Source organism: Zingiber officinale, chromosome 8B, assembly GCF_018446385.1.
Source record: "Zingiber officinale cultivar Zhangliang chromosome 8B, Zo_v1.1, whole genome shotgun sequence".
Taxonomy (NCBI): Eukaryota; Viridiplantae; Streptophyta; class Magnoliopsida; order Zingiberales; family Zingiberaceae; genus Zingiber; species Zingiber officinale.
The window spans coordinates 44,915,555-44,987,643 of NC_056001.1; the positions used below are offsets into that span (position 1 = coordinate 44,915,555).

Below are 72,089 nucleotides of genomic sequence, written 5' to 3' on the forward strand. Positions count from 1 at the left end.
CGCTCTGATCGAGATAAGGGCCGCCAAGCTCGTGGAGCAAAAACAGAAAGCCACAGCCGAGCGGCAACATCGGCTCGGTGGTCGAGCGGAGCGCCACCGACCACCGTTGCATTTCATCGAGCCTGTTCCACACCCCTGAAGTCGTACCAGCTCACAGAGATAGGGATCTTCTTCGGATGAAATGCCTAGACGAGATGACAGAAAGGGGAAAGCCCCCCGAGCGGATCACATGGCTATTCTACGAGACCCCCTGCCCAAGCATTACGTGCCTCCGACGATCGGCGAGTATAATGGGACAACCGACCCAGATGATCATTTGGGTAAGTTTGACAACACGACAACCCTACATCAATACACAGATGGGGTGAAGTGTCGGGTTTTCCTCACCACCCTCTCCGGGTCGGCTCAACGGTGGTTTCGGAGACTGCCGGACGGATCCATCAAGAGCTTCAAGGATTTCCGAACGGCCTTCCTCCACCATTTTGCGAGCAGCCGACGCTACCAGAAAATGAGCGTGAGCCTGTTCACCATCAAGCAAGAAGCCCGTGAATCGCTTCGAGGTTACATCCTGCGGTTCAACCAAGTGGCGATGGACATTCCAACGGCCACCTCGGAAACTATGATGAATGCCTTCACACAAGGCCTGGTGGATGGAGATTTCTTCCGATCGCTCATCCGAAAGCCGCCCCGGGATTATGATCACATGCTACACCGGGCTAACGAGTACAAGCGGCCAGGAAAAAAGAAACTCCAGCCGAGCGGCCCCCTCCGTCCGAGCGGAAACAACATGCCGCTCACCAGCCGCCCAAAGGACAGAGGGCCGAAGCAATCCGAGCCCCCCATGTCCGATCCCACGTGCAAGAGGTAGCTGCCGCTCGGCCAACGCCAAAGAAGAAATGGACCCCGATGTTCTGCTCCTTCCACCGGACGGATACGCACAATACAAGGGATTGTCGAAGTTTTCCCTTCGTGGCTCATCCCGTGCCCCGGAATGCCGGACGACGGTCTCCCTCAGTCGACAGGCGGTAGAGAACTCATGACGCCGAACGGACACGAACCGATAGGCCACAGCAACAGGCTCCCGATCGGCATCGTTCTCCAAGGCAGGAGAATCGCCGAGCGTCCAGAGAACGGTCCCGACCGTCCGCTCGGGAAGAGGAAAATAGAAGCAATACTTCCCGAGGCGAGATCAACGTTATTGCTGGCGGGCCAACCGGAGGAGACTCCAATCGAGCTAGAAAGGCAAGCGTCTGGCAGCTCCAAATTCATGCGGTCGGCTGCAGCCAAGAGCGGGCAAACGGACCGGAAATCAGTTTCGGGCCAGGGGACTTGGAAGGAGTTGAAGTACCCCACGACGATGCTCTGCTCATCAAAGCAGTAATGGCCAATTACACTATTCACCACGTATTTGTTGACACAGGGAGCTCAGTCAACATCTTATTCAAGAAGGCGTTCGATCAGCTGCAAATTGATCGAGCCGAGCTGTTACCCATGACAACTCCGCTCTACGGGTTTACGGGTAACGAAGTTCAGCCGGTCGGACAGATCCGGCTGGCTACCTCGTTGGGAGAAGAGCCGCTCAAGAGGACAAGGACAACAAACTTTGTGGTGGTCGACTCTCCCTCGTCCTACAACGTCATTTTGGGACGACCGGCGCTCAGCGAATTCCGAGCGGTCGTCTCAACCTTCCATCAGAAGATCAAGTTCCCCGTGGAGGACAAAGTGGGAGAAGTACGGGGAGATCAGCTAGCAGCTCGGCGATGCTACATCGAGATGGTCCGAGCAGAAGCCAATTCCGCTCGGAAGACGCCCCGAATCGAGGTAAACGCCATCACTGAGAAGCCACCTTCTTTAATTTATGAAGAAAAAGAGGAGGTACAGATTCACCCAACCCGATCGGAGGCCACGACTTTTATTGCGTCCGATCTGGAGGAGAAGCAGAAAGAGGAGCTGATCCAATGCCTCCGAAGAAATCATGATGTCTTCGTCTGGTCGACACATGAGCTGCCCGAAATTTCGCCGAGCATAGCGCAGCACGAGTTACATGTCCGACCGGACGCCCGGCCGGTAAAGCAGAGAAAAAGAGATTTCAGCGCCGAGCAGAATGCCAATATACGCGAGGAGCAGTTCCTGAGCTGGCTGGCGAACGTAGTATTAGTCTCCAAGCCGGGCAACAAATGGAGAGTATGCATAGATTTCAGGGATCTCAACAAAGCTTGCCCGAAAGACTTTTATCCCCTGCCCCGGATAGATCAGCTGGTGGACTCTACGGCCGGCTGCGAATTAATATGTATGCTTGACGCTTACCAAGGCTATCATCAAGTGCCGCTCGCCCGTGAAGATCAAGAAAAAGTCAGCTTTGTGACGGCCGACGGCACCTATTGCTATAAGGTGATGCCGTTCGGATTGAAAAATGCGGGAGCCACTTATCAGCGCTTAATGAATAAAGTGTTCAGAGAGCAGATCGGGCGGAATCTAGAGGTATATGTGGACGACATTCTCATCAAATCCGTCCGAGCGGTCGATCTCCTGGAGGACATGGAGGAGACTTTCCGAACACTGAGGAGGTATGGCGTCAAACTAAATCCCCAGAAGTGTCTGTTCGGAGCGAAAGGAGGACGTTTCTTGGGTTACATCGTGACCGAGCGGGGTATTGAAGCAAATCCCAGCAAGGTGAAAGCTCTGCAAGACATGCCGCCACTGAGAAGCACGAGGGAAGTGCAACGTTTGACCGGTCGGATAACGGCTCTCTCCAGGTTCATCTCCAAAACTGCCGACCGGAGCCTCCCTTTCTTCAAAATATTGCGCAAGGCCACTAAGTTTCACTGGGATGAAGAATACGATCGGGCGTTCGAAGACTTGAAGGCCTATCTGAACTCTCTCCCAGTATTAGCCAAGCCGACTGCTAGTGAGCCACTTTATATGTACTTATCTTCAACCGAGCATGCAATCGGCTCGGCTTTAGTGAGGACGAGCGGAGAAGAGCCCGTGTATTTCCTTAGTCATATTTTAAAAGATGTTGAATCTCGCTACACTGGGCTCGAGAAGCTGGCTTTTGCTCTGATCCTCGCCGCTCGGCGCCTCCGTCCATACTTCCTGGCGCATACTATCATCGTCAAGACCAATAGCCCGCTCGGACGTGTGTTATTGAATCCAGAAGCATCCGGGCGGCTCATCAAATGGACGACGGAGTTAAGTGAATTTGACATCCAATCCAGCCCCGCTCGGCGATCAAAGCGCAATCCCTAGCCGATTTTGTGACTGAGGTGCAAAGGACGGAGCCGGAAGCTATGTGGAGAATATATGTGGATGGGTCGTCCACTCGGCTCGGAAGCGGGATTGGAATATTGTTGATCTCCCCTCAAGAAGAAAAGATGCACTTATCCGTCCGGCTGGATTATAAGGCTACCAACAATGAAGCAGAGTATGAAGCCCTCATAGCTGGCTTGCAGGCTGCCCGGCATGTGGGAGCCGGTCGGGTAACGCTCCACTCGGATTCGCAGTTGGCCGCTCAGCAGCTCTCAGGTACCTTCGAAATCAATAGCGCTCGGCTCAAGCTCTACGCTGAAGCCTTCGAGAAGATGAAAATCGATTTTAGAGAAGTTATTGTCTAGAAGATACCCAGAGCAGAAAATCAAGCAACTGATGAGTTAGCCAAACTCGCGAGCTCAATAACGTCGGTCGCCATTCAGCAGCCAATTGAAAAAGTACTGTTGGTAGTGCACGTCGACCGGATAGAAGGCCTCACATTTCCAAGCGACTAGCGGACGCCCATCATAGAGTTCCTCCGCTCGGGCGCCACACCATCCAATGAGTATGAAGCCCAGCTGCTAAGGAGGAGAGCCAGTCGGTTCACACTCATCGGCGATCAGCTTTATAAAAAGGCTTTCTCACGCCCGTTGTTGAAATGCGTGAGCTCGGAGGACTCGGCTTACATCCTCCAAGAAGTACATCAAGGATCATGCGGAGGACATCCGGGCGGACGAGCACTAGCTAAGAAGATCCTGCTAGCTGGATACTTTTGGCCGACTTTACAAGCAGATGCCGCTCGGACAGTGTCGACGTGCCTTTCATGCCAAAAATACCATAACTTCAACCACCGATCGGCAGAAGAAATGAAGGCATCAACAGTTTCATGTCCGTTCGATCAATGGGGAATGGATATTGTTGGTCCATTCCCGATGGCGACCGGGCAGCGGAAATTTTTGCTAGTGGCGGTTGATTATTTCTCCAAGTGGGTGGAGGCCGAGCCGCTAACCAAGATCATCGAACAGATGGTCAAAAGATTTATCTGGCAACACATCATCTGTCGGTTCGGCATCCCTCGCCGATTGGTCTCAGACAATGGGCGACAATTCACAGGGAAGATACTAGAGGATTGGTGCAAAAGCTACGGCATCGAGCAACACTTCACGTCCGTGGCTTATCCCCAAAGCAACGGTCAAGCCGAAATTCTTCGTATTTTGCGCGCTCGGCTCGACCATTTGGGAGGAAGTTGGCCAGATGAAGTGCCGGGCATCTTATGGGCCATCCGAACAGCTCCAAAGGAAGGGACGGGCGTCACGCCTTTCCACTTGGTGTATGGCGGCGAAGCGGTCATTCCTGTTGAAGTCGGAGTCGAATCCGCTAGGATCCAAAGCTATGATGAGGGCAACGCCGAGCGGAGGAACACAGAGCTGGATCTGGTCGAAGAGGAAAGAGCCAAGGCATCCGTCCGGCTGATGGTGTACCGGTAACGGATGAAGCAAAATTACAATCGCCGCGTAATCCCCAGATCATTTCAGGTCGGCGATCTTGTCTGGAAGAAAGTCAAGCCGATCGGCGACGTCGGCAAATTGGAGGCACCATGGGTGGGCCCCTTCAAGGTTATTGAAAAGCTCCGCTCAGGCACATATTATTTGGAGGATGAAGCCGGACAGCAGCTGGATCGACCGTGGAGTGCAAATCATCTCCAGCCTTATCGAGCTGGATGAAAGGTGCACGAATGTAATTCATTTTTGTGTATATGCTAGTCTCCTATGTCCTTGTAATGCAGGAAGCAAAAAGATGAAAACGCATTGAGCATTATCCGCCGAACGGCCTACTGCGTGAAGACCCCATGCCGTTCGGCCGAGGCGTACAAATATACGAGCCAAACGCTCGATGACGTAGACCCCGCGCCGTTCGGCAGTGCGAATTGTATCCGAGCCAAAGGCTTAATATTGAAGGCCCCGGACCGTTCGGCCGGAGGTATATTAAACGAGCTGCACGCTCGATAACAAGGACCCCTCGCCCCTCGGCAGGGCGTATATAATCAGTTAAAAGTTAGCCGTGAAGACCGTCGAGCTCCGACGTTAAATATCGAGAGACGAGCCGGCGTCTATAAACGTCCGAGCGGAAGACCGTCGAGCTCCGACGTTAAATATCGAGAGACGAGCCTGCGTCTATAAACGTCCGAGCGGAAGACCGTCGAGCTCCGACGTTAAATATGTCGAGCTCCGACGTTAAATATCGAGAGACGAGCCGGCGTCTATAAACATCCGAGCGGAAGACCGTCGAGCTCCGACGTTAAATATCGAGAGACGAGCCGGCGTCTATAAACATCCGAGCGGAAGACCGTCGAGCTCCGACGTTAAATATCGAGACGAGCGGCGTCTATAAACATCCGAGGGGAAGACCGTCGAGCTCCGACGTTAAATATCGAGAGACGAGCCGGCGTCTATAAACATCCGAGCGGAAGACCGTCGAGCTCCGACGTTAAATATCGAGAGATGAGCCGGCGTCTATAAACGTCCGAGCGGAAGACCGTCGAGCTCCGACGTTAAATATCGAGAGACGAGACGGCGTCTATAAGCATCCGAGCGGAAGACCGTCGAGCTCCGACGTTAAATATCGAGATACGAGCCGGCGTCTATAAACATCCGATCGGAAGACCGTCGAGCTCCGACGTTAAATATCGAGAGACGAGCCGGCGTCTATAAGCGTCCGAGCGGCTCGCATGGCAAGAATCTAGCGCAAACCCCTTTGAGGTAAGGCGTAAAGCTAGAGATGGTTAATTAGAATTAAAAATGTGAGCAAGTGAACGAATGACGTTCGCGCGCCGAGCGGCTACCTAGTTGCATGGCGAAAGATGTTATTGAAGGCAAACGGCTTGAGTCCACGTTATAGCGTAAAGCCGAGCGGAGGAGTTATAAAGAACACTTAAAATGTGACGAAAGAAAAATTTCTGGTCAAAACAGAAGTTGGAGGAGCAGAAAAGATTATCTATTATGCACTGGGTGAACCAAAAAAGTTACTACAAAAATAAGTTGGGCCGAACGGCTGGAATACAAAAAAGTTCATAAAAAGAAAAAAACGCTTATCATGCGTCAAAGTCAAAAAGAGTGTCTGGGATGGTGCCCATCACGGTCGCGAGGTCCTCGGGGGGGATGGCCAGCTCGGCGGGCAGGTGGCCCTTGGTCTTCAGGTAATCTACCGCCGCCTTGATCGCTTCTTCGAAAGTGAGGGATATCTTGTCAGTAAACTTCTCTCCGAAATCTTCCGAGCGGAGATACGCCTTCCTCACTTCGTCCGAACGGGCCGACTCCCCCTCTTGATATTCTTTGAGCGCAGCATGGGCAGCGTCGCTGACAGCTTGGAGATCTTTCAACTCTCCATCAAACCTTTGGAGATCGGCCGAGCGGCTCTCCTTCTCGGTGGCCAGCAGAGCATCCAGATCCTTAATGCGTTGCTCCAGCCCTCTGATCTCCACCTTCATCTGGTCCATGTCATCGATGGCCTGTTGCTTCCGAGTGGTCGCCGTCTTGATCTCCTTATCTCGTTGTTTGACCATCGTTTCAAGCCGAACGACCTTGCTCGCCAGATCGGAAGCCCGTTTCCGTTCGGCATCCAGTAGTTTTTTGGCCTTCTCTAGAGCGGCCGTCGACTGCCCGGTGCCCCCCGCAGCTTTTTGTTTTTTCAACTCGTCCTCCAGTTCGGCCAATCGATCGCTAATGGCGATCTGCTCCACCCAGTTCTGCTAGCAAATGTGAACAGGTTAAAAGCATAATTCAAATACGCAAACAAAGAAAAAGAGCATACCCCAGTGGCCTGTTGTAGGTTGCTGTCGCCGAGCTGCCCGGGAGTCATCTTGGCTATTCGACGTCGAGCGTCCACCCAAGCTTGGGCAAGAGGGCCCGTCAAGGTGATCTGCTGCTCAGGGACCATTGGCCGATCAGCAGCAGCCATGTACGCCTCCGAAGGAAGGCGCAGAACGGTTTTAATTAAATTCTGGCCGCTCGGCTCACTCTAAGAAGCGTCGGCCTTACCGGACGGCCCGCCGGTGGACGAGGAGGGAAGCTCGCCCAAACGCCTGATACGGCGCAGAGTCCTGGAAGGGCTGGACGGCGGCGCCTCAAAGCTGGCCCTCGGAGAGTCATGTGGGGTCGGTGTACTCCCTAAGGAAACCGTCCCGGACAGCACCGGAGCATCCGCGCCCCGCTCGGGCTGTGGCTCATCAGGTGGAGTTGAGGTAGAGGCGGATTCCGGTCGTCGCCGCTTCCGTGTAAGTAGCGGAGCATCATCGGCCGAACGACCCTCTACCTCGGCTTGAGCCGAGGGTTCTATGTCGCCCACGGCCTCGTCGTGAGAAGCAGGGGCGTCTAAGGCTTCGGGGACAGTTGGAGTCCCCTCACCTTCTTCGCCGGCCGGATCCGCTGGAGCAAGGCCCCGCTCGGCGACCTCCTTGTTCTTCACCGCCTCAATCTGAGCGGCTTTCAGCTTGAGCTTTTCGGTTGCCTTGGCACGCCACATGACTTCAGCTGCAGAAGCAAAAAATAAATCAGTTAGAACAAAACAAATGGGAAGATAAGGGAACTTACTCATGCTGTAGGGCAGATCGGCCGGGGTAGAGGACAAGCCGAATATGTACATTACTCCCGGGAGAATTAGTTTGTCGATGTGATATCGTTGGCCGACCAGCCGTTCGGCTGCATGAAGGTAGGCCGCGTCGCCTCTAAATTTGCCGAGCTCCGGTGGCGCCGGCATCGCCGTCTGCCACTTGGTACGAAAAGTTGGCCGCTCGGGAAAACGTATATAGAAAAAATGCTCCTTCCAGTGTTTGTTGGAGCTCGGCATGTTATCGAAGAGGACGAAACCTATCCTAGACTGGAAAATAAAGGTGCCCCACTCAGCTTGCTTGGGATAAAAAAAGTAATGGAAAATCTTAGGGTCGAGGGGGATGCCGTTCAGTTTAAAGAGAACTATCACCCCGCTCAGCAGCCTAATGGAGTTGGGAACTATCTGGCCGAGCGGGATGCGGAAGTAATTGTAGACTTGCAAGATGAACTTGTGGGGTGGGAAGCGTAGCCCGGCCAAAAATTGGTCTCGGAAAAAAAGAACTGTGTCGAGCGGCGATTCATGAGGCCGATCGGTCTGTGTGGCTAATACTAGTTGGTGGTCGGAAGGAAGGTCGTAAGTCCGAGCGAGACGCAATGCGTCTTCCTCATCAAAACGGCTCTCCATGGTCGTATACCATAGACCCGGAGCGCCGCCGGTCGACTGCGAGGTACTAGTCATGGTCGAAAGACAAGAATGCGGGACCAAAAGGGAAGGTTCAAGCGAGGAATGGAAGAAAACCGACTTAAGGAAACGATTAACAGAAGGAAGAAAGCGTTGGGAGCGAGAAAGAGGGTCTTACAAGCAAAGGAGATGATCGACGGGGGCCTGGGGGTTGCCGGAGAGTTGGGGGGCAAGATCGCCGGAGAAGAAAACGAGCAGAGGGGTGTCGGAGGAGGATGAAGTAACAAGGCGGCGGAAACGAAGTCGGGGGCTTTATAACGCCGCCCGGGAGCAACCTCCGCCGTCCGATCCAGGTCGCCGATATCGAGGGTGTCATCTAGCCGTCCATTTCAAACGGCGGCTGTCCCATCGGAAGTGACGCCACCGCCATACGCTGACAAACGCATGATCGCCAAGTGTCAGCAGGATACTGGCCGCATTTAATGAGCTCCCCTTACCGTGCGCAGAGCACGTGATGGGTAGCATGGGAGAGCATCGGACATGAATTCCAAGAGAACACAAAGGCACGGACAAGATATCACCGAACGGAGGAGTATCCCTATGTCTGACCGAGCGGCCTGATGCAGTGATCATCGCTTGGTCAGATCGGCAGTCCAGTCAGTCGGACTTCGCCTCTTTCGACTAGACTTGAGGGGAAGGCAAGTGATCCGGTGGTAAGAGCCCGGGACCTCCTAACGAGGGGTCAGCACCACGTGAGGTCAAAGGGCCAAGTGGTCCGCCGGAGAAGGGTGAGCCGACCGGACTTGGAAGAAAAGGATAAGACCGATCGGCCGACCAATGGACATTCGGTAGTAAAAGGCGCCCTGACCGGGTCGGGGCTCCGACGCTCTGTCGAAACAGTAGTTAAAAGCCGAGCGGAAGAACCAGGAGAAAATGACACTGCTAACAGTCCCCACATAGCGCCTACTGGAAATTTCCCCAGTGCATCAATGTCAACGGCAGGCCGGACGCGAGGTGAGTGCCGTCCGGCCGGACGCGAGGTGAATGTCGTCCGGCCAGCGCGTAAAAGGAGGAGGGGCCGGCCGGACGGACTCCCTGTCCAACCGGTCGGACGCCCTGGATTATGAGCAGTAAAGAAGGGGGAACATCTTCTGATAGCCGTCAAGTCGTATGGCTAGGCCATACTCCTAGTCTGACAACGGGGTGTCCTGTTGTCCCATCTAAGGCGCGATGGGACTGTTGCAGTATGGCGTCAGGTAAACTTTCTGACAGGTGCATACCGAGGTATGGGCTGCGGACACGTATACGCCTCGGTGGACGTGCATTGGTTCTTTCACCGCTCTATATAAAGAGCCTCTTATTTCGCCGGAGGTACGCATTCCAGGAGCTTCGAAGTCACTTTTTCCACTTGCTTACCTGACTTGAGCGTCGGAGGGTCGCCGCCGGGAACCCCTTCCCGGCCCGACTTCTGTGCAGGATCGCCGGAGGTTCGTGCGACCAGACGGAGGCCCACGCCATCGACTAGGAGCGCGCCACGTGCCCAGCGTCCTTTGGTTCAGCGATTCGGACAGGATCAAATAGTTTTAAACTATCTACGATAACGGTGAAAAACCGTTGTCTTTTTTAGAAAAAAAATATAAAAAATTAATACACAATTTTTCAATATTATAAATCATTCAAAATACTAAATTTCAAAATAAAATTTAATATACAATTTTCTAACATTCAAAAATAATATTTATAACATTCTGAAGAAATTTCATAAGCAACCAACAAAATTTCATAAGTAACCAACAAAATGATAACACTATTAAAACAAAGGTAGAACAATATAACACAAGATTTTCTACTTAGATGTCGGTGAAGAGGAGGGATTGCAGCTCCTAGTGCTCCTTAATTTGTTAAAGTCTCTTCATTTTTTTAGCTTGTCGGCATTCTACCCAATACTCTTGAGGACACCTAAAAAGAGCAGAATGAAATTATACAATCATGTGCATAAGAACTATGTAATTCTAAGTGGTGGATCATGTATGTCACAAGTTCGCCACTAATTTTTTTGACCATTATGCACAGATTGTAGACAAGCATGAAAATAAGCAGAACCATAAATATAAGCGAATAAAGGATACCTTTCAATCTTCGAAATCTTCTTTTCTGGTTGGCCCGTCTCCTTTTCCTCTCTTCTTTTGTTAACTCTGCCTCTTCTTTGATGTTTCCTTTTCCATGAAAAATCTCCTCAGGGGCAAGCATAGTCGCATCTAAGACGGCCAATGGAGCAACCTGCAAAACCATTGTATTTCAGTGACTCGAAACTGTTTTTACCATAAACTAAAAGACAACTCCAAAAGATATTTTTACCTCTTCTATTGCTAGAGCAGGTACATTGACTTGTATAGACATATCCTCAATAACCTACATCATAACTTATGGTCAATCAAGAAATAAATACTAAAAGAATTAAACACTTGATAAGCTTTATTGCTAACCGGCTTTGTAAACGAAAGTCCAAGAATAAAAGGTTGTAAAGATAATTACTTAACACTTCTGTTAGATAAAAAAATAGAAATTAATTCCATAAGTTTGCCTAAACATAATGCTAGAGCACCGAGAAATGCACTTCCTAAATGTTGTTAAATTGTAAAATGAGTGATTTTAGCAAATAAACCTACTCCTGACAAACTATATATATTTTCACACATTTTCAGTAAAAATCTTACAACTAGCACATTTAATTGCTCTGCTTGCACTATTGTACAGTCACAAAGAATATTCTTCATCAGGCTGAAATCTAACTTTAGAATATCTTAATCATTTTAGTAAGGACTGAAGAGTGAAGAGCATTAGTTGATCATTAGTTGTTTTTGTTGTGTCCAAAAATAATTGGACCAATCACACTGCAAAAATTGTTGTAGAATTTAATATTCATTGGCGTGCTTGGCCATTCAAGGACTTTAATGTTCCATGTTCATACAATAAAAACTTCTGGCATGATGAAATCAAATGTAAAGCAACAGTATCTTTATGCCCTTCACAAGCCTAAAGCAACAAACAAGCAAACATATCATCCTTTGGCGCATACTCCATCTTACATTTTATAAGTATAAAGTTGGCAAATTAAGATATGACATACAACGATTGTACACACCAGAAGCTCTACTGATCTGACTAATCATGTCCACTTTATCAGCATCTCTACATGGTGATGCATTTAATTAAATTCCAGATTCACCCTAGTTCAGTAAATATTCTGAAACTTCCTACGTCCACATTATAAATTTTTCTTTCAACATTATAAGAACACTTTATAAATCTGACAACAGATACTTGGAGTAACTTGCACCAAAATACCACTGATTTTGATCAACAAGAATTCTGACAATAGCAGAAGCTTCAACAAATAAATGTTTATATGAGTTAGAAAATACTAGCGCCCTGCTGGATAAAAGTTTCAACAAGTAAAAGGGACATGGAAACACTAGATAGTGGATGCTATTATAAACACAATGTTCCAGATTGGGCCAAGATTATAATGAGTAACAACTCCCTGTCCTACGTCTCTTCCAATCCACAAATGAATTTAGAAAATAACAACTCAACATGAGAAATCCTTTGCAATTTCCAAAAAAAATCAATTGTCAAGAAACATCACTGCATAAGAGAAGAAACTTACCCAGGTTTAGAGTCGGTTTAGAAACAGCATTGCATCAAGTTTAAATACATTAGATATGACCATATCAGCTTCTTCAAGTTGATGAAGTCAAAGTTACGCTTCACATTTTGAAGCCATTACCTGCAATTGTGGGCATTATAAGAATACATTATTGTATTCTCTTATAATAACATTAACATGACATCCAAACTAATGAGATTAAGTGCTAGTATGAGTTTACAAATGATGAAGCATTTGCTCCTTCAGTGAAGGCAGCATCACTCTCCTTAAGGTCACTCTTCCAATCTACAACCTTTCGGGCTTCTGCACACATGTCCAAATGTCTTTCCATTGCTTGAAGCTCCCTAAATTCAACGGAATGTAAACTTAACCTAACAAGAGATGTTTCCTAGCATTCTCAACTTAACCTAACCTATTGACCAAAATAAACAGGTTTTTAGAAGAATGTATATTTCAGTATAAGATTTACTCATCAACATCATTTATCACAATGAGTCAAAAGAAAGAATAATGAAATTTAAAAGCTAAAACAAACTAAGCACAAAAAACAACAATTTCTTTTTCTTCTCAAGTTCTTGAGTTCATATAACATGATAAAAAACTTCACGTGTTATTATTTATTTCTCATCACAATATTTGTTGCAGTGTGGTCTACTAATCATAGTAAACAAAACAGACACTTGATTGTATGTCTAGAATTCAATTAATCATAAGTGCATCCGGAGCAACATTAATATATGGTAATAACAATGTTATTTTTTTTCTTTTCGGCAACACAAGGATATATTTTAATTACTGCAATTAATGGCACTCCAAGGCTATCTACCAATATTGTGAGTTAAAACAGACGAATGTAAGACAAATATATGGGTAGTAATTTGTTTAAAGTTGTTCAATCCTTGACAATTCTACAAAAAGATCTCTTTTATAATTTAGAATTGTGATCAAGCAAAATGACTATAGTAAGGACAAGGGATTGATGTTGCAACTTTGAATAACAAATATAAACAATGCAAAAATCATAAGACAACTCTACCATAAAAAAAAGATGCAACCTTATCAATCAGAATAGAATTTGATAAAATTGAGATAGTTCTTCAATTATACCTATTAATTATGTAATAGAAGTATTCATAAATAAATTACATGTCATAATTAATAACAGCAGTGGGTGACTAGCTCCAAGGAAATGAATCATATGCAATTAAGCAATATCAATATCTCAGCATAACACTAGAACCAGTAGCAATCAATTTGCAAACTTGAATTAGAAAGAATGGAACATTTTTAAAGTGTTATAACCTTATAAGCAACGATGCCAACCTTTGGTGTGCACGCCTGAAAGCAGGATCCAAAACCAATGCCTCTTGACACTCCTTTATATAAAATTGAATTGGTAGTTTAATATGGGAGATGTGCTTATTGGTGGTAAATCTACTAGTATTGCATGCAGACTGATTTATTTCATTCTCATTCTTCCATTCATGTCTTCTATAGCACAATTTAATTACTCAAACATTTATAAAGCCAAGGAGATAGATAAAACAAAACAAAATTGAGCATCATACCTTCTTCAAGGATTTCAGATCTTTGAAGAACACGTCTGAAGAAGAAAATTGATCCTTCATACGTGCACCAGCATGAGCGCAATGACAACAGGCATCAAGACCAACACCCACCATCACAACTATGCCGTGAGAGGAGAAATTGAAAAGGGAAGGGGAACATGTGCCAACTAACAAACAAGGAAAATAGTTAGAAAAAGAGAAGGATGCAGTGCTCGCAACAGATCCTTCGGACGTGCTCCAGCAAGAGCGCTACAAGACCGTGCCATGAGGGGAAGAATTGAAAAGCGGGGAGGGGCAATCGAGGATTAAGACACAAACCTGTGAGAAGATGAATGTCGGGAAAGGAAAGACTTATCACTTCGACTCGGTGCTGCGTGAGGAAAAGGGCAAGCTTCCTACTAGTATATGGAGATGGAAAAGGGCGAGAGTTTCAGAAGAAGATAGCAATGTCGCTATCTTCAGATCCCAAATCAAACAAATCAGTAATAGTTATCTGATTCGTAAAAGAGGCGAAAAAAACCTGGAAGAGATCTCGCAGGGGATGCAAAGAGACGCCTGTGCTGATCAATACGATTTGAGAGGAACACTGCCGACTGGAGTGATGCCGCCATTTCCGAAGCGTATCAAACCCAGAGAGAGGAGAAAGAGGAAGACGAGGAGTAGGAGGAGGAGGAGGACGAGAAAGGTCGAGGCTTGAGGAGGAGGAGGCGGTGAAGATGGCTGAAAGTAGAGGCCGCGAGGAGGAGGTGGCGAGGCCGAAAGTTGAGGCGACGAAGAGGGCGGCGAGGAAGGAGGCAGCGAAGAGGGTGGTGAGGAGGGAGGAGGCGAAGAGGGCGGTGAGGAGGGAGGCGGCGAAGAAGGCGATGAAGCGGTGGTGAGGAGGGAGGCGACGAAGAGGGCAGTGAGGAGGAGTCGGCGAAGAGTAGGGTTTTGGGAAAGAGACAGAAAAAAACAAGGCGTAAAACAGACAAATGACGAAGGAGAAACAGTGGCGAAAGAAAAAACAATTGCATTTAACAACACTTAATAGACAACGGTTTTTAAAAATCGTTGTCGTAATCCCAAAAAAGCGCACATAGACAACAGTTTTAAAAAACTGTTGTCGTACCCTTTAAAAATCGTTGTTGTATCCCCAAAAAAACATAAATAGACAACGGTTTTTAAAAACCGTTGTCATAGGCCAAAAAAATTACTAAAAGACAACAGTTTTTGTTAAAACCGTTGTTAAAAGGCAAAAAGACAACGGTTTGGTATAAAACTGTTGTCGTTTGAGTGTTGTTGAATGACGTTTTTCTTGTAGTGAAATGGATCAAGGAGGGTCGTACGTTGGCAAAGGAAAAGTCCAAGTGGGTCAAGGAGGATCGCACGTTGGTAAAAGAAAACCCGAGTGAGTCTGGGAGGACCGCACGTTGGCAAGAGGAAAGTCCTAACTACGATTAAATAAAAGGAAAATCCAAGTAAATCAAGGAGGACCGCACTTGGTGATCGAAAATCCAATGAGAAGTTGGCACGAGATGGAAAGTCCAAGTGAGTTAAAGATTGATCGGACACTAGGTGAGGAAATCCCAACAGGTCGCGGTTGATCGGATGTTGGGCAAGAGGACCCTAGATTTAGATCAAGCGAATTAGGGTTGGGCAATTGATTGGTTAATCAATTGGTCCAATCGATTAGGGTGACTTTTCTCGCAAGAACAGAAGGTAGCAGAATCGATTGGGCAATTGATTCTGACCATGTTAATCAATTGAGGCAATCGATTAAGAGTTATTTTTATTGCGAGAGAGGGAATCAATTGAGTTAATCGATTAAGACTTCCTAATTGATTAGGCTAATTGATCAAGGTCTTTCGTAAGAGAACAGAGAATTTAAGAATTGATTGGGTAATCGATTAAAGCTCTTAAAATTGATTGGGATAGCTCACCAATCTATTAAGGTTCAAAAAAAGAGACGTTATGCAAGTTGAACAGGCAAATCCTATGTGGCAATCAATTAGGAGTGAGCTTAATCGATTGTGAGGTATCGAAGAACCCTAAAAAATATTTTTGTGGAATTTTTCAAAGTCATATCTCTCAAATACTCTCTATCAATTCTTGAGTCTTTGAAAGTTGTTACTATACTTTCTAACGATCAAGAGAGACATCTATAAGCTACAAGAGATCAAGATGTTTATTATATTGTGTATTTATTTTCTTGTTGTGAGCTTGTATAAGGTTTTTTCACCTCCGGATTATTTCCGAGAATGAGTGTTTTACATAGTAGAGTGTGGGTACTTTATAGATTTTTGGATCAGTCATCTCTTGAGATGAATACCAAGTAAATCTGAGTGATTAGTGATTGTTTCGAGTTTTTTTGCTATAATATATATATATCGAAGTGGGTTTTGGTAAATTGCTTAAAGTTATAACAATTTGAAAGTTGAAAGGACGCCAAACATGGGACACCAATAATTAACTTCTTTATTTAATTCCCAAGCAAAATCAATACTTTATCAATTAAATTTAATTTGAAAGAGACAAATTAAGTAGTAGGTTTTGGAAAGAATACAAGGATCAAAATGAAAATGGAAATGTTGTAGATGTCGATTAACTCAGGCTTTTTTATTTTTTAAATATAAACCAAATGTCTTGCTCGACAAATCTTAGAAAATAGATGACATTTTTTCTTAATTTACTTGAGTAAATTTGAAACATAATTTATGCACACTTTGTCATTAAACTTTAAAATATTCATCTCATTTAAGAGGTCATAGTCATTGGATGCTCATGCCATGGGCTTCTCCCATTGCTCATAGTTTGTGTAAAGGCCGCTAGGCTATGCACAACTTGTCGATGAGTCTATATTTTGTGATGACACTAACTTTACCAACTCATGGAGAAGCTCGGGGTAAAGCCGAAAGGAGGTCTCAAAAACAGAATAGAATAAAGAGAATATTTTCTTATGTTTTTACTATAGACCAATAATTTATTTATACAAGCTCTGTAATAATAGTAACGGAAAAAAATATATGTTGTTCAATCATTATATTGTAGCACCAAATATTAATTTTATGGTAAAATTTTTGTTAATTGTAATTCATTGTGATTAATGTCGTTATCCTTTCAAATTCAATGGGATATTGAGTTTGATTATCAATGTACTAACATATCTAATCTTGCATGAGTACAAGAGATGAGCAATGTATTTAAAATTAAACCAAAAACAAATTAAATCGAATCCATTGATTTTTTCAACAAAAATTAAACAAATCAAGCTGATAAAATATCAATTAATTCGGTTAAAAACTAAATTAACCGAACAGTAATGTTGATTTTTGTGAATTCTAACACAGTTGATAACATATATTTATTCGATTGAACTGAATTAGGAGTTTTAAAATTAAACTAAACTAAATTATTTGAAATAATGGATGTTTTTAAAAAAATAAATTTCTAAAATGATTTAATTAAAATTTTAAATTCATTATATTCAATCAATTAATTCAATGTACAGTGAAAATTGAATATTTAAATTTAATAAAATAATTATTTTATCCTAAATTTTAGATTTTAAATGAGGATTCTAATATGGATGAGCGACTGAAATTACACCATCTATTCTAACTAAAGAAGCAACTTTAAAATGTGAAAGTGTTTAATATTAAGAAGACTCAAGAATTATCCAAATCTCAAATATATAATATCTAATGAAGTAGGTGGGGTAGAGAGCAAATTTTTGAGTTAGAGTATAATACAGAATGGTAAATTTTTTAATAACATCCATGTTAATAAGGAAAAAAATCTTAAAACCAACATTGCAATACAGAATGGTAAATTTTTGAACTAGAGAACTTTTGAATATATAATTAGGTGGATAGACAATGAACCTATACATGACAAACTTAGGGAAGACCATATATGAATTTTCAAACTAACAAACATGTATTAAAATTATAGACGAATGAACTAGATGGTTACTCTATCAAAGAAAGTTTTCTTGAGATGATTGTGAAGAAAGGCATTAAAACATCAAATACAATTATAATGGCATATAGCTAATAGTTATAATTTTGAGAACGGGACAAAATTCGACATTAAAATCGATATTTAATTGTTAATTAAATTCTTTGGCAACCAATAAAGTTTTTTTTTTTTTTTTTTTGGCGTTTAAGGAGCCATCAACTTAATTCTTTAGGTGAAAAACTCATTTCGAATTCAAAATCTCATTTGATGCCAATGTAGTTGGTTGGTAATAAAAAAAATGCCACCTCTCTATTAAGGTGAAGTTGATGAGACTGTCCCAAGGATCATGGTATCGCGATAGGACATTCAGATTATCACCCAGATATTCAAGGTTCGAATCCCAGCTACGGTATATTTGTAGGAATTTTTTCTCCAAATAGGGGTGTAATCAAAGAATGCTAGGCTTATGGGCTAGCCGTCGCATACGCTTCTCAATTTACCCTGGTGGTCGGTGGGAAACTTCCGTGGGATCGGGCCGATCACCCCAATGAAATTAACTGGGATTATCATTTTTTTGAAGTCGATGAGACTAATATAATAATCAAGAGAAATTTGTCGAACACGACACGTTGAACAACGATAACTATGATAGCTGAACAACGGTAACTATGATACACTATAAAAAAATCTATGAATTAATTAAGGATGAAATTTAGGGATAAATATTTTTCATCTTAAATCAGTAACAAATTTAGCGATAAAAAAAATTGTTCGTTCCAAATTTACAACTAAATATTTTCATCGCAAATTAGCAACAAATAAATTATATCGTAAAATTCATTGCTAATTCTGGGATGAAAATTCATTTTCGTTCCAAATTCTGCCACAAATAAAATATTTGTTGTCATTTTTGTTGTTGGTGCAATATCCCCTGGGTTAGGTCAACCAGATTAACTAAGTTTGAGTTCACTCAAGCTTGAATCTTGATGTTTGGGTTTCGATATTTGACAATATGTGGAGATTGCATGTGCAATCGTCCGATTGGGGAGATTATTGATGTCATTCGCCTCTGGTCAAGGGATGAACAGTTTGATGTGAAAAAGAGTTAAGTAGGTCAAAGTTGATCGGATACATGATTGGGAAAGTCCTAAATGGAGGTTAGGCAAGTGGAAGTCCTGGTGCGTGAAGTCAGGCAGTTGGAAATCCTAGTGAGTGAAGTCAGGTGAAAGACCTAGTGAGTGAAGTCAGACAGATGGAAAGTCCTGATAAGTGAAGCTAGGCAGATGGAAAATTCTAGTGAGTGAAGCTAGGTAGATGGAGAGACTTGCTGAGTGAAGCTAGGCACGTTGAAATCCAGGCGGGTCAAGGTTGACTGGACACCTAGTGTTGGGAAGTCCAAGTAGGTCAGAGGAGTGATCGGATACTTGGCACAAAGAAATTCAGATAGGTCAAGAGTAACCGAACATCTGGTGGAAAGAAGTCCAAGTGGGTCATGGAGGACCGGACACTTGGCATGAGACGGTAAGTCCAAGTGGGTCAAGGTTGACCGGACACTTGGCACAAGGAAAAAAGTCTAAGTAGGTTAAAGGATTGACCGGACACTTGGTGAAGAAGTTCCAGCAGGTCAAGGTTGATCGGATGCTAGGCACGAGGAGTCCCAACAGGTCATGGTTGACCAAATGTTGGGTTTGGGAGCCCTAGACTTGACTCAGGCAAGCTAGGGTTGGTCAATTTGATCAAGTAATCAAATTGGACCAAGCCCAATCGATCAGCTGATCGATTGGGCACAGTGATGCGATAAACAATAGCCTAATCGACTAGTTAATCGATTGGGAAACGATGTCGCGAGCACAGAAGGGTCCTCAATCGATCAGTCGATCAATTGGGTATCGTCAATCGATCGAGCAATCGATTGGGGGCTGAATTTCTCGTGTGGGTGCGAGAAAGCTGAATCGATCAGTCGATCAATTCAGGCTTTTCCAGCGAGAGCACAGAGGCGCTCTGAATCAATCAACCGACCGATTCAAGCCTCCCCAATCGATTGGGTTATGACCATTGCGCAGGAAGTGAGCGATGGACGGCTGCGATTGCGTGGATGTGACATGGCAATCGATTGGGAGTAAGCCAAATCGGTTGGGAGCCCTAGAAGCACAGAGTATAAAGCCGTGGCGAGCTTTCTTCTTCTGAGCTCTCTCAACACAACGCTTACACGATTTCTCCTTACTACTGTTCGTCGGACTTTGAGTGTGGAAGACAAGTGTTGTTGCACTTTTCAGCCAGTCCAGAGGCATCTTCATCAACAAGAGATCAAGCAAGAAAAGGTTTTTGCTTTGTACACTTTTGTATTTACTTATTGTTTAGAGTTGTATCTTGTTGTGTGAGTTTGTATGAGGTTTCTTCACCTTTGGTATTCACTGAGAAGGAGTATTTTGCATAGTGGAGAGTGTGTCGTATGTAGATCCTTGGATTAGTCACCTCTCCTTGAGGTGGATACCAAGTAAATCCTTCGTGTTAGCGTTGTAAGTGTGTTTCATGTTTCATTCCACTACATATCATCATCACAAAATAAGACAACGAGTATAACGAGCTATTCACCCCCTCCTCTTAGTACAAATGGACCCTAACAAGTGGTATCAGAGCCAAGTCGCTCTTCACCAGAATCATCGCCAGAAAGGGCAACGAGCTAGAGGGAGAAAAAGTTGAAGCAAGTTCAGCAAAGTCAAAGACTTCATCAAAGGCTCAACTGCAAATGGAATTCTAAGATGGACTTGGATACGACACAAGGGTGCCTCCACCATTCACATCAATGAATTTTAATTCTTGGAAATCAAGGATCAAAAATTTTCTTATGATAGACATAGAGCAATGGTTTGCTCTAATGGAAGGTTTCCAAGCTTCAAAAAATAACGAAGGTAAAATTCTCAAGAAAAGCAAGTGGAGCCAAGAGCAAATCCAAAGATGTGAGATCAATGATAAGGTGACCAAGCTATTGGTCAATCTATTGCCTAGCAATATCTTGAAGCAAGTGGGAGAATTTGAAGATGCCAAGGAGCTATGGAGCAAATTGACTAAAATCCATGAGGTTCCCTCCACTGCACCAAACCAAGAGAAATCCAAAGAGGATAACTCATTGGAGCAAGACCAAGAGAAAGAGGACTCCAAAGTTGAGAGATGCTCAACTCAAGAAGAGGAAGTCCAAGAAGCTTCATCCTCAACGAAGTACAACAAAAAAGGCAAAGAGAGAGCATACTCTTTGTTCAATGGGCAAGAGGATGAAGATGAAGAAGCCTCCACCTCTAGGACTAAGGGAGAGCATCATTCACTGACATCGGAGCAAGAAGAGGCTTACACCTCCTGGTCAAATAAAGAAGAAGAAGATGATACCACCTCCACAAATCAAGAAAAATCAAATGGAGGATCATGTGTCACCCCTACAAGCAAAGAAAGTATAACTATTTCAATTTATAAAAATAAAAGTCACATTATTTGCTTTGAGTGTAAGGAACATGGGCACTATAAGAGCAAGTGTCTTAAATTGGTTAAGAAAAAGGGTCAAGTGGCGTCCAAGGCTAAGGAGAAGCTCAAGGAGACCGCTCCCATGACAAAGAAGAGCAAGGAACACATTGTATACTTCTCTTGCAATCAAAGAGGACATTACTGAAGTCAATGTCCTAAGGGGAAGAAATCGACCAACGTCAAAAGAGGAAGCCCAAGTCAAGGAGGAGCTTCTGAAATGAAACTCAAGGTATCATTTGTTGAACCAATTCCTTTGACACATGATAAAAGCATGCTAGGTCTAGTTTATATCACTTTAATGCTATTTATCATGAAAATAGAAGACACGATAGAATTAAAGAAAAATATGTGGCTTATCATGCTGAAATCACTCAATTTAAGCCTAGAAAAATATATAACAAATTAGGCAATAACTCTAAGGATTTTAGATATAGACCTAAAAATATAAATGCTCAAAGGAATCAAGAAAAATCAAAATATAAGGATTTAAGGTTGGAAATCCAAGCTTTGAGAGCAAGGCTTGAAAAATTAAAAAAGACCCTAAAAAGAATGGAGAATTTCTTTAAGGGGCAAAATAAGCATAACCAAGGCTTAGGAACACAAAATCCATAAATGATCGTAGAGGTTTGGGATACAAACGTAAGGCTAAGATGGAACCAACCCTAGGTCAAGGGGTCAAGTCAAAGATACAAGGAAAGTTATCCCTAGAAGTATTTTTGCCAAGACCAATGTGACTAAGACTTCTAAGAAGTCAAAGAAAGTCACTAAGAAGGTCACAAGGGAAACTATCCCTAGAGTTGACCAAGAGAAAGTGACCAAGGCTTCTAAGAAGCCTAGAAAGGTCATTAGGAAGGTAGCTAGGAAAGTTATCGCTAGTGAGTACCTAGAGCATCCAAGGAGTATCAATAGATTTTGGGTTCCGAGGAGCATATTCTTTACACCCTAGATGGGTTTAGAGAGTGTCAACTTTAAATGGGTAGGGTGGTTAACCCAATCTTGATAAAGTTGACACTTGGAAGTATTTTCAAGGTTTTTGTTAACCTTTGAAAACAAAAAAGATTAATTGATTACTTTTTGGAATAGTAAAATGTGCCAAAATTTGAGGAATTGTACTTAATTTAAATTGGCACAACTAAGGAAAGGCAAAAGAAATGTCAAGTTGACAGTTTGACATTTTCTTAAGAAAATGAGGGCAATCTAGGATTAATTTTAATTTAGCTAAGAATTAAGGATACTTAGATAGATTATCTAGGTATATCTTATTTATGCTAATTGCCATGATTGTTTGTCCATCATATGTCATGACATCATATTTTGCATTCATGCTTATTATGAAAAATACAACAAAAATACCATGTCATGTCATACATACATCATGTAACAATAGTATGTTTTCTTTTAAAAAAATACTTATTTTGATGTATGTCATAAAATCATCATGCATTATTTTAATTTTCTTGTAATTAAGGACAATGACATTTACTAGAAAGTAGCATCCTAGGTGGATGATCATATTGTAAAATGCCTAGATAGATATGCATGATCCCTAGTTTAGGGTAAAATGAAAATCTGCATCTCACAAAGACTATAAGTTACCTTGTATATGTTTTAGTATATATTAGATACAAGTGAAATGTTAGGATGATGAACAAGACTCAAGATGTTGATTTAGTACATCTATTTGAGTTTTAATTTCATCAAAACACATAGTTATGTGTACTCCAATCATTGGAAAAGCTAATGTACAAGTCATATTCATTGAGCTCAAAGAATATGGTTGGAAATTAATTTTAAAAATTATTTTAAATATACTTTGGAAAACCTTGGTGAAGGCTGTCTTTTGATAGTAATCTTCATTGAAAAGTTAGACACGAACTAAAATAAAACATTGAAGTTTTCAAGTTTGTGTCAATCTTTGAAAATAAGGTGTATTTTCTTATAAAACTATTTTTCCATAATAGTATATGCCTTAAATAATGTCTACAAGAAGTTTCATGATTTTTGGAATTTTATATAATTTTTAGGGCATTTCTGAATTTCAGCTGAAATTGGATTTCAGAAATTTAGAAACCCAATCGATTGGGAAGCCTCAATCGATCGGTCGATAGATTGGGAAGCCTCAATCGATCGGTCGATCGATTGAGAAAGAGTTTCTCGTGAGCAGAGACTCGCAGAATCAATCAGCCGATCGATTCAATTTTGCTAGATTGATCAGTTGATCGATTCAAGTAGTTTTTTCGCGAACAGAAGCTCGCGGAATAGATCAGTGGATCCATTGAAATGGCGTCAATCGATTGAGCCCCAGCCCCAATCGATTGAAAAGGCTGATTTTGGCTGGGAAAGTCTTATTTCAGCACTTTAAGCTATTTTTAGTCTCATTAATCATTCCTAACCCCTTGGAATATATTTATATACATTTAAATGTAATATTCTTGTTGAAACAATAACGGTTTGATTAAAAATAGACTAAATTGGAGTTTAGCTTGAGGTTTGCATTCAAATATTGATACTTGAACCTCAAAACTTCAAGTTTTTGGTTTCTTAAAGATTTAAGGATTTCAAGTCATTGTTGGTGCAATGACAGAAGTTTGGAGCATGTCTTTAGGGGGAGTTACTCTTTAAGGACGTGAAAATTAATCTTTCAAACACTATAAAAGGTGGTTAACCTTCGTTAGAGTTAATGCTCAAGGATGAGCATTGGATACAATGAAGGGTATGAGACCTTCATTGTTGGAATGATGAATGCTCTAGGATGGGCATTGTGAAGTGGTTAATACTCAAGGTTGAGCATTGGATATAATGAAGAGTATGGGACCTTCATTGTGGTGTTGTGAATAACATATGAGTAACTCTTCAGGAGGAGAGTTTTTTATGCGTGTCAAAGGGGGAGAATGTAAGGTTTAAGTTAGGCTTTCATTACCTAAAGAGGGAGTTTGCCCTCTAGGAAAGGGGGAGAATGAAGGAAACCCTCATTCATGCTTTGGCATGAAAAGAAGTTGAGGCTATGGGATTAGCATAACTTAAAGGTATTGTTAAATATCAAAAAATGGGAGATTGTTGGTGCAATATCCCCTGGGTCAGATTGACCAGGTTAACTAAGCTTGAGTCTTGATGTTTGGGTTTCGATGTTTGATAATATGTGGAGATTACAGGTGCAATCGTCCAATTGAGGAGATTGTTGATGTAATTCCCCTCTGGTCAAGGGATGACCAGTTTAATGTGAAGAAGAGTCAAGTAGGTCAAAGTTGACCGGATACTTGACTGGGAAAGTCCTAACTTGAGGTTAGGCAAGTGGAAGTCCTGGTGAGTGAAGACAGGTAGTTGGAAATCCTGGTGAGTGAAGCCAGGTGAAAAACTTAGTGAGTGGAGTTAGGTAGGTGAAAGTCCTAGTGAGTGAAACCAGGTAAATGGAAAATCTTAGTGAGTGAAGCTAGGTGAAAGTCCTGGTGAGTGAAGCCGGGCAGATGGAATCCTGGTGAGTGAAGCCAGGCAGATGAAAAGTCCTAGTGAGTAAAGTTAGGCAGATGAAAAGACCTGCTGAGTGGAGCCAGACACATGAAATCCAGGCGAGTCAAGGTTGATCGGACATCTAGTGTTTGGAAGTCCAAGTAGGTCAGAGGAGTGACCGGATATTTGGCACAAGAAAATTCAGATGGGTCAAGAGTGACCGGATATCTGGTGGAAGGAAGTTCAAGTGGTTTATGGAGGACCGGACACTTGGCACGAGACGGTAAGTCCAAGTGGGTCAAGGTTGACCGAACAGTTGGCATGAGGACAAAAGTCTAAGTGGGTCAAAGGATTGACCGGATACTTGGTGAAGAAGTCTCAGTAGGTCAAGGTTGACCAAATGCTAGGCACGAGGAGTCCCAACAAGTCACAGTTGACCGTATGTTGGGTTTGGGAGCCCTAGACTTGACTTGGGCAAGCTAGGATTAGTCAATTTGATCAAGTGATCAAATTGGACCAAGCCCAATCGATCAGCTGATCGATTGGGCACAGTGCTGTGACAAACAACAACCCAATAAATTAGTTGATCAATTAGGAAGTGATGTCGCGAGCACAAAAGGGTCCCCAATCGATCAACCGATCGATTGGGCACCGCCTATCGATCGGGCAATCGATTAGGGGTTGGATTTCTCGCGCAAACATGAGAAAGTTGAATAGATCGGTCGATCTATTCAGGCTTTTCAGTGAAAGCACAAAGGTGCTCTGAATCGATCGACCGATCAATTCAAGCCTCCCCAATCGATTGGTCAATCGATTAGGATATGACCGTTACGAAGGAAGCGAGCGATGGACGGTTACAATTGTGTAGATGTGACATGACAATTGATTGGGAGTAAGCACAATCGATTGGGAGCCCTAGAAGCGCAGAGTATAAAGTCGTGGCGAGCTTTCTTCTTCAGAGCTCTCTCGACACAGCGCTTACACGATTTCTCCTTACTATTGTTCGTCGGACTTCGAGTGTGGAAGACAAGTGCTGTTGCACTTTCCAGCCAGTCCAGAGTCATCTTCATCAACAAGAGATCAAGCAAGAAGAGGTTTTTGCTTTGTACACGTTTGAATTTACTTATTGCTTAGAGTTGTATCTTGCTGTGTGAGTTTGTACGAGGTTTCTCCATCTCCGATAGTCATTGAGGAGTATTTTGCATAGTAGAGAGAGTGTCGTGTATGAATCCTTAGATTAATCAACTCTTCTTGAGATGAATACCAAGTAAATCCTTCATATTAGTATTGTAAGTATGTTTCATGTTTCATTACGCTGCATATCATCATCACGAAGCAAGACAATGAGCGCGACGAGCTATTTACCCTCACCCTCCTTCTAACTGTAAATCAATCCTAACATTTATAATAAAAATAAGATTTGTTGTAAATTCTATGACGAAATAATAATTTGTTACATATTCTATAATGAATTAATAATGTCACATAAGGTTAATATTTTAAGGAAGTAAAATTTGACATGAATCTAGAATTATGAATGAATTCTAGATTCATCCTCAATGTAATAGATGCAGTCAAATATTTCAGAAAATGTGGTTGAGAGCCTGATTATAAAATTTTTTTAAGGGACGTTTGGTAACTAAACTATTGTATATTTACAATTATATTATTTTATGAAATTCTTTGGTTGTAATATATAACCATAATGCTATCACATAATATAGTATATTTTTCTAAGATGAATATGTATTTATGATGATTTCTAATCTTTTAAAATATGTTAAAAATTGTCAATCGGTGTAATAAGACAAATAGGAGAAGAGGTCGTAAAAGATGAATATGTTCGTCTTTGATGTTCCCGTCAATCTATTTCAGATCAATATGGAGAAGGTAAATCACGGACGACTACTAATCTTTGAAATAATGACTAACACATAAGGAAGACATTTATCTCGACTTTATCGAGATTTAAACCTCAAACTTCAGGATAATAATATTTCATTTGCTAATCACTATATCGTCTCGAGGGAGAGGTTATAGTAATAGTAACCATCAGTCTCATCTTAGAGGGATTGTTCACAAAAAGGTTAAAGCTAGAAAATTAGTAGCTCTAATACTGTATTAAATTTAACATATATATATATATATATATATATATATATATATATATATTATTTTTATTATAAATAATAATCCTACTAATTCGATCAGCCTTAAGCGCATATATATATATATATATATATATATATATATATATATATATATATATATATATATATATATATATATTATTTTTATTATAAATAATAATCCTACTAATTCGATCAGCCTTAAGCATATAAAGTTTTACCAACAAATAAAATGACATGCCTAAGGAGCAATGGCCATTGGCCTTTGTGTCCACGGGGCATGGCTGGCCATTGACTAAGAAGATGAATAACACCCTCTCACATATGACTTTTATATAAACGACCCAATACCTTCAACTGTCATAGACGCTGAATCCGAGTTACTTTCTTTGATCAAATTAATTAAGTTTACTTCAAGTCACGAAGACGGAATCAGTACAATCATACACGGATTCCACAATTTCATTAATTGCGAGTCGACCAGAACATCGAATGGACCAGTGGTCGATATTGACGCGTTTACTACGGAAGAATCTCTAGTCATCAGGACTACTCCAGATTGCCTCGTTGATCTACGCGCTGTTGTCCAGACCAAATTAAACTAGGAGAAGATTTTGCTTCAAGTTTCATGAAATGAAATATATACAAAGATGTTTAATTTGAGTAATTAAGCACATGACAAGGTTGATCGATCGTTGCATCCGCTTGCTAGCTCATTTAATTTGGTTTCGCCGTACGTGATCAGCTAATTCGAGAGTATGCCGTCCATGGCGTTCTGGTCGTCGCCGGCGCCGAGCATGGCAAGTAACAGAGCCACGTCTTTCTTCTTCATCACTATCTTTACTCGCATCGTCACTTCCTCCGCTTTCTTCTTCTCCTCGCCGCACACCGCCTCTTCGGCAAAGCGGACCTTTTTCTTCGCCTTGTTTTTGTCCGTCACGCAATTAGGTGTTCGAGCAGCCGGCGGCAGTGATTGTCTCTTCTCAAGCGTTGTGTCCTCGTTTAGTGGAGACACAGCACGCGGAGGTGGAGGTGATCTGCTCTCGCTCTTGCTCTTACTCCTGCTCCTGATCCTGCCTGATGACTCGTGAGTGAAGCAATTCCCCATAAAGCAATTAATGCGGTGAGCTTTCTCGTGGGGTGCCTGTCTGCCTGAGATCGAGTGAAGCTGTGGCGGAGGGAGGAGGGGCTTTATATAATAGTTTAGAGTGAGTAGCGAAGTAGTAGTGTGATGGAATGAATAAGGTTGAAGCTGAAGCTTGAATGGGATGGAGGTGTCGTACGTCATGCTCGGCAACGGAGAATGGTTCAACGAGAGGGAAAGGGAAGCCCTTGGAGTCACGACACTTCGTTTTCAGGGCAGACTTTGACGCGGTCTCGAGGCGACGAGTGACGGCCAAAATCAGTGGTAAAATTACAGATGGGTGACATCGGCATAACGTCGCCCGTCGTCATGCCACTTGATTCCTGCACAAACGGTTAGACAATCTTGATATCGGATATAGTAGGAAATTTTACTTAATTTCAATTTATTTGTTGAGTGATTTGAACGGATAATCTCAAGTTACAGGTAAGTTTCTAGTTCGGGCCGAGCTCTCTGAGTGCTTTCGAATCCATTCGAGTGGAAATCGCTATGATGCGCGTCCACCAAGTTGACTGAGTAGTACAGTCGTCCGACTACCATATCGGCTGAGTAGTAGAGTCGCCCCACCACTAAGTCGATCGAGTACGTAGTAGAGTCGTCTGACTACTAAATCAACCGAGTAGCAAAGTCACCCGACAACCAAGTCACCTAAATAGTAGAGTCGCCCGAGTATCTCAACTGTCGAATATTGTCCGAGTATCAAGTGCCAGGGCATGAAGTTTAGGTGCTCAGGGAAGTAATCCTAAGTAGTTTTTTTTTTTCGAGTGCTTGAAAATAGAGAAACCGAGGTTTACCTTCCACGCAGTTTTCTTCAAATAGTTTCGCCCCATTTAATGGTGCTTAGAGGTCACGACGGACGTCTATTTCTCAGAATACAATAGCGGACCATGATCACCACCAAACACGGGTTGATCGTGGCGAACAAAGAAAATCCTGATTGTTATCATATGTAGCCTGTCAATCAAAAAAAATATGGCGGAGAGAAGTTGGGGAAATAAAGATGGAGGAATCTACTTATGTGTTTTTTTAGTATTCTTTTGTTCAGGATCATAATTTCCTTCTATAGGAGCGCCTACCATTGACAGTGTTAAATAACCGAGTAAAGGTCATTTACTGCTAAGATGGAAACGTCGACAGCCGACCATTGAAGGTTGGTCGTTTCACTCAATGGTTACGGATTCTTACAATAATCACACAGTTATGCATCCATTTAAGTATCCAGCAAGCAAAATAATTAATCATGTGGTAAAATATTGGTTGTTTTACTTGGAAAAATTTTACCCCGATCGGTCTGTCTAGGGCCGGTCCTGACTTTTGGGGGCCCTTGGGCAAAAAGAGAAAAGGGGGCTCTATAGGATTTTTTTTTTATTTATGTACAATTTAAATATAGTTTAATAGAAAAACTTAATAATTAATATATTTTATTTAAAATATGATAAACTCCATACAAAATATATTTGTCAAAATTTTTCAAAAAGTGCAACACTATATAAAATATGTTTTCTAAGTTTCTCTAAAAAGTATAATACCTACAAATATATATAAGAAAATAAGTATGAAATAATCATTGAAAAATCTATATCTTCTAGAATTTTGAGAAGCAAAATCATCAATAAGGTCTTCAAAATTAAGTTTTTCTAATACCTCATTTTCGATATATAGAATTATCAAGTCATTTACATTCAAATCATTATCATCATTTTCTCTTAATTCTTCCTACTCATTCGTTGAATGATTATGATCATCATTTTCTCTCAATTCTTCCCGCTCATTGATTGCATGATCATTTAGTTCTTCTTGATTACTCAATTGTTGCATGATCATTTAGTTTTTCTTGGCTTTCTTCTTATAATTCATCAACTGAATCTTTAAATGAAGAACTAGTTTTAAAAAACTTATGAAGAACACCTTTATGAGTTTTAATAATCTGTTTCACTACTTTTCTGCTCCAAGATTAATATTTCTTTGGAAACATATTTATACTATATATTTCAAGTGTAAAAATAAAATACACAAAACCAGTAACAAAACTAACAATAAAACAAACACAAGCAGTGAAAATAATAGTCAAAGAACAATAAACCCTAGTTTGTACTTGAAGCAATCAATATAATCTATTATACGATGATTAAAATTGGGATGATTTATTTAAATTCTTTTAAATCTATAAGAAAAAATATAAAATATTGCTCCAATATAATATTAAAAATTAATATTGAATATTGATAATAAGAAAAATATAGATAAGTAAGTAACTTACGTTGTAAGTTTATATATTGATGAATGATGAAATTAAAATTTTAATTGGAGAATAAACTTTTCTGATTTAATTAGAAGAGATTCAAATGAGAAGAAAAGAGGAAATCATACTTTACTCTTTAGAGTCTTATATAACTTATGTAAACAAATTAATGAATAAAGAGTTGTACAAGAAGTAAAATCTTGGAAAGAGAACAAAGAATCGTTTACCTTCCTTCTTCTTCTTTTTTTTTTTTTTTTTTTTTCTTAAATTTTAATAGAAAAAATATATTTTTGGACCTTTATTAAAATAATTCTATATATATATATATACCTTTATTAAAATAATCCAATAAAATATATTTTTTAGGTTTTTATTAAAATAATTTAATTATATATAATATATATTATATGTGCATATCAAAGTTGGGGGTCCCTAAAAATGGGGGGCCCTTGGCCGTCGCCCCTGGTGACATGCCTCAGGGTCGGCCCTGGTCTGTCTTTCGACGAGCATAGGTCGTCCTTACACACAAATCAACATGATTTAGTAATATTTAGGCCCTTTGCACCCCCACTATGAGCTCACAAATGAGAGAGAGTCTCTCCCTATGCATTTGTTCATAACATCAATGCTTATAAATCAATATAAACTAATAAAATTGTCTTTCCAATGTGGGACTAAAGGCTTATTCATAATAAAGTCTCTTTCTTCTATACATCTTTTTCATTCATATATATCCAGCAATCTCCACATGAATAGAAACAGAGTATGTGATAGCATCCAACAGTTGAATCTAGTATATGACTAATAGGTTTTACCATTTGAACATTCTGTTAAGACATGTTTACTTACTAGCTGACAATAGACACAATATCTTTGAACTATTTTATTGTCTGTGTAAACATTCACACATCTCACCTAGGGCTCTCCCTAATACAACTATGTTCTTATGAGTGTGTTCGTTGTTGGCTATGAACATGTCTAGTTTTGTGAGAAGTTCTAAGAATTGTACTTTTAATTCTTTTCGAAGCGTCCCTACTTTTTTCTCACATAGGCGATCTATCAAAAGTATTCCACATTATTCTACTAGATCATTAAAAGTCATGTACTTAACCTTCATCCTTCACTAATCCATTGGATTTTTTCCCCATAGTGAGCAACTTTGTCGAAGGCTCGAAGCAGTTAGGTTGTTCTTTTAAATCTGGTTCTTGGGATTTCCAATCTGCATTGAGTTTCCTTTACAATTTACATCAACACTTTTCATTGGTATTAAACTCATTTCTCTCGATGAGCTTGCAACTAACTTTCTGTTTAATCTTTTAGTTAGCGGATCCACTATGTTATCATTTGACTTTATATATATAGTCAACAGTGATATTCTCGTTAAAAGCAGTTGTCTAATAGTATTGTGTCTATGATATATACATCTAGATTTATTATTATACAGATGATTTTGTGTCTAGTTAATTATTGATTGACTATCGCAATGATACAAATTACCACACAGGTTTTGAATTCTAGGAACATCTTCTAAGAATTTTTGTAGTCATTTAATTTTTTCACCACATTTATCAAGAGTTATAAATTTAGATTCCATCATAAATCTGGTTATTACGATTTTACTTAGAAAACTTGTATGAAATAATTGTTGTATATCTCGTATAATGTAATTCATAGTCACAAATATATTTTAAATATCTTAGTACCCTTATTATCCATTTTCAATGTTCAACAATAAGATTATTTGTATATTTATTTAGTCTACTTACTATGTAAGCTAGACTCATCAAATACATCAGAGGTAACTAAAAAGTAGTAATGCCGCAAACAAAAGTAGAGGTGACACTTGCGACGACGACAACAACATTGTTGAGATTAAAGGGAGCTTCTGCTGCTAATTTAAAGGTGAAATATTTTATTGAATAAATAAAATTCAAATAAGGAGAGAAAAACAAAAAACAAGGTGAGAACAAAAAGAAATCGTAATAGACTACAGTGGCGACTCAATCACCATTCAAAACTAATGATTCCATGATTTAGAATCACCAGTTGAATAATTCAAAAAATATTAGTCCTTAATGTTAATCTTCAAAGTAAGTTATGATTTCGTTCCTAGTTTCGATTATTATTATTTTTATTTTAAAAAATATTTTAAAATATTATATATATATATATATATATGATTTGTATTTATTTTACTTATGTATCCCATATAGTAAAATTAAAGCTCATATAGTTTTGATTATTTTTTCATCCTTGTTATCTTAGAAGATAACATTATTATTCCTGTAGTGTTAGTTCCATTAGTATAAAAAATCTTTATCTTGTCATCATCTAAAAGTTAGATTTCTTGTATTCTTTTTTAACTCTAGTCCAATCACTAAGTAATTATACTTCCAAAAAGTTAAGAAACAAAATAGATCATTTTTCATCTAATAACAATAATTGACATTAGATCGGTTAGAATTTCCTTTTTATGAAACATGATGGAAAACTTTGAATCTTTTACGACCACGATCATCCACTATTAATTTTATTAAAATTAAAATAAAGTCATACAATAATTTTAAACTTCTTATTTGAAATCTGAATATACTCGTAGACGTTTAATTTATTTTTTTATAAAAGTTGTACTTATGATATTTATTATTTTAGACATTTTATCTTCTAATCCATAATTTAAACTATACTTTTTAAAAATATCATCTAAATTATTCCTAGTGTTTTGTATAATATTAGTACATCAGAAAATAATAATATTTAAATGGAATTAAAATATTATAATAAATAACTAATATTTCAGATAAAATATTTAATTTAATTCTAAGATCTAAAATAAATACAACTAAATAAATAAATATGATAAAAATATTTTCCATTTAAAATTCATTCGTAGTATATTTATTTAAAATTAAATAATATAAAAATTTATTATAATTAAAAGAGAAATAGGATAATAAATATTGGATATTGTCCAATTGCATGATTAAATACTTTTTAAAATATATTCTATTAGTGTAAAAATAAATATATATTGATATTATTACTATTTTTATAAAAAAATAAACATAATAAAATTGCCTATATTAAAATGAATCTTATAATAATTTATATGTATGTGAAAATTTTTTAGTATCATTCTATTAATTTTATAAAATCTACCCTATTATTTTATTATACATGGATGTACCTTAAATACAAAATAACAATTTTAATTTATTTTATTTTATTTTCTAAAATTTTAAACTATTTTGAATGTGTAAATTTAAAATATGACATACATAATTATAAAAAATAAATCATCAATAATAAATTAACATATAAATACAAATTCATTAATATTTACTGTATTAGAACCAACCTTATCAAATGATATTACAAGTATTTTAAAAGTTAATATATATTCTTTTAAAATTAAGCCTAATAATTAAAATATCTTGTGAGGTGTGTGCTTCATCAAAAATTTATTATGCTAATAAATATTTTTAAATTATCCCAGAGTTGACAGTTTAATGATAAATCATGGTAACAAAAGATGAATACGCTCGCCCAGACCAACACAGAGGAGGTAAATCAATCACGTACGACTACTAGTCTTTGGAATAGTGATTAGCACATAAAGAAGACATTTAACTTTGCCGAGATTCGAACCCCAGACTTCATGATGACAACACCTCATGCGCTAGCCACTAGACCCATTCGAGGGGACCATTTTAATAATAAATCATACTCATATATGAATGAATTTGTTAATGATTAAATATTATAACATAAAGATACTTTATTATCTAATTTACTAAATACTTCAATTAAATTTTTTTTCATATCTCACTATTTCTTTAAAAGGTAAGAGTAAATATTGATAAAAGAAAAATCTTTAAAATGTATTTAAATCTAAAACTAAAAGAAGATATTTTATAAAAATAAATCTAGTTAATAATTTTCTTAATTTAATATTAGAATATTTAAATAAATTAGAATTGATATATCCATTAGTCGATGAAAATTTAGATAATTACATTTGAAAAAATTCGACTCCAAATTCAGTCGAGTACTTCATTTTGATATTTCATATCAATGACCCATTAACCATCATCGATTGAAATTTATAGGTGCATTTCTCTCAGACAAAAGAATGTTTTTTCTCAAAATGTTTAGTAAAATAGATGATTTTAAATGTGGGGCATCCTAAACCTTAAAAGTTTCACTACTTCCTTACATCTCTGCATTAAAAATTACTGTGGTACATCAGTAAATTAAATATCATTGATGATAAAAGGTGACTATACTCATCCCAACGTCCTGTCAATCCTAATACAAAAGAAATAAATCATGGATGACTACTAACCTTTAAAATAGTGACTAGCGCATGAAAATATTTACCTCGACTATGTCGAGATTCGAAATCCAAATCTTATGATGACATTACCTCATGCGCTAATTACTAGACTATTCTAAGAGGACCAATTAAATATCACTGAGATTCATATTTAGAGTGCCCTTCCAACACCTAGATAAACTCCTTTTCATAGAATTGAAATTGAAAGCCATCAAGATTTAATAATTAAAAAGATGAGTAGAGAAGTTTACGGAAAAATAATGAAATATGTAAGCAAGAGATAAAATTTAAGGAATAATATTAAGTTAATCATAGCCATTACAAAACCCACAAATTGAAAGAGATGTAATATAATTTTGCAGATTATTTCTCAAGTTAAAAATTCATCTTGGTCAAAAGAGACACTTGTTTCCACAAATTATCAACAAAAAAAGAGGAAAATGTAAATAGTTGACTTGACCTCAAAGTATGGCAGCCAGAAAATAGACTACTTTGTTTTCTTTGAAAGAAAAATAATTGATACCAATTGATATTCTAATTGATTAAAACGCTTACAGCAGAAACGTGTGATAACAGAATACCTATAATACAAAATCATCATATTCAAGTATTGATCCTAGAGTGAAAGGACTAGTATGGGCATTTGATCTCAACTCCCTGTATCTTATAGGTGGAAGAATGTTTATTCAGCATAGATACATCTATAAATGATAAAAGAAAATTGGAACGAATATGAATGGGATGAGGCATTAACATACAAAATCCTATTGTAGAACTTGTGTTGGTAGGAAGTCAACCAAACCCATGAAAGCCGACCGAAGTATGGGAATTGAGACTTGGTAGCTTTACAATGGCAAGAATGCCAGCAGCGAAAGAGAAGATGGTAGCTAGAGCAAACGCAGGGATGTTTCCTCCGCCAAAAAGGGCGTCCCAAGGCCCTGCACCAATCGCCACAATCATCTGCAGTAAAAATTGCAATTGTAAAGCCATGCACTTGAATAATGTTTATTTGTGGATGTACAATGGCATACTTAATTTTTTTTTTTTCAAATCTAGAACATTGTCGCGTTTTTGTTTCAAATATAACACACATTAAATGATACTGACATAACATTTTCATATTTAGCACATCATACTGTTTTATGTATAACACAAGTTAAATTTCATCTTCTAATCACTAAAATGATGATGTGATGCAAACATGGTAATGGCACATAAGCCAACAGATTAACGTGCATATCAATATGAAATGTTAGAAATATAATCTACTTTTAAACTTGTAGATCTCTTTTTTGAGATGCACCTGATCCACAAGATGTAATGGCATGTCAACATCACATTATCATTTTAACAGCCCAAACATGAAAATCTGACACATGCTATATTTGAGAGGGGAAAATAGTATATTGTATTAGATATGAAATTTTTTAACACTGCTAATTTAAAATAGGGTATAAAGTTTATACTAAGTTAATTAATGAACCTTATTCTTAATGATCCACTGCTATTTCTTAACTCTTAACTGGAAGCATCACCTACTACTTGCTTTACCCAGAAGAGTGTATAATATTTTCGTTTTGCAAGCATCTAATTTTAGCACTTCCATTCTCGATACTATAGCAGTCAAAATCCATTCTATCATTTCAGCTTTGTACAACAGCAAAGAAACACAGAAGGAATCCAAGAAAAAACTAGTGCTTTTCTTAGATGTTTGAACTCTAGGCTCCTACAAATAAATTCAATCTACAGGATAGAGTAGAACAAATATGGAGCCCACAATTTTTAAGGAACTTTATGGTCAAATGTGTTGTTCATTACGTCATAACTACTAAAAAGTAGACGGTAAAGAACCTGAGGAACGACGATTGCAAGATTCAAAACTCCAATAGCCAGTCCTGCAGAATCAATTTCACTTTAGAATAAAAAAAGGAGCAAGTGGACATGTATAGATGATGATGGCACAAACAAACCTTGTCCACCACCAGTTCCAGCAGTCAACTCAGCAGTCATAGAGAATGGCACACTGTAGGTTATCTGACATATAAAATAGAAAATATATGTGTGCTGAAACATTTTATAAAAATGTCTTAAACATATGTCTGTGCAGATTGACACTTACAGATAGAGGAAAACCAAGAACTGAGAAAATAACCATTGCAGCCACTTTAATTGTATGGTTGCCTCCAATTACATGTTGAATATGCCTCGAGTCTTTGCTAATAGACAGTAAACTTAAGACCGTAGTGGCAGCCATACAGATAAAGACTGTAAAATTGCTCATAGCCCATACTAATTTTGGCCCCATTTTTCGGCACATTGGATCTACAAAGAAAGAGCCAACTCCCAGAACTATCTGTTGGAAGTAAAATCTCAGTCAAAAAATTGTTTCAATAAATATACCTTTAATGTTTGACTAAATTAATTGTGAACCATCATGACTCAATAATGAAGAGAGAATCAACATTCCACAACTAGATTTCTACCAAAATTCAAATGTTTTTAGAATTATTAATATTCTATCTGAAAATTAATGTGGAACAAAATATAAATTAACCATGTCAGGAAAGCATGACTAACAGAATTTTTTACATTATTCTCTAATTTAACAACCTGGTGGACTCTGGACTCAATAATTGTACAACGGTCTGCAGGGAGATATAAAGCAATCACAAACTTCAGTGAAACAGCTTATTGTGTACATAAAAAATCATATCATTGTCCAATGCTCGTCTGTACTGCCTTTCTACCAGTGGCAAAGCACGCATCTCTCATACTGGAACAAGTCACATTCTAATTCAAAGAATCACCTTTATCATGCTATGGCAGCATATGACTAAAACAGGTTTAACAGGTTTTACTCGAATCCACAAAAACATTACATTTGGAGGAAGTAAAATCTATTTGCTTATGGGATCTTACTGAATTCAATAGCAAACCAACTGCACCTTCTCTCACACCAGTTTGAAAATCAGTTTGTTCGGTAATATCCCCATTTGGATCCCCATGGTAGACTTCTCGTCCCATCCAGTCAGTGTCAAAGAGGAAAAAAGGGAACCATGATAACTACAAGTATACAAAAATAAAGTTGGTCAATTAGGTGAACCATGAGGTAGAGCACCAGCTGCAAGATAGGTGAAGTGAAAATAAGATGTGTTGATGAACATCAATTCAAATGGCATACCCAAGTAAGAGCCATAACAAGTAGCACTGAATGCATTCCAGGCGGTAAATGTCTCAAGCTTGTAAGAATGTTAACCAATACTGCAGCAGGTCCATCATCAAAGGCCACAGTTTTATCGCTCTCATTGCTGTGCTCAAATTCCAAAGAATCTTCCATTACACCTTTACCACCCATGGAAGAATTAATATGTAAAATTTGACCATCATCAATCTTCTCCCCATCTTGTCCAGATTGGCCCTGGTACTGTCCCGGATCTTCCAGGAGAGGTGAGGAATCAGATAAATTTAGCACAGTTTTTGGTTCCAGGGGAATCTCATTAGCAAAATATAAAGTCACAGACATACAAAACACCAAAAAAACCTGCAAACAATGAAATTATCTGGAAGTCATTGAATTGCCACCACACAAATAAAGAAGTGGAGAAAATGCTATATGGAAGTGTTGAGGAGCAAGATAAACAGCGATAGACTAGCATATTTTTCAATTCAATCAACTACATCAAACCAAAAGCTTCTTAGAATTCAATTTAATGATCAGCAAATAGGGAATTCATAGCAGCCTGGTAGACTAGAATGACCCTATATCAGCTGATAAGCATAGTCAAAACACCACCACATTTTTTTTTTTGTAACCGGATATCCAGTTCTGACGGCCCGGCCTTACATTACGCCCACCAAGTAAACCCGGGAAGCGTGGTGGCTCCTGACGTGGTGACCCAACATCACATGAAATTAGAGAGAGAGAGAGAGAGAGAGAGATGCCAAGATAATAAAAGCACAAATAGTCTTCAACAACAAACTTCAGTATCAGACTAATCGCTATATTGTCAAGATAATGAAATCAATTAGTATGATGAGGCTACATGAATGATTCATTTAACATGACAAAAAAGCTCTTGGACAGCAAAGTCATGCTGTTTACTAAAAAGAACAGCAATACTTGCCAGGAAGTATTACAAATTATAGAGAACAACATCTGAGAGTTAATTTTTTAATATAAAGTTATTTATCTGATGCACAGTCATCTTATAAGTAGGATGAAATCACCCTTGAAATTAAGAGATGATATTCCTCAGTAGGCCACAGCGAGGTGGATGAGTCCTAAGATTTATGAACAATAGTTAGTTATATATAGCATGATACATCAAATAGTCAATCCCCATTATACATACAGGGAACTATTAACCAAATTGAATGATAACTGGCCTAGGTTAGCTTCATTTCAGTACCAAAGATAGATGATTAAATGGTAAAAAAATTATAGTCAATGAACTTGTAAATGACTTAAGGAGCGTTTCGTTTCTATTTTCATTTTCTGAAAAACACGTTTTTCCTTTTCTTAGAAAATGACTTTTAGGCATTCTCTATTTTCCCATAAAATGATATCTCCTTTTCTAAATAACAAATGTGAAAATTGCCAACCAAACAATGTTTTCTATTTTCTTAGAAAATGAAAATAGAAAATTTACAAACCAAGCGCTGCCTTATTCTTTCTACATTTCCCAAAATATGTAGTGTCCAAGTACAAGTAAAAGAGTGTCAACAAGTTATGAGGTTCATGTTTAAGATTTTTCATAAAAAAATTAAAAACTGACCACAGCAACAAGAAAAGCAGCCTTCAGATTCCCACAAACTTCACAGCAAGCTTTCGTCGTCAAAAAAGGAAACCACCTACAAGAAAAAAACCGCTTGACTATTATGAATTTATGATGGTGTATATGGATAAATTGCAAAATATTGGCTTTGTATAGACTGGAAACTCAGTTCTGAAAAAAAAAACGGTTTGGCTTGCAAGTCTCAAGGTCATACTTATTTTTGCTTATGTATGTCGAGATTATTGCTAATGAAACTGGTGGTAGATTTTTAAGTCATAGTCGAGATTATTGCTAATGATTTCTTTCTTCAGGAAAGCTTCATGTATGTGGTCCATTCTTCTCCCAAAACAAAACTCCTTTTAGATCTATATAGCTGATGGTACATGGCTTTCCTAGATGCCTATGACGAGAAAAAGAAAACAAGAAAGCTTAAAATGGAAATCTAAATCTTTTTCTTGATTGAAGATTTCATCACAATAAGAAAGTCAAAATCAAAATATATGTGGATCCCCTACTGCTTGATGAGCTGTTCTGTAACTGCAATGTGCAAAGAATTTCTAAGTGACCATTTAGCATTCCATATTACATAGTTGAGGAATTCTAAAAATGCTATGAATATTTATGAATAAAGATGTAACCATTTAGTACTTTAATTACATATTCATACACATCAATTCACATGCCGTCTATGTACTCTCCAAATGCATGTGAATGTATATGTACTAATGTACATACTATGTACAATTATGTACGTACAGGCTCATCTATGTGGCTATAGCTACGTGTATATATTTGTTATATAATTAAACTGTCAACCAAAAATGGAATCAAATACAGTAAAGAATACTCAAGTATAGAGTTTAAGAAGCATACTTGTGCCAAAGCCCACTTGCACCAGCCGAGAACCCTAGTATATTGCCAAAAGCCATCCAAGAGCAAAATATTGCATTTGCAGAATTACACTGGTCAGGACCTATCAAATCACAACACATGGAATTTTTTCAATTAGTATTATCTTCAGTAAATAAAAAATAGACAGCAGTGTTAAATCAGTCATGTAGTAGAAGAAATGGATATATTTAACCTGAAAGATCTGCCAAAAGTGCACGAGCTGGACCCTGAAATCCAGTACGTAAAAGAAATTAGAAAAACTCATATTAAATGCAACAAGTTCTCAACTGTGGTTCAGAGTGTTATACACAGTGTCATACATTGTCCAAAATCTTGCAAGACTAAACATCTCAAATATGACGTTAGTTATACATATGCCAATTACTATTCCTTCATTTCCTATGTCATTAATAATCCAATCTCTTTAACCTTTATCTGTTTAATACTTATTCCCAACTAAACAAATTCATGAAGTTTAAAGGTTGTTATTACTTGATAGTGATCCAACAAATAACTTCACTAGATATTTGTGCCTGTGCTCAATAAAGCATAATCGGCTGACTTGCAGTTTGATATTTCAATGCAATGTAACCCGATGCAGCTTTAATACTATGTGGAAGATTGACCAACAACAAACTGTGATGATCAATAAGCTACGAACCAAGGTTTAAAATTTCGACCCGTGCCGAGATTTTGATCCTGGAACGAAACGATACAGTTTCGGTGTCGTATCGTGTCGTGCTGATATAGTTTCGGTATTTTTTAAATATAAAATATATTAATTAAAAAGTAAAATATTTAACATAAATATTTAAAAATTAAACAAAATAAACAATATAAAAAATAATCTTTTAAAAAATAAAAGATATGAAAATAGATAATAAATAAACAAAAATTTTATGAGGGTTTAATAAAGCCTATTTAGATTATCTTCATCATAACTAGGAGTTGATTAAAATAATTAACCTAAGTTTAATTAAAAAAAATCCGAAATCCGATACCACTCGCGAGCTCACGCTACTTCAGCTGTGTCGCGGGGTTGTGCAACCCCTCAGCCATGGCCACGGGGATCGTGTTACTCCTCCAACACGACCACGGTGGTCGTGCGACCCTTCTGTAGCGGCCGCAAGGTCGCACAACGCCTCTGTGGCGGCAGCGAAAGGGTTATGCGACCCCCTTGTTGTTGTTGCGGGGTCGAGCGACCCCTCCGCTGCGGCCACGGGATCGCGCAACATGTCACAGCTATCGTGGGTTTGGTGACGGGTTGTGTCGGTGCCGGTCGTCAAGCGGAACAAGATGTTTTGCCCATTTCGACCGTCTCGGCATGACACTTTAAACCATGCTACGAACAACCACATCAACTAGAAAAAGCACTAGAGCAATGCATAAATGGAAGCATAGATGAGCTTGTAGAAACATACTTGAACTGTATTGTTAGCCAGATCCAGCATCCAAAAACCAATTACAAAAACAGCAGCTGCTCGCCATCGTCGACCCTTATAAGTACTGCAATTTTGGAGAGAAACAGATAGTAATATAGAGCATTGATCTTTGTTATAAAGTAATTACATAAGACTTGCCTGCAATGTTCATCAGTATCACCTAGAAAGAAACCAATGTCGGCTGAAAACCCAATCAAGGTAACCTAAATCACAGTATAGTTAACTTTGATATATCAAGGCAGTGAATTAATTCATATAAAAAACAGATAGTGTTCCCAATTTTACAGCAAAACAAATCATGAGGCAGCCAATAAAAATGAAGGGTCGCCTCCTTCCATATTTCGAGTGGCATTTATCACTCCAAATCCCAACACATGGTTGAACCTGAGGGAAAAAAAAAAAGTTTAGACAGATGTCTTCAGATTTAGTATATAAGGTTTAGATTTAAAGCAAAAGCACCAAACATCTGGAAAGAAAATTTCTAGACCAATCATTGTTACATCTGTACCACAATGCAAAAAAATTCTTGTTCAGAATGCATATACTGTTTCTTTGCTAATGGATTTAAAATTTTGGTATAAATAGCCTGTCAGTCAAAATTAACATGGTAGCAAGTTGAGAGGAGGAACTTATATTTCACTTGTTATTTGTAACTTCAATCCTAGCATGAAACTGTGTGCTTGAAATCTGTCTGTATTACTGTTAAAAAATATCTAATGAATTAATTGAGTCAATTCATGCTTGAGTAGGGTCAGTCTCGCCTAATTCCAATGCACCAGCTCATACATGAGGGAAGTGTTTAAAATATAAATGTTGGATTGGTCTATTTCCTGAGACTAGATATAGGACAAGTAACCCAGCCAACGCGATAGGGAAGTAAGATCATCAAATGATGGATTGCTTGATTTAACTAGAACATATGAAGTAAGAAACAGAGAACTTCAATTTGAAAATTGAATTCAATGGAATGCAAGAAAGTACTCCATACAAACAAACAATAAAATACGAGTTGAATTAGCACTCATCTAAAAGAACTCCCTAAATGGGCTCAATAAATTATTTCTCGCAAGCAAACATGGCAGCTTAATATTCCTCTAATAAGAGGTCACCTAAGGAAACTAATAAATATAATCAAGTAAAATTACAGATTCCAAAACATAATAACAATTACTAAGAATCAATATAAAGCATAGGTACAATATTAAAACAAATAAGAAACCATGATGAGATAGTAATAAAAAAAATACTCAAATTTATTTCCAAAAGGATGATTGAGTTGAAAAGAAAAAAAAAAGACATATGGAAGCATTTACATCAATCAAACTAGTTGTGAGAATGTAAATTCCGACCAGGGTCTTCATAGAACAAATCTTCATGTTAAAATTTCCATAAAAAGTTGACAAATACACCAATTTCTGTATTCAGATCAAGCTGTGACTAGATAAATTGTGAATACTCACAATGAAACCAGTGACAGGTCCACAAAGCCAAATGAATGAAGAAAAGGCATGATCTATTCCTAGTGTCTGCAAAAGTCAAAGTTAAGTTAATTTATAGCTATAAAATTTTTCAGCTAGGCAAATAAGAGAAACCAAAAAAGGTGAAAATTGCAAGTATTAGTGAAGTAGTTGCAAACAATTGAAGGCAAGTATTGTAAATAATTGTTCATTATAACTCAAATTCTCCAAAAGAGAATTTAAAAATTGCAAAAAAGTATTCACCTTTGTGAAGTTTTCTCAGAAACAATTGTCAACACTTGACATGGAGAAACTGAAGGATCCCCAAAGTTCATAACTATTTTCCCAGGCTTTCCTTTATTTTCTTCAACTGCTTATATAAACTAAATAAAATTTCCTTGTTCGTGCATTAGTCATCTTTCTATGTCATACTCATTGGTCTTTCATTCCACTAAAATTTAACACTTGCCAGTATCGATAGGATTAATTTGGTACACTATTCACTGTCAATAGTTTTTGAACTACAAATCATTCTTCATGATGGTGGTTCCTGCATATGAAGTACCAAGACTAGTGTTCAGGTTATAAAGAGACTGCAAGAATTTTGTGGTTGGATTCACATAGTGAAGTTAACAATCTTATATTATGTGCGTACAGTCATGTGTTAAAAATCTTGAAGCATCTTGTGATTTCACTGCGGATTGAATGAAGATTTACCAATAAACATTAAGAACCTTCATAATGTCTACATGTTCTAGTTAATTTGAAGATATATAAAAAACAATATATTTTTTTTTTTCAGTTTCTAGTTGAATTATTGCTTAGGCATGCCAATTGCCAAGTGCCACCTAGGCTATCGGTTGGCCACCATGCCCTGATCTTCCTTGCATCTGCGTATACCCACTTTTAGATTAAAAGGCCCTGATAGTGTTAACTATCTCCATGCACCAAAGTAAAACACTTGTTGATTGCAACCCCGAACCTCCACCAATAGAACCACTCAGGAAATTTAAAGGCTAAAAGAAGGTGTCAGCTTATTTCACTAATTTCATTTTACTGAAGTGCAACCTACGTTCATAACTCATCAAAGAATACATCGCATACCTTAAACAATGAGTGAATATCACCAGATAAACATACTAAACCTAGCGTAAATAGAGAACTATTGAATAATTCTTTATCAAGCACCATAATCTGATGTGCCAGCCATCAGATCTAGTGTAACGGGTTGCACCTGGATATAAGGCGTCAGCAAGGAGAGCTGCAGAGCCCACCCGAATTGAACGCCGGCAGCGACCATGCAACTAAGAATCAGCGTTTTCAAGCTACTTCCTGTCCTGGTCGGTGAGGCACCTTCGGCGGCGGAGGGAGAAGAGACGGGGATACTAACCCCAGATCCATTGACTCGAGGACCGGAATCACCGTCGAGATGGGCTAGCTCGACCTCCGCTTGGTCCAGGTGACGGTATTGCAGTCGGTTGGGGACTGCATCAGAAGCCATGGTAGATACGGATCATAGATCCTGCGCGCGGGGATGGGACGGAATCAGGATGCGTTGGGGGAGAGAAAGGAGTTGTCCAGATCAGGGACGATGGAAGAGGACGAGTAGGGAGAGATCGTCAGGAAGAGGAAGGAAACTGGTGCGATCACTTGGAGGAGGAAGAGAAAGATGAATCGAAGAAATGATAGAAGTTAGAAGGAACAGAGGCCGCGGGCGGTGAGAAGCGAGCGAAGAAACATCATGAAGTTTTAACCGGGCCTGGCCTTAAAACGGACCGCTCTACACTGGCCCAGTCGACGATTGCTCGGCCAGCCGTGTTAGGTCAGACAGGAGGTATTTAAGTTTTTAAACTGATTAATTCTGGAGATAATTGATTCGGTCATACGAAAATTTTGTCCGATGAATAAAATAAATTTAGGAAACATAAATAGGTCATGATTGATGAGATGAGATCCTCTGTCTCGAAAATGATGTGTCCCTTGGTTGATCAGACGACTATGACATTCTCGTGATGCACACGTCATCCTTAAGATGTGATTTAGTACGTCCGTTCGACGAGGGGATACGGGAACATGTCATTTTCAGGACAGAGAATCTCATCTCATGACTGACAGCCCAGTATCATAAATGATTTGAATACCACGCGTATATGTCCAATATATATATATATATATATATAAAAGATTAGAATAACTTGGAGTTATAATTGAATTATATTTGAATCAAATACAAGTTCAAATCTAAGTCCTTATAAATACATAGTTAATATCTATATGAATAATTATGACAATAAATTTGGGATCAATTTTTAATAAGTATATAATATCTCATTGGAAGTCTAATCTCCTTCTTTGTAAAAGATTGTTACGCTAATATAATTATTCTCTATAATTTATCCACTTTAAAAAGTATGAAACAGCCTTAAAAGATGCTAAAATAATAACTTCACCTTTCACTATAAATATATTTGAATCAAGGTCAAACAACTCAAGCCGAACTCAATTAGAACTTGAGGCATAATTATTTATATTTTTGAACTTCAAATAAAATTCGAATCTTTCGTGTATTTATTCAAACGAATTCGAACATCAATATTTCATTCTATTGAAGTGGATTCGGTTCATTTTTTCAAACGAACTCGAATATCAATATTTTATACTATTATTTGGTTCATTTGCACCCTAATCCACATGTTAATTAAGAAAAATTTTTAATAGGAAATAAACAAAATAACTAAAATATCTACCTTATTAGGTATTTTAATCAACTTAAATATAAAATTATCGAATTAATTTCATCCCACCCTTCATCAAGACAACTCATATTCTTTTATTTTATTTTCTCAAATTGTAAATTCTCTCTAATTTTTTTATTAATCTCTCCATCTTTATAATTTTACTATTTACTTTACATTATTTTTCCTCGTGAATTTTGTAATTCCTGATGTAATTCCACTTATTCGTCCAAAGGTCGATTCACAGTGGGTCAGTCATTTTGCAAGGTGGGGCAAAGCGGGGTAAGTCGACTCCAGTGGATTAGAAAAATTCTAAACCAACTCAACTTAAGAAGGTTTGACGGACCAACCCATTAGGCCATCGAAAAATTAAAAATATATATATATAAATTAAAAATTTTAAATTTAGATTACAAATTAAACCGATTAAACTCTCCATTAAATTTTCTATTTTAATTTTAAATTTGATAGAAAAAAATATTTTTTTCTCAATCCGCGGGTGGGTCATTCCCTGCAGATAGCAAATCTAGATGGGTTTGCCCATCTCGATCCATCTTTAAATAGATTGATAAAATTTTAATTTAATTTATTTAAATTATTTAGCACGCTAAACCAAGCTAAATTAATGGTTTAGCCAAACATATCACTCTATAGAAAAATATGCTAAGAACAAAGGTAAATTTTTTAATTTTAAATTGTTATTAATACGTTATTAGATAAAAAATCTATAAATTGTCTGAAAATCCCTAATCATACTTAAACTTTAAGTAGAGTCATCATGTCAAAAACTTTATTTTCATTCCCTATATATAAAGTTTTATTTTACTTCAACTCTCTTATGTAAATATCATTACCTAATTGCTCATCATTTTTTAGATAAAAAAAGTCCAAAATGAAGTATAATTCATTCTAAATTTAACACATTTAAATTTGAATCGAGTATATTTTTTATTAAATTGAGCAATTTTTCTGGCTTAATATAATTCCTTCTATATTTAACACAATTTAAAGAGAATCTAGTATATTTTATATCCAATTGAATATCATTTAAAGAAAATATAGTATATTTTTCATTCAATTAAGCAGACTCTTTTTCCGCCTGACCAACCAATTGATTGACTTAAGCTCAATCGATTGACCCAATCAATTGATATATGCTTCCAATCAATTGGTCAGGTAGAAAAAAAGTGATGCTTAATTTGATAGAAAATATACTAGATTCTAATTTAATATGTTGAATCCAGAAAGAATTATACCTCATTTTAAATTTTTTTACATAAACATATGAGGATAATTAGATAAATTAGTATCTATTATATTTAGTTAGAGAGTGAAAATGACATAGGGAGTACATGTAAAGTTTAAGTTGTGATGGGGATTTTAAGGAATTTTAAGATAATTTTAAAAATTGTTTATTATTATTTAAAGTTTAAAAATAGTCAAATATTTGTTCACAAGTTTATTTGAAAGTTTATTTTATTTCTATATAAATTAAAACTCTTTTTCACAGTATTAATTTTAATTTGAAATCAAATTTATTTTTTAAACTTTACTAATAAATGAAAAAGAATACAATAATAATCAACAAAGAACCCAATAAATTTTAAAGTTCTTCGAAATTACATCCTAAAGTTCGATTCATTAAACAAGTATTCACCGAAAATTATTATATATTTTTTTCTTTCAGAACCCTCTCCAACGTCGGAAAAACTTTTCTAAAATCACCATGTCAAAGAATAGCAATAGATTTTGGCTTAAGACATAATTTTACATCAAGAAAGTCAAAGAATAGCAATAGAATAATAATACTACGATCTGAAAAATATACACAATACCTACAGAGAACTTCTTAGAGGGCATAATAGAGAAGAGTTAGAGCTTATATAATCGAGTCGTTATGTATATTTGTTGGTCAATATACTCTAGTTGACTAACTTAGCAAATATGATCGACCAAATCATGAGATTCAGTCGTTATAGACAGCAAAATTATCTGAATTTTGATCAACTAACTTTGTCATTTTGACCGAATAATCAATCTAGTCAACCTCTTTCAATATCTTGGTTGGCTAAACCTGTTGCCAAATACACTGCTCCGTGTAGCTCGACTACTATGTCATTTGGTCAATCAATTTGCATATCTTCGTCAACTAATCTAGATAAGTTTCATTGTTCATGACCTTATCAGTTAGCCATGTCTGTGTCATCTACTGAACTTATTGTTGGTACAATATTCCCCAGTTAAGGTTAACCAAGTTGACTGAGCTTGAATTGAGTCAAGCTTGAGTCTTGATGTTTGGATTTCGATGTTTGACAATACATATAGACAATACATGAAGATTACAGGTGCAATTGTTCATATGGGAAATTGTGAAGGAAAGTCTTGGTGAGTGAAGCCAGGCAGAAGGAAAATCATAGTGAGTGAAGTGAGGCAGAAGGAAAGTCCTGGTGAGTGAAGCCAAGAAGAAGGAAAATCCTGGTGAGTGAAGACAGACAGAAGGAAAATCCTAGTGAGTGAAGCTAGGTGAAAGTCCTGGTGAGTGAAGCCAGACAGAAGGAAAATCCTAGTGAGTGAAGCCAGGTGAAAGACCTAGTGAGTGAAGCTAGGCAGTTGAAAGTTCTGGTGAGTAAAGCCAGGCAGATGGGAAGTCCTAGTGAGTGAAGCTAGGCAGTTGAAAGTCCTGGTGAGTGAAGTCAGACACAGGAAATCCAGATGGATCAAGTTTGATCAGAAATCTGATGTTGGGAAGTCCAAGTAGGTCAAAGGGATTGACCGAATACTTGGCACGGGAAATTCAGGTGGATCAAGGTTGATCGGACACCTAGTGAAGATAAGTCCAAGTGGGTCAAAAGGATTGGCTGGACACTTGGTGAGGGAGTCCTAGCAGGTCAAGGGTGGTCGGATGCTAGGCATGATGTACCAATAGGTTATGATTGACCGGATGTTGGTTTAGGGGAGTTTGGACTTGGTTTTGGGCAAAAATCATGAGCTGGATCGATCAGCCGATTGATTGGCTCATGCCCAATCGATCAGCTGATCGATTGGGCGAGTCCCCACGACAAGCTTTCTCCCAATTGATCAGTGGATCGATTGGGAAGAAGTGTCGCGCAAACAGAACCCCTCTGGATCGATCCGGCGATCGATCCAGAGGTCTCAATCGATCAGTGGATCGATTGTGAGCTGCTGTTTGTGCGCGATAAGCCCTGGATCGATCAGCCGATCGATCCAGACAATTCCTGAGAATACAGAGGCGCTTTGGATCGATCGGCTGGATCGATCAGCCGATCGATCCAAAGCCTCCCCGATCGATTGGGAGCAATCCAATCGATCGGGATCCGACCGTTGGCATCATATTTAGCTGCAGGCGTTCAATTCCTTCGGTAGAACTTTCAGATTTCATTTTCAGATCTTCACAGCAACTCCACAGCTTCTCCACAAAGTTCAGATCGTCAGTTCTTGAAGGTTCTTGGAGGTTTTTCTAAGTCAAGAGGCGGATCTACAGCTAAAGAAGAAAGTTAGGGTTAGAGTTTCCTTGTGCAAACTTGTAAGCTCTTGCTTGTTTTTTGTACCCTTTTCTTTCTTCTTGCAGTGTGAACTTGTATGGCTTCTCCGCCTTCGGTAGTTACCGAAAAGGAGTGTTTTATTAGTGAAGGGTACGTGAATGTGTGGATCCTTGGATTGGTCACCTCTTGTGAGGTGGATACCAAGTAAATCCTCGAGTTAGTATTGTTGTGTATGTTTCTTTGTATTTCCGCTGTATATCCGTGAAGAAATAAGCAACGCCGAGCACACAATCACGAAGAGCTATTCACCCCCCATCCCCCTCCTCTAACTACACAATCGGTCCCAATGCTTACCAATTTGGTTGACCAACTCAGATAAGTTTTGAGCCTAATCTCATTGTGACGGTGCTCCTTGTCCACATCACTTGCTAATCGAGGAATTGATCAACCAATCTTATCATTTTGGTCAATTGATCATGTGCGACTTTATCCATTGAATGATTTTTAGCTGACTTTGTTGTAGGGTTAACTAACCTTTTTTTGTGATAGGACTGCGCAATCAATTCAAAACTGAATTGATGATTTAACTGAAATCTGCTAAATCAAATTTTTTTTTTTTAATGTTACTGAATCTATTTAACTTTTCAACAAAAATTGAGTAAATTGAACTGATAAACATCGATTAATCTGATTATCAATCGAATTAATTAAACTTTTCAATTATGATATATTTCTACCTTATTTTAACTTTTAAATCGGCGACTTTATAAACGTACATTTGTTACAATTAAGAATGTCAGACAACTTCAAGAACATAGTATCATTGAGAATTATGCAAAATCATAATTTTAATATTATCTCCAGTCCAAATTCCTAATAATACAATTTAACCGAACATTTATTTACTATCGTGGATCAACTTTATATTTTATTCATGGTGAAGACCTTTTGGTCAACTAACTCTGAATTTATCGGAGTTATCAGTTTTCTATTGAAATTTTAATTAACTAAGTAAATGTGGTAGACTCATTCCCACAGTCTAATCAGTCAACTCGAGATTTTTTTTTTTTTTTTTTGAAATTCCTATTAACTATGCCTAGTGTATTGGTACAATTTACATTAATAATTTAATTCAAATTTTGATAAATGATAAGTAAATTAAAGTTATAATATTTTATAATCTAATAACTTTACCAAATATATAGACAAGAGCGGATCCAGATATAAATTTTAACGAACACTAACAGGATGTCTTTTGCAACATAATAAATATATTTAGTAAACAAAAAGTTCAATTTGGCATCTTAAAAAGATAAACTACTAAATTAATAAATTACAATTAGACTATTGCTTATTGAAATATTGGTTAACACTTGGTGACATATTAGATGGTCGTTGGATAAGAAAGAGGAGGCAATTGCATCCTGTGACTTTTCATCTTTTGAAAACACTACAATATTTGCTCATTTTCAATTGTTGAAAAAATATCCTTCTCTATGTATACGACTAGACTGTCATTCATTCACTTGTCTCCCATTCGGTTATGTAAATCAGTCTTTATTGTCTTCATTGCACAAAATAATATTTCAACAGAAGCATTCGCAACGGTTAAAATTAATGTCATCTCAATCAGATGATAAACCAATGGATACGCTTGATTTTTTAAAGTTTCAATAATTTTTTGAGCAAAACTTTCCAAATCTTCAATTCCAGAAAAATTTGGATCTTGTCGTATATTATGAATGAAATTATGAAGTTGTTGTTCAATAACTATACAATCATTTGTTGAGAAGTCCTTAGGATATAAATCACAAAGTCGAACTAGTTTCTGAACATTGAATTCAGAAAAAGAATTTCTTGGATGAAGACATGCTATACAACTAAGCAATTCTGTACCAACTTCTGAAAAGTGAGTTTATCTCTTGTATAACTAAATCAACAACCTAACATTGTAATTTGCAAGAATAATAATTAATAAGTAAAGAAAATCTTATTGACAAATATAATAATAATAAATTTTCTTTTTTAGAAATAGTACTTGATAGAAAATCTCCATACGATAATAATGCAAATTGGTGATGACTTGCCTTCTACGCTTACTATGACCACCAATCAAACAATTGTCTTTCATCTCCGGCACTGGGATCTCATTCAACTTACAAAATGTATTGACTTTTATCTATAATTGTATGCCATCTTGCTTCCCTAAATATTTGAAACTGATCTTTCACACTCTCAATCAAACTTATGGCTTGGATAATATTTTGATCCTTTTGTTGTAACACAAGTGACAACTCATGTGTCATTCCTAATATCATCTTCACAAGTGCAACATGAAAACAAACTCATAATTCTCCATTTTCTGAATCAAACTATTGGCAACCCCTCTACTATCAAAAGAACTAGAATTATCACAAATATTCTCTAACACTTGTATCACTGAAGGTCACATAGATAATAGACAACCTTACTAAATATTCTCTAACCCAACGAGTGTCTCTTGACCTTACTAAATTAGTTTCTTGATTTTTGCCACTGCCTATACTAATCTCTCCACCCTCCAACATTACAACAATCCTATCATGTTCAATTTGCCTAAGTTGATCTCTCCTTTTACATGATGCTCCCGTCGTATTGACAATCATAGTGACATAGTTAAAAAAAAAACACTCGCATTGAGGTTACTCTTGGCAACAACAACAATAACTAACTGTAATTGGTGAGAAAAACAATGAATATAGCTTGCAAATGGATTTTCTTGCAAATTGAGAGATTTCAACTCATTGAATTCACCCCGCATATTTGAAGCTCCATCATATCCTTGACCTCTCAATCTAGATAATGATAATCCATCTTTCACAAATAAAGCATCGATAGCATCCTTTAAAAAATGAGAGATAGTGTCAGATACATGTACAATTGCAAGGAATCGTTCAATCATTTGTTCTCTTTTGTCCACATATCTCAAAGCAACTCTCATTTGCTCCTTCACTGAAATGTCTCAAGATTCATCAACCATTAAGGAGAAAATATTGTTTCCAATATCTTCGATTATGGAAAGTGTGATCTCAGAAGCACAAGCACGCGTAAGGTCTTTTTGAATTGTTGGAGAAATCATTTGATTGTTTCCGGGAGCATTTTGATTAGTAACCTTTGAAACTTCCTCATTTCGTTGACTGTACCATTAAAGCAATTCAAGAAAAATTCCTCTATTTAAAGAATTACTTGACTCATCATGCCCACGGAAAGACATCCCCTGCTTCAAAAGAAATCGCGTAACATCCAACATTATTGTTAAACGGGTACGATAAGAAACCTCTATATCTCGCCCATGTGCTCGTAATATATTTGAAACACTATGTCTTTGATCTTGAAAAGATTTAAATTGTACTCTAGCATGATTGTGACAACTATCTACGACACCATTATGCAAATTAAATCTTTCTAAAGCATTTTTCCAATTAATGAATCCCGTTTTTACAAAGGCATCATCTTTATATCGACCTCCTTTATTTGATGGTTTAAAAAGATAACACATAAGCAAAACGCTATATCTTTTGATATGCTATATTCTAGTCATGTATATATTTTATACCAACTATCTTGGAAACTCCTTTCTTGATTACCAAAAGATCTTTTTTGGATACATATGCACAATTGGTTGGCAGACCCCCTAGTCAAGTACTCTCTTCAGACTTGATCTCGAATAGAAATATCAAACTTTTCAATTGATTTTCGTAATCTCGGATCACTAACAATATCATTTAAATTTAATTCCATATGAGATTGAATTTCCACGGCTTCACTAATATTAGGATCATTGGAAGAACCCTCATGAAAACGTTTAAGTTTAAAAAACCTTTCCATAATCTACATAAATAAATAATTAAAAATAAAGTCATGTACATTATATGTAATTAAATTAATATTCGTAATTAATTTAAACCCTAAACCCCCTAATTTAAATTGAAATAAAAAAGTAAAAAAAAAATAAGAATGGTAAAAAATTAACCTTGAATTATGTGAATGACTTGAGCGATGATGGCTAGTGGCTGGGGGCTTCCCAATAAGACAATGACTCTGCAGAACAAATGAGAAAACAACACAATGAGTTTACTATTTACCTCGAATAGCACTGTGCCATTGAATAATATTGATTTTCATACTTGGTAATGGTAGTTGGTAGTCAATAGAATAATTTAAAATAGAAGAGATAAGAGAACAAAGTCACACACAATCCAATCAATGAATCAACACAAGAAAAAAATAGTAGAGAAAAAAATAAGAGAGTGAGGCGGTGGACCTAGTGGGCGGTTGCTGCAGTTGGCGGGTGGTGGACTGGCAGGCCCAGTATTGGTCTGTGGTGGACCGGCAAATAGCAGAATCAACACAAGAAAAAAAACAAAAGTAGAGAAACAAACCAAAGAAGGAGGCGGCAAACCTAGTTGTTGGTGTAATATTCCCTAGTTCAAGGTTGACCGTGTTGACTAAGCTTGAATTGAGTCAAGCTCAAGTCTTGATGTTGTGATTTCGATATTTGACAATACATGTAGTCAATACATGAAGATTGCAGGTGCAATTGTTCATGTGTGAAGGAGAGTCAAGTAGGTCAAGATTGACTGGATACTTGACTGGAAGACTTAGTGAGTGAAGCTAGGCAGAAGGAAATCCTAGTGAGTGAAGCCAGGTGAAAGTCCTAGTGAGTGAAGTTAGGCAGAAGAAAATCCTGGTGAGTGAAGCCAGGTGAAAGACCTAGTGAGTGAAGTTAGGCAGTTGGAAGTCCTGTGAGTGAAGCCAGACATTTGGGAAAGTCCTGGTGAGTGAAGGTAGGCATGAGGAAATCCAGATGGATAAAGGCTGATCGGACATCTGGTGTTGGAAAGTCCAAGTAGGTCAAAGGGATTGACTAAATACTTGGCATGAGGAAGAAAAATTCAAGTGGGTCAAAAGGATTGACTGGACACTTGGTGAGGGAGTCCTAGCAGGTCAAGGGTGGCCGGATACTAGGCATGATGTACCAACAGGTCATGGTTGATCGGATGTTGGTTTAGGGGACTTTGGACTTGATTTTGGGCAAAAACCATGAGCTGGATCGATCAGCCGATCGATTGGCTCATGCCTAATCGATCAGCTGATCGATTGGGCAAGTCCCCACGACAAGACTTCTCTCAATCGATCAGTGGATCGATTGGGGAGAAGTGTCGTGCGAACAGAACAGCTTTGGATCGATCGGCCGATCGATCCAGAGCCCCCAATCGATCAGTGGATCGATTGGGAGGTTTGATTCTGCGTGATAAGCCCTAGATCGATCAGCCGATCGATTCAGGCAATTCCTGAGAGCACAGAGGCGCTCTGGATCGATCAGCCAATCGATCCAAAGCCTCCCCGATCGATTGGGAGCAATCCAATCGATTGGGATCCGACCGTTGGCGCTGGATAAAGTAGTTGGCATGCGATTCCTTCGATAGAACTTCCACGGCTTCTTCTCCAGCGAGCACAGATCTTTACAGAGCTTCTCCACAGAGTTCTCACTGCCAGTTCTTGAAGTTCTTGGAGATTCTTCCAAGTCAAGAGGCGGATCTATGGCAGAAGAAGAAATCTAGGGTTAGGGTTTTCTTGTGCAAACTTGTAAGCTTTTGCCTGTATTTTGTTCCATTTCCCTTTTTTCTTGTAGTGTGAACTTGTAGGGCTTCTCCGCCTTTGGTAGTTACCATAAAGGAGTGTTTTCATAGTGGAGGGTGTATGAGTGTGTGGATCCTTGAATTAGTCACCTCTTGTGAGGTGGATACCAAGTAAATCCTTTTGTTAGCGTTGTGTATTTTATTTCTTGTATTTCCGCTGCATACCATTGAAGAAACAAGCAACGAAGAGAACGACGATCGCGCCGAGCTATTCACCCCCCCCTCTAGCTACATATTTTGTCCCAACAAGTGGTATCAGAGCGAGACCTCTCTTCACCGGAATCATCACCGGAAGGGGCAACAAAGCTAGAGGGTGTAGAAGTTGGAGCAAATTCTACAAGTCGAAGACTTCATCAAAAGGCTCAATTTCAAATGGAATTCCAAGATGAACTTGGATTCGATACGAGGGTGCCTCCACCATTCACAATGATGAGCTTCGATCTTTGGAGATCAAGGATCGAGAATTTCTTAATGGTGGAGATAGAGCAATGGTTTACTCTAATGGAAGGCTTCGAAGCTCCAAAGAATTCAAAGGGCAAAATTCTCAAGAAAAGTAAATGGAGCCAAGAGCAAGTTCAAAAGAGCAAGGCAAATGATAAAGTGACCAAACTTTTGGTTAATTTATTTCCAAGCAATATTTTGGCTAAAGTTAGAGAATTCAAGGATTCCAAGGAGCTTTGGAGCAAATTGGCAAAGATTCATGAGATCTCCTCTACTGTACCAAGCCAAGAAAAATCCAAAGAGGGTGACTCATTAGAGCAAGACCAAGAGGAGGAGAATTCCGAAGGTGAGAGATGCTCATCTTCCGAAGAAGAAGTCTAAGAAGCTTTATCTTCAAAGAAATACAATGAAGAGGGCAAGGAGAGGACATACTCCTTGTTCCATGTACAAGATGAAGATGAAGAAGTATCCACCTCTAGGATTGAGGGGGAGCGACTTTCGGTGACACCGGATCAAGAAGAAGGAGAAGTCTTCACATCCGGATCAAGAGAAGAAGAGGATGAAGAAGCTTCCACCTCCACAAGTCGAGACAAATCTATTGGAGGAGCATCATTTTCGGATCAAGAGGAAGCCTCTACATCCGGAACAAAAGGAGAAGAAGTCATCCCTACAAGCAAAGGTATACCAATTTCAATTGCTAATAATAAAGATCATATTATTTACTTTGAGTGTAGGGGAAAAGAGAATTACAAGAGCAAGTGCCCTAAATTGGCCAAGAAGAAGAGTCAATTGGCACCAAAGGGCAAGGAGAAGCCCAAGGAGATCGCTCCCAGAACAAAGAAGAGCAAAGAGCACATTGTGTGTTTCTCTTGCAATCAAAAGGGACATTACCGGAGCCAATGTCCCAAGGATAAGAAAGCGGTCAAGGCTCTTGGAGGAAGCACAAGTCAAGGGGGAGCCTCCAAGGCAAAAAGAAAGGTATCATTTATTGAGCCTACCCATTTAAATAATAGTAAAAAGCATGGTAATTCTAACTTTTATCATTTTAATGCTATTTATCATAAGAATAGAAAGCATGATAGCTTTAAGGAAAATCATGTAGCTTTTCATGCTAAGACTACCACACCTAGGGTTAGGAAGGTAGATGAAAATCTAGGCAAGAAAACTAAGAGTTTTAGTTACAAGCCTAAACATAAAATTGCTCATGGATTCATTGAAAAATCAAAAACTAAGGATTTAATGATAGAAAATCAAGTCTTGAGGTCAAGGCTTGATAAAATGGAAAAGACCCTAAAAAGGATGGAAAATATCCTAAAAGGGCAAAATGAGAAAAACCTAGGTCTAGGAGTACAACAAGGGCCATCCAAGAGCCATAGAGGTTTGGGATACAAATCTAAGGCTAAGAAGGATGTAATTTCTTACCATAGAGTTCCATATACCTATGGAACCAAGTCTAGGTCTAAAGGTCAAGTCAAAAATACTAAAGAAGTTATCCCTAAGTGTATTTTTGCAACAAATGTGACTAAGACTTCTAAGAAGTCTAGGAAAGTCACTAGAAAGGTCATAAGGGAAGCAATCCCTAGAGTTGACCTAGAAAAAGTGACCAAGGTTTCTAAGAAGCCTAACAAGGTCACTAAGAAGGTATCCAGGGAAGTTATCCCTAGTGAATACCTAGAGCATCCAAGGAGCACCAATAGGTGTTGGGTTCCTAGGAGCATTTTCTCTATCCCATAGATGGGTTAGAGAGTGTCAACTCAGATTAGAAGGGTAGTTAACCCAACTTTGATGAAGTTGACACTAGGGGAACATTTTCAAGGTTATTGTTAAACTTTGAAAATGAAAAGAATTTTTATTTACTCTTATAAGAGTAAAATGTGTCACAATTTGATAAATTGGATGATATTTTACGTGACACAAATTGAGAAAATCATAAAAACTACCAAGTTGGGATTTTGGTATGTTTTTAGGAAATTAAAGGCAATGTATGCCTTAACTCTAATGGTTACTCTTTAAAAGAGAAAATTATGCCAAAATTTGAGGAATATGGTTAATTTAAATTGGCACAAATTTAGAAAAGCAAAAGAAATGCCAAAATTGGATTATTGGCATTTTCTTGAGAAATAGTGGGCAATCTAGGTTTTAAAGCTTAATTTAGCTAAGGTTTTAGGATACTTAGATAGGTAATCTAGGTATTTTATTTATGCTAAAATTTATCATGATTGTTTGCCTTTTATATGTCATGACATCATATTTATTTGCTTTGTCATTCATACCTTATTATGAAAAATATAAAAATATCATGTCATGTCATACATACATCATATAGTCATAGGAAATTTTCTTTTGAAAATTATTTTTCTTTGATGTATGTCATAACATTATCATGCATTAGTTTATTCCTTGCAATTAGGAACTAATGGCTTTTGTTAACAAGTAACATCCTTTGTGGATGTTCATAACCTCAAAATGCCTAGGTAGATGTGCATGATCCCTAGATTAGGGCAAAACCAAGACTTACATCTCACAATGAACTATAAGATGGCTTGTATGTGTTTGTGTACACGTTAGATGCAAGTGAGATGTTAGGATGATGAACAAAACTCAAGATGTGATTTAGTGCATTCTTTTGAGTTTTAGGTTCATCAAAACACATAGTTATGTGTTTTCCAATCATTGGGAAAACTAATGTACAAGTCATGTGCATTGAGCCGAAGAAACATGGTTGGATATTGGTTTTGAAAATCATTTTATAATGCTTTTGGAAAACCTTGGTGAAGACTATCTTTTGATAGTAATCATCATTGAATAGTTGAGCACAAACTTGAAGAAAACACTAAAGTGTTTACAAGTTTTCAAGTTTGTGTTAATCTTTGAAAATATGAAGTATTTTCTTAGAAAAATTATTTTTCCATGACACTATATGCCCTAAATAATGTCTACAATGATTTTTTATGATTTTTGGAATTTTGTAGATTTTTCTAGGGGTTTCTGAAATTGTCTGAAATGGAATTTCAGCTTTTTCAGAGCTTCAATCGATCACCCGATCGATTGAGAGCAAGCTTCTAGTGAACATAAGCTTTCTGGATCGATCCACCAATCAATCCAGCCCTCCTGAATCGATCAATGGATCGATTCAAGCAGGTTCAATCGATTGTGACCCAACTCCAATCGATTGGGAATGCTGATTTTGGCTGGTAAAGCCTGATTTCAACATTTTGGACCATCTTTAGTCTAGGTAACCATCCCAAACCCCTCAAAACATATTTATACACATTTAAGGGGAGTTTTCATGATGAAAACAAGGATGGATTGGTTAAGGAAGACTAAGTCGAAGTTTAGATTGAGGTTTGGTTTTATTATTGAATTTATGAACCTCAAAACTTCTAATTTTGGGTTTCCTAAAAGTTTAGGGATTCCAAGTCATTGTTGGTGCAATGACAGAAGTTTCGTGCATGTCTTTAGGGGGAGTTACTCTTTAAGGACATGAAAAATACTTTTCATACAGCTTGGAAGGTGGTTAACCTTCTTTCGCGAAAATGCTCAAGGTTGGGCATTTGACTACAATGAAGAGTGGATATCTTCATTGTTCAAGAGGTGCATGCTCAAAGATGAGCGTTGATAATAATGAAGGGTATGAGACATTTATTATTGTGTTGTGAGCAACTAGTGAAGTTGTAAACAACGAAGGGTAACTTTTTAGGAGGAGAGTTTGTTTCTTTTAGTGCTCAAAGATTGGGAATGAATTTGATGTGTGCCAATAGGGGGAGAATGAAGGGTTTAAGTTAGACCTTCATTATCTAAGAGGGAGTTTGCCCTCTTAGGGGGAGAATGTAGGGTTAACTTACGTCTTCATTACCTAGTGGCATGAAGAAGGTTGAGGCTATGAGATTAGCCTAACTTAAAGAAGGTATTGTCAAACATCAAAAAGGGGGAGATTGTTGGTGCAATATTCCCCAGGTCAAGGTTGACCGTGTTGACTGAGCTTGAATTGAGTCAAGCTCGAGTCTTGATGTTGTGGTTTCGATGTTTGACAATACATGTAGTCAATACATGAAGATTGCAGGTGCAATTGTTCATGTGTGAAGGAGAGTCAAGTAGGTCAAGATTGACTGGATACTTGACTGGAAGACCTAGTGAGTGAAGTTAGGCAGAAGGAAATCCTGGTGAGTGAAGCTAGGTGAAAGTCCTAGTGAGTGAAGCTAGGCAGAAGAAAATCTTGGTGAATGAAGCCAGGTGAAAGACCTAGTGAGTGAAGCTAGGCAGTTGGAAGTCCTGGTGAGTGAAGCCAGGCATTTGGAAAAGTCCTGGTGAGTGAAGGCAGGCACGAGGAAATCCAGATGGATCAAGGCTGATAGGACATCTGGTGTTGAAAAGTCCAAGTAGGTCAAAGGGATTGATTGGATACTTGGCATGAGGAAGAAAAGTTCAAGTGGGTCAAAAGAATTGACTGGACACTTGGTGAGGGAGTCCTAACAGGTCAAGGGTGGCCGGATGCTAGGCATGATGTACCAACAGGTCATGGTTGACCGGATGTTGGTTTAGGGGACTTTGGACTTGGTTTTGGGCAAAAACCATGAGCTGGATCGATCAGTCAATCGATTGGCTCATGCCTAATCAATCAGCTGATCAATTGGGCGAGTCCCCACGACAAGACTTCTCCCAATCGATCAGTGGATCGATTGGGGAGAAGTGTCGCGCGAACAGAACAGCTCTGGATCGATCGGCCGATCGATCCAGGCAATTCCTGAGAGCACAGAAGCGCTCTGGATCGATCAACCAATCGATCCAAAGCCTCCCCGATCGATTGGGAGCAATCCAATCGATCGGGATCCGACCGTTGGCGTTGGATAAAGCAGTTGGCATGCGATTCCTTCGATAGAACTTCCACGGCTTCTTCTCCAGCGAGCACAGATCTTCACAGAGCTTCTCCACAGAGTTCTCACCGCCAGTTCTTGAAGTTCTTGGAGATTCTTCCAAGTCAAGAGGCGGATCTACGGCAGAAGAAGAAATCTAGGGTTAGGGTTTTCTTGTGCAAACTTGTAAGCTTTTACTTGTATTTTGTTCCCTTTCCCTTTCTTCTTGTAGTGTGAACTTGTAGGGCTTCTCCGCCTTTGGTAGTTACCATAAAGGAGTGTTTTCATAGTGGAGGGTGTGTGAGTGTGTGGATCCTTGGATTAGTCACCTCTTTTGAGGTGGATACCAAGTAAATCCTTTTGTTAGCGTTGTGTATTTTGTTTCTTGTATTTCCGCTGCATACCATTGAAGAAACAAGCAACGAAGAGCACGACAATCACGCCGAGCTATTCACCCCCCCCCCCCTCTAGCTACATATTTGGTCCCAACACTTGTGGGCGGCTGCTGCAGTCGCCAGGCGGTGGACAGGTGGGCGACAGACTAGTCGGCAGCGGACCGACAGATAACAGAATCAACACAAGAAAATAAAATAAAAGTAGATAAAAACCCCAAAGGGGGAGGTGACTGACTGCGGACTTGTGGGCAGACTATTGCAGTCTGCGGGCGGCGGATCGGTGGGCGTCAGACTGGTGGGCAGTGGACCGGTGGACAGGGGACGATAGAACACAAATGGAGGATGACGGAATGAAGTGTTGATTGCGGACTACTGAGGCGGAGTCACGAAGAGGGAGAGCCGTAATTGGAACGAACTGACGAAGGGCAAAAAAAAATATAGATGACCTATTGGGCATTTGGGCTTGGGCTGCAAAGTGAGGCCTATTTGTTTTATTTATAAAAAAATTAAAAAACATAGATAAAACCTTCTTCCACTTCTGTTTCTGTCCTATGGCTGTCGGATGCCGAACTTCTCACGCTGGATGCTGAACTTCTCATGCCACGGACTCCTCTTTAGCTCTTTCTCCGGCAAATCTTGGCGAGGGCTTCAACCCCCTCTAGCCATCGCTTAGATCCTCCCATGTGTGTAGGAGTTGACGGGTCTAAAGGACCTGACACCATGATGAAATCTAGCTAGGTCATTGGGACCCGATAGCAGGTGGGAAGTTTAGATAGGTCCGCGAGACCTGATATCTGACGGGAAGTCCGGTTGGGTCCACGAGACTTAACAACCGGCCGAAATCTAGTTAGATATGCGGATCTGACAATTGGCGAGAAGACCTGATGGGTTAAAGACAAGTCAAGCGACTGTAGTTGGTAAGTAAGAGGTAAGCAACTGAAGGAGAGATCCAGTGAGGACGCATTCCCGGTTGAGAGAATTATAGGTGTCGGTCCAACTTAGATTTATTTGGAAAACCTAAGTTAAGATCTTGACTAGATTCTGGTCTCAAGGAAACATTATCTAATTACTACTTCTATCTTACTATATTATACTAACTTTATTTTGTAGGATAAATATATTTTTATTGCCCAGGATTAACTCATTTTTGCAGGGCAGATGACTGAAAAAAAGAGTGTCCGGATGCTTGGACTCCGGGCGCCCAGAGCTAGTCTAGGTGCCTGGACTAGAAAAATCATCCCAAAGTTGAGTTGGAGCGCGACGACTGGCCGAACCCACGTCAATGGTCCAAGTGCCCGGAGGGGGTCTGGGCGTCTAGAGATGGATAAATTTGACAGATCAAGTTTTGACGAGAGGTCGCCACGTCAGCAGCGGTCTAGACGCCCGGAATGGGCCTATAGAAAAGCCTTCGACCAACAGCTTCAGATGAATAACTGCTACAACTTTTGTTCTTGCGCGCTACTATGAAAAAGCTCCTACGATGCTGTAACATTCCACCGACAATCGGACATTAAGCTTTACTTAGTTTTATCTGTTGTTGTTAACCTTTCATTATAGTTCTTGTATTTCATTATTTTAACTTTTTGAACTATTAGTGATCGCCCAACGAAAATATTCGACGAGTGCGGATCTTGGAGTAGGAGTCGTTGAAGGCTTCGAACCAAATAAAAAATTACTTGTGTTAATGTATATTTTTATTTTCTTTATTTCGCTCATAACTTATTTTAAATAATAATTTTTAAAAAATATTATTCACCTCCACTCTAACGTCTTTAGACTCAAACAATGTGGTCGACTACCTCTAATTCATGCACTTATTATTTCAAGAAAATTATCCTTCTCCGAAAAATACCTTCTTTGTTAGAAGGTCTTATCTAAGACTTTGTACCTGTGCTTGGTACTCGATCATCTCGATCTATCGGGATTTCTTACCTACCTTGTATTCGGTTGACTTATTCAAGACTTCTTATTTGTTGCCAAATGTTTGATCTACTTGACCAATTTGGTCTTTTCCTGTGCCAGACATTTGGTCGACTTGATCCATTTGACTTTTTCTTCTACTTTGACAAATGTCTAGTCTACTTAACCCATCTGATTTTTTGTTCTCCTAATTTGTCAAACGTCTAGTTCATTTGGCTCATATTTGGATTTTTCATTGCTCCTATAATGTATATGTCAAGTCTCTTATCGACACACTTAACATATGTATTAGATCACACAATAATTAACTTTAAACTCTTTCATATACATCAAAATACCAATTCAATTATTTGGTGTTGCTTGCACCAAAATATAGCTTGTGCCCTCTAACTACAGAGTTGAAAATGTTAGATTCTCTTAGGTCAACAAATATGGATCTCAATATATTTCATATTCGTGCTCTTGATATATACAACAAACTTCTTCTAGTGCATGCTTTCCAAAGAGTTGCTACTTAAACTAACATAAGGCTCGAAGGCTACCATTGTCAATAAGTCCGACATGATCAACTCCAACCTTCCCTACTCAATTGTGTTAAAAAAAAAAAACAAACGAAAAAAGTGATAAAAAATGCCAAAGTTGGAGATGGATCTTAGGGCACTCAATGATGGACTTAATCCGATTAAGTCCGCGTGAACCTAATCTCGTTAAAGTGAATTTATATTTTATTAATATGGACATTATGATAGATAATCTTTACAGATTGGGCCGGACCGGATATATAAAAGAAGAGATCTAGTTTAATTAGGACATGCTAAATTATGTTATCTTCTTCTCCATTCTTTTCTCCCATTGAAAAAGGAGGACAGATCCTTTGATCCGTAATTTGCGGACCGTTGATTTGGATGGACCCTACCAATTTAAAGGTGGGCTCCATCCAAATCAATGATCTTTATATAGTGGATCATCTCCTGGTCCGCAAATTACGGACCAGAAGATCTGGTCCGTAAAGACCTTGAGTTGCCGACTCAATTTTGTGAAAGGCTTTCACTGTACTTGCAAGATCTCCCATGATAAATAAGATATACAATAACATTAGCTATGGACTCATGTTAACATTTGATTTATTGTTGTATAAATTTTAATTTTGTATTGCTTTAAAGATTGATGATATATAACTAGATTATTATAGAGACATCCTTTAATTTTATTTTTGATGTATCACAATCCTTTCACTCAACACTTAAAGGAAACAAGCATAGGAGCATCTTCAAGCAATGTTAATGGTAGTTATGCGTCAAAGCTAAATCTAAAACCATTTTAACATCATCTCAAGAAATTGTGAAGAAAGCGTTAATATAACAGTTTTACAAGAAAGTCTTACTTACAAATCTTCCAATGGAAGTTTTTACTTTGTCATATAAATTACCACGACATTAAGATAATTATAGCCAAAGTTTCGGTAATTATTTTCATTAGATGAATTGAATCACTTTGAGTATTTTATAAAGGATGACTACAACCTGGATTTTAAAAGATAGTTAGAAATCTGACAAATAAAAACATTCCATGAGGCATCAAAATTTCTTATATATATTGCACTACTTATTATTAGATGAACAACAATAAATTTACTAAAAATGATTAAAACTTCTCCCATAAGCCAGCGCCTCTTGTCGATTCGTCTGACCAAACTCCTTCCACCAAGTTGCCTCAGTTCTTTTCGCAGACCTTCTCCATTTCAAGGGCACACAATCTCAGCAAAAAAAAATAACAAGCCAATTGAAATGTTCTAAAGCGCATAACCATGCGTTGATTGTAAAGCAAAAAAATACATAAAAGAAAACATAAATTCGAGGCTAGTGCTTTTGTAAGCTACCTACGGGTATCCATGTTGAATTTAGCAGTAATTTCTACCACAGTTGAGGAGAGTTACCCAAGCATTCGTATCCAGTGCTGGTTTCTGAAACTACCTCATTACAGTATCTACTTTGAGACGATCCACTTTGGCCCTCGAATTAATTTATTGTATTACAACAAACTATACTCAGGCGAGAAAGAGACAGTTAAGCAACTTCCAACCTATTAATTTTGATAGGGAACTGAGTACAAGTGAGCAAGAGGATTAGTAGAAGTTGTCATCTTTTAAAAAAATAAAAAAATAGATCCGTTATCTTAGCGACCCCCTTAATACCGGCCCCATGAATATAAAAAGTAATCATCTTTCAAAAAAAAGTAGATCCGCTACCCTAACGACCCCCCTAGTGCCGGCCAAGTTATCATCTTTCAAGCTTAGTTACAAGGTGGAGCTATCCTCGGACGCATTCATCAGCAATCACAAGATGGCACTCCATGAGAGGTAGAGGAATAAAACACGGAAGAGGAGATAGTTATCTTCATAACCTATGGCCAATTCACTGAATCAGCACCTTAAGAACCTAAGAAATTTACTTGAAAAATAAAGCAACAGCCCGAATGGGGTATTTTTGAAAAATCATTTTCCCTAGTGATCTCTCAAGTATATTTTTTTGAAAATAATAAGTTCTACAAAAATAACTATGACTTAAAATTAATGGAAAACAAATAACTAATCTAACTTTAAAAGCTAAATATATCCTATGAAACTATCTATTCCATTCGTCAAGAATATCATTATCATGAATCAAACACATCACTGATAACTTCGTGTTGCATGGAAGGTACAATTTTAAATTATTAAATTGGCTCTAATTCATTAAAGGGATGCTTAATAGTTTCTCCTCGTTGAAGACGAGCAACAAATGATCCAGACTCTTAATTCGTATCTGACATATATATTAATCATAGGTAGCTTGACTGCAAATCTGTTCAAATTAAATCAAAGATTATAGTTGAACTGGACGTAAGAAAGATGAGAAGAATAAAAACTTGAGATTACAGTTGACTGGGAACAAATGGCCAGTACAAAGCTTGTTAACAAACAAATGTAAAATCTCTGGAAATAAAACTGCAACATGAAGAGCAAATTTTATTTTGGAGGTGGCTGTAATAAAAAAAATAAATACTTGCCACGCTCTTGGATACAAACTGCAGAGCTACACTGATGGATCAGAAAGTTGAAAAGTATTATGTTAGGAACAATTCTGAAAATAGTTAGCACAAGACAAAAGTAACTTGCATCCCAGCACTGAAAGTCTCCACCAACCAAAATTTAATATTCTTTGGGAGGGGAGGCACAGGTAATTGTCAAATTTGTTCAAAGTTTGACCTGCAACAAACAGGAAAAAAAACATGCTGAGAAACAACATAAAAAACCTCAGAATCATGCAGCAAGCTTGTCATTCTCTTGCGAACGCTTACATTCTAGGAATAGTTCTTTAGAGTTAAATTGGGTTGAGATTGGTTTCTCAAAAGCGGGAGCCTAGCAGGGATGTAGTCATCGTCACTGTCATAGTCGGTTTCAATGTTGGGGCCAAGAACTTTTAGCACCATAGCCAAGATGATAGATAATGCCTAAGACAAAAATTGCAACACTATTAAAAAATGATCCAATTAAATGTGATAGATGTTTAAACAGGAGTTTTGATGTCAGATACATGTTCTTATTTCTTGCAAATTAAAACAATGCATATGGACAAGAAGGTTACAAAGATTGCAAATTTTAAGGGATTGATTGACAGAAAAAAGGTCAGATTAGTAATTGCGAAAGAAATATGTGAACCTAACACGAACATAGGCTGTGTTTACCTGGTTGAGAGGACAGGAACTGGAACAGAATTTCATAGTGCAAGTGATGGCAGAAAGAAATTGAGTGGAAATGCCAGGAATTGTTCCTTTATTACTTGGGAAGGAAAGGAAAGGAATAAGAACAATGAAATAAAATGAAAAAAAAACAAGTTACATAAGTATGCTCTTCCTCGGCACAACGGCTCAACCTCTGAGCTGTACAGGAAAGAACCAACAACTAATTTGTGTAGAAGCTAACTTCATAAGCACTCCATACTCATCAGCTACCTAAGCCAATTGTAGTTCCACAGCTAGCAAGCATCACTGCAGCATACAATAGACACAGCATGGAGAATAAGAAGCTGGGGAAAATTGGAGCATCTTTGATTTTGGCTTCAACAACGACCTTTGGGCTTGGCCTACAAATCCACGTCTGCCCGAAGCTCCCTTCAAGCTTGCAGGTGCTATCACCGGAGTTTGCTGATGCCTCTCCCCAGTTGCTCCCTAACCTCCATGATGAACTCATCCACACGACCGCCCAAGCTTGCCAATGCATTTCCCAGTTCTAATTCCTTCCCATCCTCTATTCCAAGCTCAATGATGCCTCTCTCCAAGATCCAATTCCTCACCAATCTCTATTCCAAGCTCAACAATTTCTGCATTGAGAGCTCACTGATGCCTTTTTCTAGCTCCAATTTGTCAGTAACCTCAATCCCAAGCTCACCTATGCCTCCGCTGCTGACTCCCTCTTGCTGCAATACATTCTCTAGGACAAACTTGTAATTTGCTCTATGCTTTCTACAGAAATTGATTGCTTTGGAGCATTCCACGGAATGACTTCCGAGTTCCTTCCACTATCTCATTTACGCTAGGGATATTATCTTGAACATCATGCCTTCCAAAAGAAATATTTTCTTTCTTCCTAAGTAAGCATCCCTTGGTAACAATTATAGATTTTTCCATGTGACTCCTACCATGGCTGAATGCAAGTTGTGAGATGGTCATGGATGCAAGCATCAAAACCATGTTCCTAGTGCCCACTCAAACACAAAAAATAGAAATAAACTTTGGCCTGCCCACTCTAACAGGAAAAATAGAAATAACTTGTGGCCTAATCTATAAAGTACCTGATCACATCCTCCTAAAATAACAGGAAATCCATAGGCTCTAAGGACAGTAACTAGATAATACACCATTATTTTCAAAAAAGCTCCAAATAACCATGTGTTGAACCTTCATTGGCATGTTCAATATAGTTAGAACAAAATATCAAATTTTGTTTCCAGTGCAAGTGTGGACAAGATACTCACTTGTGCAGCCACAATTAGCAAACCTATCCATTTGCACATTTCCTGATTTGATCGCACAAATTTCTTTAACTCATCAAATTTACCAGTTGGATCCTCTGGGAAATCCTGGTGTAGAGAAAGAATAAAACAAGATATATGAAGTGCACAGAAAAAAAAGAGAATCCAACAAAAGAATCATTCAGAGAAATACATACCTCCTCCCAGTTTTTATTCAGAAATATATCAGCAGTAATTGCACTTTCCGAAACGATTAGCAGAAAGACAAATGACATGTACTATATTTCTAGTTAAAGTTAAACAAGAAATAACACAGTAGCTCTAAACACAATTGATGAATGCAGCAGGAATTAAGGTGCATATGCAAAATACTATGTACAAATTATACTAATTTTATCCACTACATTGGAGAAGAAATCTATCAAGTTTGCATTTTGACACAATCAGTTTATTTTGAAGATCCTAGCTCACCGCATTAGCTATAATCCAAGCCCCAAAAAAATATTATTGTTATCATAAAAGGAATTCATGACTCAGTCATGCAAGACCTAAGATCAAGGTCAATCTTAAAATAAGTAACATGAACATGTTATCCTACTATAACCCCAAGTAGAGTACCTCTTAGAAATTTGGTTAATCAAATTGATACAGTACAAAGATGGAAATAACACTGTCCTAGTCAACGCCAGTAAGTGGTGTTGAAGTTCAAGTGTCATCATAGTAGTGTCCACCGACCATTTAAATGAATCAATGGGTTATGAGTTTATAAGGAGCAAGATTATAGTTGAAGAGTTGAGTCAATTTAGGAATTCAGTTGATGGTAGACATGGAGTATTATATCTTTAATCTATTCCTTTGCAATATTTCCTTCTTTTCTCCCAATACTCTCTCTGAGCATTGCACTATTCTAGGAAGCAAATTTATAGTCTAGTGTCCTCCTCCCACACAAAGGATCACAACGAAACATATAAATACTCGCTGCATGTAGTGTATGCAACCAACAAGCAACACGAACATCCAGACATTTAGCTTATTTTACCCAACCATAACAACAGAAATGATGCATGAACAAAACCCTGATTCTTCAACACAGAGAAGATAGATATGTAACAAAGAACAATTTTCAAATTCTAACTTGATAAATAATACCTCTATAGTAGATATGGCAGTAATGACAACATTAAGTGATTCATTCAAACATTAATGAAAAAAAAACATCTGATCTCAGTTTGCTTAAGGATACACAAGAAAGACAGTGGATGTTAACTGTTTCAGCTGCAATGAGACCAGCACAGGTTATCAAGCAGTGGAAGATGCCCAGACCAAAAAAAATGTAAATGAACCTGCATCAAGGTAAGACATCTAGTTTGGACGTGCAATAAATTAGCTAATATGATATGGAAACTTTACATATGAAGTAGCACGTGCAAAAAGAGAGAATAATCTTGCATCAGCGCATTTATGGTTGAACTCAATCACAACTTTTCATCGTCACAATTTCCAGCATATATGCTTTGAAGCTCAATGTAACTTAAGAAAGCATAAAATAAGAACAATTTTTTAGTTAATTTACACAAACTTTTCAATCGGCTGCAACATTAGAATCCCAAATAATTAGCTGACAGTGAAAGTCTAGAGGTCCGGTGTTGTTGAAATCAGATTCCAGCATGTACTGAGATCATCTGTGTCATCTACATAAAGTACAATCCACCTTCATTTTTTTTTTTTTGGTCTATTTTCCCATGAAATTCAATTTCTTCTTTGAGCCACCAAGTATCAATGTACCAAGTAAACCAGTAACGACAACCGTACAAATCAAGTAAAGGAATGATAAATGTAAATAAAACAGTAAATCTGGAACGCGACAGTGAAAAAAAAGGAACTATACAACTTGATAATCTCAAAAACTTATCTTTTACCATAAATCATCAATTCACATCAACGACAAGTAAGACCACATGGAATACGAGGTTACAAGCAAGAAAAGACCGGAATTTAGTTAGACATACCATGGAGGAGAGGAATCGAAGCTAGAAGGAAAACCATCGAATTGCTTGTACCAGGATCGAAACATCCACATGGAATACATGATCATTCCCATCCCTAACAACCCAATCACCGAGTTCACCATCTTCAGCATCGATTGCAAGCAACTCCTTACCCATCTCCCCATCCCCCTCGCCTCCAACGAAACCCTAGCTCCCAACACGAAATTACCAAGCTAAAGAGCACAGCAAATCCAGTGGAACAACAAATCAACAAGTCGACGCCAGTTCAGAGGTTTCTTGCGGAAGTGGAGAAAGGAATCGATTACCCTGTTGCAATCAATTCAATCCGCTCCATAGACTTGTGCGAAGTGCAAAGAAGTAGTGGCGTGCTTCCTTGTTGCCGGACGATTTTGACGTCAAGTTGGAATTTACGTCCAAAATACTTTTACCCAAAATCTCACCGACGACCGCTTCCACATTCCTTCCACTAACTTTGCGGGGCCCACATAAAAGAATGATGTGGACGGCGTCGATTCAATAGAACGTGGCTCTGATCGTGGAGACGCGAGGTCTCCGCCGTTGAATCTGGGTGGGAATTTTTATTTGTTAATCCTAGGTCTCTGAACCACGTGTCAAAGATATGAGCTGTTAATCAGAGATGATGATCGTGACTTGCCGTCCAGATCTGCTTGCTAGAACCGCACGTGAATTGGGGAACGGGTGGAATGGAACCGCACGTGCTAACTTTTTCAATCATCATTTTCGTTTGGAATAATATTTTTAAAATTGTTAAAAAAAATTAATATTATTAATTAGTTTGGATTCAAAAATTAAACTATGTTTAGAATGCCTCATTTATCTTTTTAACATTGAGTTTATAGATGTGATTAGCAATAAGTTAATGAGTAATCCACTCTTACTTTGGTTGGCTTAGGGCTTAATTTGATATCATTCTAAGCGCTTCCAAGTTCCGGACCGTCTGGTTCAGTTGTGACCGGTTCAATGCAATTGTGCGACGGCTCAGCGGCGTTTGCTGGCGTAATCAGAACAGGACAAGATAAAATTGAAAGAGACACCTCAGAGGACGAGAATCTCGTCGATTGGCCTCGGCATTCGATTGCAAATCAGGTATCTTGATCCTGCTTGCTTTCAGGTAACTCCCTTCCCACGGCTGATTCCATTTCTTCGCCTCGTTCCACTGGGTTCCCATCGCTTGTTTTCGATTGATTTGGTGGACAAGAATCTCGATGGTTTGAACGGGAGTATTTTTCATCTTTGTCCTTTGGTCGATTTGTGCATGAATCGTTAGTTTTGTGATCCGTTTCCGGGCAAATAGGAGGTTTTGATCCGTTTGAACAGCAAGGAATTGCCTTGTAATTTGGACATTTGGAATGGCGTGGACGACTGAGCTTGCTGGTTAGTTGCGAGGGTGTTACCTGAGTACTGGTGAGGGGTATTGTCTTCTGCTTGCTTGCTTTCTTCTTACGTTAAAGTAGCTGGTACGATTTCTTTGTTAGCGTATTTCTTTGGGTGAAAAGCATCATATGATATAAATTTTGGTTGTTGGTGGGTCGGAATGATAGCTTTCTGACTTGTAGCAATCAACAGTCGTGAAGCGCATAGTCGCTTTCTCTCCTACCACTGGTGTGCAATCAGTATCCAGCAAATATCCTGAGGACTCAAAAAGGTTGTCCACTCTTTTTCCGCCGAGAAGAGCCCATGGCCCTCTTGACTGAGAGACGAAGTCATTTAAATCTAGCCATCTGCGGGCACAAATTCAGTGGTTGGAGCTTTGTCTGCAGGGAGGAAGAAAGATGTTGCTCAAAGGGAGAGAAGCGACTTGATTTCTTGTTGTGAATTCACAAATGAATTTGAAGTGATTCTACCTTGTCCATTCTTAATTAGTCCTTATAGAGGCCAGTCCACAATCTTTGGTTGGGCTATGCTTTTTGAGTTGAACACATCTAGGTTTGTCTTGGGTCATTGGATTGTTAGATAATCTAGTTTACACCAATTCAAAGTACCAGTTCACTCAATCCAGTTGGGTCAATTAGCTGCACCACTTGGGCAAAAATAGAATTGCGTTGGCTACCATGACCAATTAGAAAACCATCTGTCTAGCTCAGAATCAGGTGGAGGGGTTACTATTAGCAATGTTTTAAAAAGTGCGAAGCGCGACGAAGCGCCGAGTCCAAGCTTTAAGTTTTATAAGCTTAAGCGAGTTTAGGACAATTTTAAGCGTAAAAAAGCATTTTTTATTTTTAAATAAAATTTAATTATTTTAAACAAATAAATAGATCAAATAATACTTAAACATGATAAATTTAAGGTTCATGCATAAATTTCTCACATGTTTAGAAAGGCAAAAGTCACAAAGTTTATAATATCCATTAGTTTTCAGTTTTCACAATAAAAGAACATAAAAAACTAGATATTATCTAATTCCTTGTCTGATTCTAATTCGATCTCCTCAATTTTTCTCGATAGCAGGCAGATAGAGGGTTTATGGCAGATTATGACTTTTCTGTCA

At 38.3% G+C, this 72,089-nt stretch overlaps 2 protein-coding genes across 3 annotated transcripts; both read right to left on the bottom strand.

The window, feature by feature from the left end:
- Positions 1 to 34,980: 34,980 nt before the first annotated feature.
- Positions 34,981 to 44,760, bottom strand: LOC122015244 (sucrose transport protein SUT4-like). Of its 2 annotated transcripts, none has more exons than XM_042572027.1 (14): positions 44,266 to 44,760; positions 43,035 to 43,100; positions 41,860 to 41,958; positions 41,713 to 41,777; positions 41,554 to 41,638; positions 40,326 to 40,359; positions 40,115 to 40,214; positions 39,242 to 39,317; positions 37,648 to 38,007; positions 37,386 to 37,529; positions 36,586 to 36,819; positions 36,437 to 36,500; positions 36,318 to 36,361; positions 34,981 to 35,426 (listed from the first exon to the last, which is right to left on the bottom strand). In XM_042572027.1, exons 1-14 carry the CDS (start codon positions 44,530 to 44,532, stop codon positions 35,259 to 35,261), a joined length of 1,806 nt encoding a protein of 601 aa, XP_042427961.1. In that variant the 5' UTR covers positions 44,533 to 44,760; the 3' UTR covers positions 34,981 to 35,258. The 2 variants fall into 2 exon arrangements, with proteins under 2 accessions (XP_042427961.1, XP_042427962.1); XM_042572028.1 differs by having other exon boundaries at positions 41,713 to 41,755; positions 44,266 to 44,341.
- A 20,780-nt stretch (positions 44,761 to 65,540) lies between these two features.
- Positions 65,541 to 69,971, bottom strand: LOC122015438 (tetraspanin-19-like). Its single transcript, XM_042572310.1, has 6 exons — positions 69,581 to 69,971; positions 68,815 to 68,914; positions 67,769 to 67,849; positions 67,575 to 67,679; positions 65,899 to 66,051; positions 65,541 to 65,806 (listed from the first exon to the last, which is right to left on the bottom strand). Exons 1-5 carry the CDS (start codon positions 69,742 to 69,744, stop codon positions 65,902 to 65,904), a joined length of 600 nt encoding a protein of 199 aa, XP_042428244.1. The 5' UTR covers positions 69,745 to 69,971; the 3' UTR covers positions 65,541 to 65,806; positions 65,899 to 65,901.
- Between the last annotated feature and the right edge of the window lie 2,118 nt (positions 69,972 to 72,089).

Excerpts from the sequence above, each read along its gene's own strand:
- LOC122015244 (XM_042572027.1), bottom strand. The coding sequence starts at position 44,532 with ATGGCTTCTGATGCAGTCCCCAACCGACTGCAATACCGTCACCTGGAC. Across the intron at positions 38,008-39,241 it reads CTGCTTTTCTTGTTGCTGTG|GTTTTTTTGGTGTTTTGTAT; the intron begins GTCAGTTTTTAA and ends CATTGTTTGCAG. Across the intron at positions 37,530-37,647 it reads TTGTTATGGCTCTTACTTGG|TTATCATGGTTCCCTTTTTT; the intron begins GTATGCCATTTG and ends GTATACTTGTAG.
- LOC122015438 (XM_042572310.1), bottom strand. The coding sequence starts at position 69,744 with ATGGGGAGATGGGTAAGGAGTTGCTTGCAATCGATGCTGAAGATGGTG. Across the intron at positions 68,915-69,580 it reads TTCGATTCCTCTCCTCCATG|GTTCATTTACATTTTTTTTG; the intron begins GTATGTCTAACT and ends ACCTTGATGCAG. Across the intron at positions 66,052-67,574 it reads TGCTAATTGTGGCTGCACAA|GCATTATCTATCATCTTGGC; the intron begins GTGAGTATCTTG and ends TTTTTGTCTTAG.